Raw genomic sequence first — 72089 nt, 5'->3', positions numbered from 1 at the left:
TACTGGGTACAGAGCACGCAGACAGCACGCACTCAGACAGCAAGCATCTCCTAACACTACTGACTGCAAGCTCTATTATTAAAGCTAGATCACTAGCTATATAGGTGAGGTGAATATAGTGGTGTATACTGCGGTCAGGGCACAGACAATAACCACTACACAAGAGCAAGATAGGAAATCAGCCAAAAACGATTGGTGTGTAACTGTGTTGAAGGTACACAGAACACCCACTGCTTCAGATGCCAACACACTACACGAGGCCGCCTCAAAGGCGGCCTTATATAGTGTGGGGCGTGCACTACACAGCCTGAGCTATGATTGGCCACAGGCAGGATGCCTGTGGCCAATCATGGCTCTCCTCGCTGCTGGCGCTGCGATTGGCCAAGCATGCGGGGTCACAGTGCATGCTTGGCCAATCATGAGCCAGCAATGCACTGCGCCATCGCAGTGCATTGTGGTCCGCGCGCGCCATACGAATTTTGACGCGAACGGACCAAGAGTTCGGATTTCGCCGAACGCCCGAACAGCCAATGTTCGAGTCGAACGTACGTTCGACTCGAACACGAAGCTCATCCCTATTTGTGACATGTCGTTGTAATGTCCATAAAGGGGATTTTACTACAAGAAGCATTTAGCTGGATCAGGATCAGGTAATTACAGTATCACACAAAAGTAGGTACACCCCTCAAATTTTTGTGAATATTTTATTATATCTTTTCATGTGACAACACTGAAGAAATTACACTTTGCTACAATGTAAAGTAGTGAGTAGAGATGGCCTTGCGGTTCGCGGCGAACTTTGCTCGTTTGCGATTCACGAAACTGGCGGGTTTCTGGTGCTGTTCGCGGTGGACATATTAGTTTACATTGTGAAGAACTTTGACCCATTAAACATGCATCATGGGGTACAGGACAGCCAATTGAGACATTTTAGCACATGGACATACCCCCTACCATTTAAATAGACCTGATCTGGCAGCCATTTTACATTTTGTCTTTTGTCAGTGTAGGGAAAGGACACTGTGTGGAGCAGGGACAGTCAGTCTAATCACTAGCTATTACTATTAGGTCCACAAAAATCCTTTTAAGGACTGGTATAGGTGTACAGTATATAGGGTTGTAATACACTTATAATATACTTTCTTTCAAATATAGAAAGCATATTATAGTGCACTGCATGCAGTGCTGCTGACCGATTCTGCAGCTGTCGTTTCTCAGTGTAGGGACAGTTTGGTTTTTGGAGCAGGGACAGTCTGCAATTCACTAGCTACTAGCTAGCTACTATTAGGTCCACAAAGGTCCTTTTAAGGACTGGTATAGGTGTACTATTTGGTGTGCAGTATATAGGGGTGTAATACATGTATAAAATACTTTCAAATATAGAAAGCATAGTATAGTGCATTTCCACTGTGCAGCATTGTGACTGCTGAGCGGTTCTGCAGCGATACTACAAAGAGTGACAAACGCAATTAGAAAAGTATTATAACTGGTGTGATAGACCAGTGGGCCCCCAAAACGACAGATTGAAGCGGGGTGTTATATACCTTCTTCCACATATACTGCACTTCTCTAGAGACTATTGTCACAGGGTCATTCAAAAAATGACAGGCAGAGGAAGAGGCAGGCCCTTCCGCAGTGGTGGTAGGGGTAGGGCAGGAGCAACAGGCTTGAGCCAAAGGGGGAAATTGCATTTCGGTGCTGGTGTCAGTGCTCTCTATCTCGGTGCTGGTGTCAGTGCTCAGTCTCTATCACGGTGCTGGTTTCAGACAGTGAAGGAGATAGCAGCGGAGAAGCCAATCAGCAGGCGTGCCAGCACCATGGCTGAGGATCAGCAGTGGACTGGCACCTCCAGACCACCGCAGTGGAGCCCTGCATAGGTGGGGGTAAGGGCCGGGCAAAGGGAGGGGCTCAAGCACAGGTTGGCACACTGGGACACTGGCACAGAACTGAGCTGCCCTGACTGTGGCACTGATCATCTCCTGCACCCCCTTCATAGCCTGGCCTGACCTTGCTTCTCCTCCATGGCCTTCATGCGCTCCTGAATTGTCAAAATTTCACAGATAAAAAAATAATGCTTGTCGTTGTCGATCCCAGATTCACTTAATACTTCTGTTATGTCAGTGTCCATGTTTTGGGACTATGTGTGCACAGTTAGTAAGTATTTTATGGCTGAAAATATGACCTGGAGGTTTTTAAGGTTCGCCTGCCATTAAAGTGAATGGGGAACTTTTGGGCACATTCGCGGATCGTGTTTGCAAAACATTCGGTCGGAAGTTCGTCCATCACTAGTAGTGAGAGTACAGCTTTTATAACACTGTAAATTTGCTGTCCCCTCAAAATAACTCAATACACAGCTATTAATGTCTAAACTGCTGGCAACAAAAGTGAGTAAAACCCTAAGTGAAAATGTCCAAATTGGGCCCAATTAGCCATTTTCCCACCCCGGTGTCATATGACTTGTTAGTGTTACAAGGTCTCAGGTGTGAATGGGGAGCATCTGTGTTCAATTTGGTGTTATCACTCTCTCATACTGGTCACTGGAAGTTTAACATGAAACCTCATGGCAAAAAACTCTCTAAGGATCTGAAAAAAAGGAATGTTGCTCTACCTAAAGATGACCTAGGCTATAAGAAGAGTGCCAAGACCCTGAAACTGAGCTGCAGCACAGTGCACAAGACCATACAGCGGTTTAACAGGACAGGTTCCACTCAGAACAGGCCTCGCTACGGTCGACTAAAGCAGTTGTGTGCACATGCTCAGCGTCATATGCAGAGGTTGTCTTTGAGAAATAGACATATAAGTGCACCAGAATTGCTGCAGAGGTTGAAGGGGTGGGGGGTCAGCCTGTCAGTGTTCAGACCATATGCCGCACACTGCATCAAATTGGTTTGCATGGCCTCTTATAAAGATGATGTACAGGAAAGCCAGCAGTTTGCTGAAGACAAACAGACTAAGGACATGGATTACTGGAACCCTGTCCTGTGGTCTGATATACTTATTTGGTTCAGATGGCGTCAAGCGTGTGTGGCAACAACCAGGTGAGGAGTACAAAGACAAGTGTGTCTTGCATACAGTCAAACATGGTGGTGGGAGTGTCATGGTCTGGGGCTGCATGAGTGCTGCTGGCACTGGGGAGCTACAGTTCATTGAGGGAATCATGAATGCCAACATGTACTGTGACATACTGAAGCAGAGCATGATCCCCTCACTTCAGAGACTGGGCCGCAGGGCAGTATTCCAACATGATAATGACCCCAAACACACCTCCAAGACCACCACTGCCTTGCTAAAGAAGCTGAGGGTAAAGGTGATGGACTGGCCAAGCATGTTTCCAGACCTAAACCCTATTGAGCTAGAGTATAGTCAGTGTTATCTGGTGCTCCAAATGGAGTAATCCTTAGGGGTACAGTCTGTTGCTGTAATAGCTGGATGGTGATGTCTACAGTACATACAGGGCTGGACTTACCATTGGGCTTGACTAGGCTCAAGCCCATGGGCCCCGCCCAATAGTAGGCCCCGCGGGCCCTGCCAAGATACATAGCCGAGTGTACTCAGCTCGGCTCCGCTCACAATCATGCCCAGTCCCGCCCTATCATGGACATAACACAGGGACTGGGCGTGACTGTGAGCCGAGCCGAGTACACTCGGCTACTCTCGGCTCCGCTCAGGACTGTGAGAGAACCCGAGAGCCGCCGAGAGGACCCGAGAGCTGGCGAGAGCCGCCGAGAGGACCCGAGGGCCGCCAAGAGGACTCGAGAGCCGCCAAGATACACAGGACACTGTATCTCGGTGGCGCCATTTTTAAACTTCAAGGCTGCAAATGACACTGGGGCAAGGCTGCAAATGACAAGGCTACACTGACAAGGCTGAAAATGACACTGACAAGGCTGCAATGACACTGGACAAGGCTGCAGATGGATGGGAAAGGCTGCAGATGGACACTGATAAGGCTGCATTGATGGACATTTAAATGTACGTTTTTTCCTTAAACTTCCCTCCTAAACTTGGGGTGCGTGTTATACGCTGGCGCGTGTTATACACCGATAAATTAGGGTAATGTATAGAAAGTAGGGCCTGCAAGGGACTCAAGCCCAGGGGCCCCCACCACCCTAAGTCCTGCCCTGAGTACATAGGTTGGGTGGTTGGAAAAGAAAGGGGTATTATGGTTTAAAAGGTCCAGAGCTCTGCAAGACATGTAAGGAAAAAACAAGGGGGGGAGGCGTCATCCTGAGTGTAGTATTAAAATGATGACTTTAATAGGATAAGATTATAAACACTTACAAGATGATAGAAGATGCATGCTCATCAAAGTAAAGTGCAGTCCTGGCATTCTGCAACGGCTCTGGGGTCCCACCGCTGTTCTGGATAGCTGGAAAGGATTGGGCAGCTGTCTGGAATAGATCAGTGTTTCTCCAGGAATCAGGAAGCTCCACACTGACCAGCGTGGACTGTGGAACAGGAAGTGATGTCACCGACATCTGATTGGACCAAGACAGGCCTGGAATCTTGTCAATCAGGGCTGCAGTGGTGAAGGCAAGGCTATGTGATCAGAGCTGACTGTTCCTTCTATTGGCCTGCTGCCCTCTGGAGGAGGACAGCTATGTAAATATATACACAATGGAGAGCATGTTGATGTGGCCGTGGAACTAGAATGACCAGCAGGCCAATCAGTAAACAATTTAGGGAAAAATTAATTCTGGTAATGTAGTGTATGCAGATGTGTCAAACCAACCCCAACTCCAAGAAAATAAACATTCTACCAAGGCTGAACGAACACCACTAGACACTCTGGCCAACAGCGAGGACATCAATGGAAAGTGCTACCTGTGGCTTTTCCATGTTTATGGATCGCTTTTTACAACATCTGGCACAGAATATTCCATCATACATGGTACACATCTACTCAAAATTTTATTATTCTACTCCAGGGAACCCACGTACATATGGGCATCCCTAGGGTCTGATGGCAGTAGAACACTTCCTATTGACCGATCCTCTTATCAACCCACGACAAGCCCACTTCATTCAAACAAGGAAGACACAGCTCCAGGCGAGCAGTCACTACAGTCTGAATGTGCTGGGTGCAAGCCACGGCCCTCCACAATGATAAATAGGAAGAAAAGAACAGCTGCACACCACAGAAATGTTCCAACTATTTTATTCCAAAGAATAGCAATAAACAGCCAACAAAGACAGAGTCTCTGAACCCAGGAGTTGATGCATGCATTTCACACTGACCTCAGTGCTTCTTCAAACCTCTGGTCTCACTCTCTAACATCCACCAGCTCTGTGATGTCATCATGGAGGAGTGGAAGAGGACTCCAGTGGCACCTGTGAAGCTCTGGTGAACTCCATGCCCAAGAGGGTTAAGGCAGTGGTGGAAAATAATGGCGGCCACACAAAATATTGACACTTTGGGCCCAATTTGGACATTTTTACTTAGGGGTGGGCTCACTTTTGTTGCCAGCGATTAGACATTAAAGGCTGTGTGTTGAGTTATTTTGAGAGGACAGCAAATTTACACTGTTATACAAGCTGTACACTCACTACTTTACATTGTAGCAAAGTGTCATTTCTTCAGTGTTGTCACATGAAAAGATATAATAAAATATTTACAGAAATGTGAGGGGTGTGCTTACTTTTGTGAGATACTGTATAAACTTGGGAGAGGGCTGGGGACAGGGGGAGAACTACAATAAAAATACAACTGCACCAAAGTTGCAATAACACTTAAATAAGGTTGAAAAAAAAATGGTATCAAGTTCAACCTCTTCCAACGTCTGTTGTCTTAAAATACACAAAACCTCAGGTCTTAAAAACACACTAAAACACATGTGGTTTTACCATTTACCATTTTTTCCATGGAACTTATTGTATAAAGCATAATGTGTGTGTATGTTTTTTTATACTGTACTGCTTCTTAACATTGTAATGAGAGCTGGCCATGCAGAAAATACCTTTTTAAATGTTCCAAATGAAGTGCATAAGTGTGAGTGACCTCACGGCCTGTGTAAATTCCTGCAATATGACCTCAGTGTGACCTCTGGCTATGGAGCTTTGGCTATAAACTGACCCTGCACCATCTTCAATATCCATACAACTGCTCAGACCGTACTGTAGCATATTGTTTTTAAACTAGAAATCAGAACTAAAAAATAGAAATAGGCAAAAAATACAATAAAGTACAACTATGAAACATCTTATATGCCACAAAACTGGGCAATTTACATGTAACAGATGGTGAAATAATGAATAAGCAGAGGTGATCTTCAGTAAAAAATTATACACAAACCTATCCTGTATAGTTCCTTTCACATGGGCAGCCAGAGGGCAGTAAAAACAGGTAGGTAGAACACTTGGCTTCCCTGTGCAGTTTGGTGGAACATATCTCAGGTTTGAAGCAGCATTTATGAGTGAGGGCATCGAGAAAATGATATATACGCAGTATTTTTTAACAGGTATGGCTTCAATAAGAATAGGGTTGAGATCAGTCAGCGTGTGGGTTATAAGAAAAGAGTATTCTCAACACTCATTGGTTGGCTTATTTTATTTATCCATGGATATACACATTTGTAGATATACCACAGGGACACCGTCAGCTGAGGGGTCCCTCTGGTTTTGATTCTGTATTTGCTTTGTAATTGTTAATAAATAAAGTATTTTTTATGTTTTAATTGTTGTGTGGTGTTGGTGGTCATTTAAAATCCCACTCCAATAGGGGGACTCCTTTTTTCTAACTGCCTACATCTTGGCACATTACACTAATAGGCAGTTTACACTAAAGTCTAAAGGCATTTTTTTCACCATATGCTCAATTGAATTGTCCATGTTTCCAACAGGGCTACTTTAACATCAATGGTGAAAATCACACCAACATTTCCATAACACATTTGAAAAAAAATATTGTTCCTATAAGTACATATTTCAAAGCTTACACAGAAACTGACACAGCCTATGTGTTGCTAATATAAAATTGCAGTTACAAATGATTTAAAAAAATTAAATTGGATGATTGTGCTGCAGGGGCTTCAAGTATCACATAATACAGAAGGAACCCTTTTTGGCTGTAGTACAGCGCTATCTAGTGGCCATGAGTAGTAAAACCAAAGAAAAAATATTTCACGTGTAATCTATACAGTTTAGGGCAATAGAAAATGTTATTATAACTTTAAACACATATGTTTTGTTTAACTAATTTTACAACGCTAAAATGGTAAATTAAGATAGAGACACAATCCATGGGCTGTGAGGGAGTGAGACAGTTCTGACACTTTTCATGAGCAGAAGTGAGAACCCCCCCTAATCACAAAACAGTGAGATTCTTCTAGCAGTGTAAAGCAGCATGAATACTGACTACACATATTTTCTAGCACCTGAATGGATAAAGCTGACCATACACTCCAAAGTTTAAAATATGATAGCTTTGCCTGCAAGATTAAAAGTATAAGGTAAAACTATTGTACAAAATAGAAGAAAAATGCTACAGATGTTTGAAGAAATTAACTTTGCCACACAGCAAGTCAGAACAAAACAGGAGCAGACACGTTATGAAAAAGACGTGACCGTTAATTAACATGCGTCAAAAATACACCAAGGTCAGTGGGACTTTCTGAATGCTGCTAAAAGAAATGCAATGTGTACAATGAGATGTTTAATGTTTTCATTCTATTACATAAAATTGTTGAAATTTCACATAAAATGGGACTGATCCTTGAAGCATAGACAAGGATTTATAAATAATCATATGTAAATTGAACAAAATTTTCACAGACCATACCCTCAAGTACCCCAAGGCGCACATAAAGTCTTAATTCATTTTTTTTTTTCTTGAAAAAATGCTGGTTCTACTGGGTGGGGTGTTATTGACCCACTGGGGGTTATTTAGGCCAGGGTCACATATGTGTGGCTGCTGTTTGCAGTCCAGGGTCCGGTACATTTCTGTTTACCAGTTCAGGTGCAGATTTTTGCCTGAATTTGCACCTGAACCAGACCCAAAAATGCACAGAACTCTTTCTGAAACTGCACCGCGGCCATCCCGGACATGTGTGAACTGGCTCCTCTGAGAGCCGTTCATATTCACATGTCATGTAAATTGGATGCAGTGTAAACCGTCCTATTCGCATATATGTGAACCCAGCCTTACTGGAGGGTGCAAAATCTGGTGCAGCTGTGCATGGTAGCCAATTAAGCCAAGCTTCTAACTTCAAGCGGGAGTCCGCCGTTTTTTTTTTTTTAAGCCAGCAGCTACAAATACTGCAGCTGCTGACTTTTAAAATAATGACACTTACCCGCCCACCGCGCCCCGCGATGTCGGCACCCGAAGCCGATCTCTCGGTCGTCTCTCGGTTGCTGCCGCCGCCATCTTGGGTATGGGAATTAGAAAGTGGAGCCTTGCGGCTTCATTTCCCGGTTCCCTACTGCGCATGCACGAGTCGCGCTGCGCAATAAGGATGGTCCAAGCTGTCTCTGGGATCCGTGTGTTTCCCAACAGACAGCGGGGGACCTTCGGAAAGGGGCGTAGATTCTGCGGAAAGGGGCGTAGCTTCTGCAGATACCTATGCCAGAAGTGGGTGCAAATACCTGTACTGTACAGGTACCTGAACCCCCCTCCCCCCCTGAAAGGTGCCAATTGTGGCGCCGGAGGGGTGGAGGGTTCCAATGAGCTGAAGCTCCACTTTAGGGTGGAGCTCCGCTTTCATGTCTTTGATGGCTACCTTTGTCCTATGACAACATTGTAATTTTTACTTGATTGGAGGTGGAGGTTCATTTTTATAATTATTAGATATTGTTATTCTCAATAAAGCATTTTTGTATTTGTGAAACCCCCAGCTCTTCCTCGTTGGTGAAGTCTTGGGGACCTGTGTCCATGTTTATATATATGCTGTTGGTATTCTAGAGGAAAATACTCCTCGCACACCCGTGTACTCATTGGAGTGACGGTTTATTATTGGTCCATGACTGGTGGCATCCATTGGCCCCTTGATTCCACTTATTAGAGGTGTAGCTAAGTTAACTAACCCATTGTTTTTTCAGCTTCTAACTTCAGCTTGTCCAATTAAGCTTTGACAAAAAACCCTGGAAGCGGATTGGTTTCTGTACACAGCTGCAACAGATTTTGCATGCTCACGTTTTAGTAAATTGAGTCAAGTTTGCAAAGATTTGCAAAGACAGATTTTCACTTAAAAAACTTGTATAATAAGTGTTCAGGGATTAATTTTTTGTATTGATGCATTGGTTCTTTTTAGCAGCAAGATGGGAGATTTATAAATTAAGTTGCAATCCTAAACAAATGTATATAACATTTGACCCATTGCGCATAATTTGCTTAGCGAGAGGCACCCTGATGTGTACTAGTTGTGTACCATATTCTGCATTCTTCTGTTGGAATAATGCTTGATAAATCTCCTTGAGAGTTTTAGAGATGAGCATTACTGTGATGGCATTTGGGAAATCATAGCTGCCAGATTTGTGCAAAGAGAGAATTCTGCAACAGGGGCACACAAAGGTACAAGGAATATGCGGCTTGTTTGGGTGGAACATTTAAGGAGAGATGCACCCCTTCCAGATATGATATGGTGCTCCTTACTCCAGGTGCACTAAAGAGATGCAAATTAGTTACATTGTGTTTCCCACGGACAGAAGCAAAGTAGATTTTGTGATATTTTTGCTTTCTGAGAGAGCCTAGGCCTGGACAAACCCTCTATGGGAGACGCAAAAAATGACCACGCCATTGAATTCCGTACTTTGGTAGCAGAGGTTGCTTGGAACAATGAGGCCCTCGTGGCTGCTTTTTCTCATGGTCTCTCGGATTCCATCAAGGATGAGATAGCAGCCCGAGATATACACACTGAGCTGGAGAGCTTGATCTCGTTTGCCACCCTCATTGACTCCAGACTCAGAGAAAGACTTTCTGTGAAAGAGCGCTTGCGGAAGCCTCCTGTAAGTTTGCCTTCAAGCTTTGCAGCCCCACCCATGCCTCCCTCACCTCCCATGCCTCCTGGTACAGAGTCGGTCAGTGAAGATGAACGCATGCACTTCACAGGCTTCACGCATATCTCTGCGGATGAGAGAGCCTTTAGGAGGAGGGAGAGATTGTGCCTTTATTGTGGCCAGGCAGGTCACTTTTTGAAATCTTCTCCTACCTGTCCAGGAAAAGCCCGAACCTTGAGGCCCTGTCATGGACAGACCTTAAGTGGCGTTGTTTCGTCCCCAGTTATCCAGAAGGATAAGCGCCTGGTTTCGGTCACCCTTTCTTGGGATGAGTAGTCCATCAAGATGCAGGCTCTGATCAACTCTGGGACTGCAGGTCTGTTCATTGATGCTGCCTTTGTATCGCAGCACTCGATTCCGCTGCAGCTGCGTGACACTCCACTTACAATTGAGGCTCTTGACTGGAGACCTCTACAGCCTGCCCATGTGACTCATGAGATGGTTCCGTTGTCCATGGCCGTAGGGGGTCTTCACCATCAAATAATCCAATTCCATGTTATTTCCTCACCCAGGTTTCCGTTGGCTATTGGTCATGCTTGGTTACAGAGGTATAACCCCTCTTTTGATTGTCTCCATGCTGAGGTTCTCTCCTGGTCACCTGATTTTAGAGATGTCTTTGACAAAGGTCAAGCCTTTGGTTTGCCTCCACACATTGACCATCAACCTGCTGCGATACCCCCTCGTAGCCAGATTTACCCTTTGTCAGTCTTGGAGGATAAAGCCATGGAGGAGTATGTTGCAGACGCACTTTCTCGAGGTTTCATCCGGAAATCCTCGTCTCCTGCTGGTGCTAGTTTCTTCTTTGTGAAGAAGAAGAGTGGTGAACTGAGACCTTTTATTGATTATAGGGGTCTCAATCGTGTCACGATTAAGAATGCCTACCCGATTCCGTTGATTACAGAGTTATTTGACCGCCTCAAGGGAGCAACGGTTTTCACGAAGCTTGATTTGAGAGGGGCATACAATCTCGTGCGGAATAAGGAGGGCAATGAGTCGAAAACTGTGTTTAATACCAGAACAGGCCATGAGTACCTGGTAATGCCTTTTGGCCTTTGTAATGCCCCAGCAGTTTTCCAGGAATTTATTAACGATGTCCTCCAAGATTTGTTGCAGTTATGTGTGGTGGTTTATCTCGATGATATCCTCATATTTTCCAAGTACCTGGAGAGCCACCACACAGATGTCTGTCGTCTGCTTCAGAAACTAAGAGAGAACAATCTCTATTGTAAACTGGAGAAGTGCGAGTTCCATCGTGAGCAGTTTATATTCCTGTCATTTCCACTGCTGGTTTTTCGATGGACCCAGAGAAACTTTCTGCAGTCCTACAGTGGCCTCAACCCATGGGTTTACGTCCTCTGCAGCATTTCCTGGGCTTTGCCAACTATTATCAGAAGTTTATTCATAACTTCTCATCTCTGGTCAAGCCCCGGACTGATATGACAAGAAAGGACGGTAACCCACAGAGTTGGTCTCCAGAGTCCATTAAGGCCTTTGAGACTCTCAAGGCTGCCTTTGTTTCTGCTCCTGTGTTGGCACATCCTGATCCTATGCTGCTTTTTATCCTAGAAGTTGATGCTTCTGAGACTGGAGTTAGCACCCTTCTGTCTCAACATCCTAACTCTGAGAGCGCTATGCATCCCTGTGGCTACTTTTCCAAGAAATTGTTACCTGCTGAGTGCAATTACGATATTGATGACAGAGAGCCGGTAGCTATAATTTTAGCCCTGAAAGAATGGAGACATCTCCTTCAAGGTACCACTGTGCCGGTTCTCATTCTTACTGACCATAAGAATCTCACATTCTTGTCTGAGGCTAAGCGCCTCTCTCCCAGAAGGGCGCGATGGGCTCTTTTCTTGTCAAATTTTAATTACATTACCTCATTCTTACCCGGTACTAAGAATGTAAGGGCTGATGCCTTGTCACGACAATTTTCCTCCACTTTCAAGTCGGAGTCAGTTCTGGTTCCTGTGATTCCTCCTGATCATATCCTGGCTACGGTTCGCACCAGTCTTACTTCTCCTTTGGGTGACAAAATTCTTGCTGCTCAGGTCCATGCTCCTCCTGAGAAACCTTGTGACTGCTGCTTTGTCCTAGAGAGTCTCCGTACTGCCATGCTCCAGACTTACCATTCTCCCAAGGCAGCTGGCCATCCTGGGAGGAATCAACTCATTTGAGCCATTTCCTAACAATTCTGGTGGCCTAGTCTACGGGCTGATGTAACTGCCTTCGTAGCTGCCTGTTCCATGTATTCTCAGAGTAAGACTCCACAACACCTTCCAGTGAGCCTCCTACAATCCATACCCAATGGAGAGAGGCCCTGGACCCACCTGTCTATGGATTTCATTGTGGAGTTGCCCAACTCCCAAGGCAACACTGTTAACCTTATGGTGGTTGACCGGTTCTCAAAGATGTGTCATTGTATTGCACCTAAGAAGTTAAGAAGGAACTGGCTTCCATTTTTCGCTTACATGGGCTACCCAAGGTGATTGTCTCAGACAGGGGCAGTCAGTTTGTCTCCTGGTTCTTGCGAGCCTTTTGTGCACAGTTGGGAATTCAGCTTGCTTTCTCTTCTGCATATCACCCTCAGTCTAATGGAGCAGAAGAGCGAGCCAATCAGTCCTTGGAGCAATTCCTATGTTGCTATATTTCTGACCACCATAACAACTGGTCAGACCTATTACCATGGGCAGAGTTTGCTCACAACAGTGCCTTGAATTCTGCCTCCCGATTGTCTCCATTTATGGCGAATTATGGTTTCCAACCTTCCATGTTGCCTGACTTGTTTGTTCCGCAGAGTATTCCTGTGTTAGAGGAGCATCTCCGTGGTCTTTGTTCCACCTGGGTACAAGTCCAGGAGACTTTGCGTCATACTAATAATAGGTACAGACTCCATGCTGACCGCAGACGCCTGCCTACCAGGTTTGGGACAGGGTCTGGCTGTCATCTCGCAACCTCCGACTTCGTGTTCCCTCACTGAAGTTTGCACCTCGGTTTATTGGGCCTTTCCATATCCTTCGCAGGATTAACCCCGTGGCTTACGCATTGGACCTTCCTCCTAGTATGTGTATTTCAAATGTGTTTCATGTCTCCTTATTGAAACCGTTGGTCTGCAACCAATTTACCACCTCGGTGCCACGTCCTTACCCTATACAGGTTGAGAACATGAGGAGTATGAGGTACAATCCATTGTTGACTCCCGTCGGTTCCGTGGGTGCATACAGTACCTGGTGCATTGGAAGGGGTACGGTCCGGAGGAACGCTCCTGGGTTTCATCCTCGGATGTACATGCCCCTGCCCTCCTCTGCGATTTCCATAGACATTTTCCCCTCAAGCCCGGTGGTCATTGAGGAGGGGGTTCTGTCAGGACTGGCTTAGCCCTCCCTTCTCTGGGCTGGCTGCTCAGCTGTTGGCTAATTTCCGTCTCTCATCTCTCTCCACAGTTACCCAGCTGTTCCTGATCCTGCTAGTCTGACCTGCCTACTTAAAGCTGTCCAGCTCACTTCATCTCTGCCTTCGCCTTGGTCACATCACAAGAAACCATCTCCTGCGTTCCTGTTTAGAGACTGGTTTGCTGACATCCTTCTGGCTCCTTATCCTGCTTGTTGTTCCTCTGCTTGGATCCCTGACTTATGGCCTGACTGATCACCCAATTTTGGTTACTGAACTCTGGCCTGGCTGACTACTCGATCCAGTTACTGGACTCTGGCTATGCTTTGACTACGCTTACTCTATTTACCTTTTTATTTTTTATTAATAAACAAGTGTGATTTAATTGTACTTCTGTCTTGGTCTGGTTCATGGTTTCTGACACAGTGGCACTGTCTTCAATACATTTTAGGATGGTGTTGGGTATTTTGGGTATTTATTGTACTTGTTAATACAGGAAGGCTTTTGAACAGGACCACGTCTTCTGCAAAGTTCCACCAAGGTGTCATCATGGATGGTGGACATGATGTATACACCTTTCCTATCCCTCCACTTCACAGCCAACACTTCCACATTCCTCAGGCTTTACAATTCAACCCTTTGTAGCCTTGTTGTGACTAGATGCTGTGGAAAGCCCTTCCTGTTTTTTCTTGCTGTACCGCAGGCCAAAGTTTTCTTCAGGTATAGGTGGGGGAAAAGGGGCAAACTGGTATAGTAATTTGTACATGTAAATGTAATACCCCTTTTGGAGGAGTGGGAATGTCAACTTTCAGACCATTTTCCCACTTATTCCCATGTATGGTGGATACTCAGGGGGCTGGAGCTGGGAGTCTTTGCCTTCGTATACACGGAAGGCATGCATACATCCAGTGGAGCTTTCACAGAGCTTGTTGAGCTTCAATCCGTACCTCGCGCTCTGACTGGGAATGTACTGCTTGAATCCCAGCCGGCCTGTGAAATGGACCAGGGATTCGTCCACAGAGATGTTCTGGTTAGGGATATAAAGTTTGGCAAACCTCTTAGAGAAAAAATCAATTAGAGGCGAATTTTATATAATTTATGAAAGTCGGGATTATTTTGGGGGGAGCACTGTGAGTTATCACTGAAATGCATAGGGCATGAAAGCTGAAAAAATTGGCATGTGGTGGATGGGGTTGGTAGACCAATATGCATGCACTTAATTTTTTTTGTAAGCCCCATGTTGATTGTAAGGCCTAAAAACAATTTAAGCTCCTCTACTGTTATGCCGTGTACATACGACAGGACTTTCTGGCAGACTAGGTCTGAAGGGATTAGTCCGTCGGACAATCCGATCTTGTGTGGGTTAGTCCGATCATTTTTCAAAAAAATTATCCAATGGACGTAGAAATAGAACATGTTTCAAATCAATTCCAATGGACTAAAATCGGGAAAACCGTTTGTCTGTGTGCTGGTCCGACAGACCAAATACGACGCAAGGGAAGCTATTGGCTACTGGCTATTGAACTTCCTTGTTTAGTCCCGTTTACATCATCACGTTCAAAACAAATGGACTTACGAACTGACTTAGTCCGCTCGTGTGTGGCCAAGTCCGTTTATTCGGAAAGTCAGTCGGAACTCCGCCAAAAGTCCGTCAGGAAGATCGTCGGACCTAGTCTGCCGGAAAGTCCGGTCACGTGTATGTAGCATTAGGGGTTTCCATTTGAAAGGGCGGTCATAGCTTAAGCTGGGGTTGTTTTCTATGAATTGATGGGCAAAAAGATTGGTTTGGTCCACGATGCCTTGAACTAATTCATCAGGGAAAAATACATTTTAAAAATCTATTTCAGAGAAACCTTCGATGTTGACCTGCACACCTGGCGGTGCTGTGAAAGTGGAGATTGTAGCTGACTCTGTGCTAGAAGGCAGCCACAATGGGTTTGCCAAGGCATCCAAAAGCTGGGTTTGGGCCTTAATTCTTTGTCATGGGGTCTAGCAGCAGTTGTACTGGGCCATCCCTCCTGGGGTCTAGTGCCGTTGGCATCTGCCGATTAGCCATTGGGGTGTCTGGCGCTGCTTGTAGCTGCCTGGTCTTCAGACTGTCTTCTTTTTGGACGAACTACTTCCTCCTCTGATTTGGATGCCGATGTACTGGCTTCGACGGGCTCATATTCCGAACCAAAATCGGAATTGGAATTAGAACTGTAACTGGGCGGTGAGAGCTCTCCGCTGCTCTCATTGATCAGACTTAGTATTTGATATGCCTTTTTTGGAATTTATACTTTTCTGGACATAGTGCCTGTATGACAGGTAACACTGATGGGCTGCATGACAGATAGTGATGGGATGCATGTCTGGGACTAATGGGTTGCATGTCAGGTACTACTAGGCTGCACTGTAGGGACAAATGGGCATGTACATAAGTAGCAATTGGCTGCAAGTAAATAGTAATTGGCGGCAAAGACAGGTACTCTGATGGGCTCACGGGACAGGTACTGCTGATGGTATGACAGGTACTGAGATGGGATGACAGGTACTCTGACGAGATAATAGGTGCTCGGATGGGATCACAGGTTCTCTGATGGTATCACAGGTACTCTGACGGGATGACAGGTACTCTGACGAGATGTATGACAGGTACTTCGATGGGATGACAGGTACTCCGATGGGATGGATGACAGGTTCTCCGATGGGATGGATGACAGGTACTCAGATGGAATGGATGACAGGTACTCAGATGGGATGGATGACAGGTACTCAGATGGGATGGATGACAGTTACTCAGATGGGATGGATGACAGGTACTCCGATGGGATGGATGACAGGTACTCCGATGGGATGGATGACAGGTACATAGATGGGATGGATGACAGGTACATAGATGGGATGGATGACAGGTACTCAGATGGGATGGATGACAGGTACTTAGATGGGATGGATGACAGGTACTCAGATGGGAGGACAGGTACTCAGATGAGCTCAGATGGGTACCCAGATGTAATGATGACAGGTCCTCTTTATTGAAGAGGACAATCTGGGTACAGTATATTCACAGAAATGTATAACTCGCTGTTTCCACAATCTACTTTTCACAATGGATCGGTGTGTGAGAAGAATAACCCGATAACAGGCAGGTTTGTTGACATTTGTGACCGGCTGTGGTTGGACACAGCCGGTCACATGGTAAAGAGACAATTTCATTGGCTCTTTACCCTGATCAGGGTGGGGCTTTGTCCAAAGGACAAGCCTCAACCCCGATAGCCGCCCTGCGTGCGCCCGCCGATCTGCATAGTGACTGGCTGTGATTGGACATGAAATTGGCTCTTTACCATTGTCAGGGTCTATGGGCTTACTTGGCTTTGTCTTTCCCCCTGCCGGTCGAAGATGAACGATGCAGCATAACATCAGTATCTCAGTAGAGTGAGAGCAGAATAAAAAGAAATGTCTTAATGTCTCCCCCTGCTGGTCGAAGATGAACGATGCAGCATAACATCAGTATCTCAGTAGATGGAGAGCAGAATAAAAGGCAGTCTCTATATTACTGTAACCCAGCACCTGGCTACATATATAAGTTAATGATATAATCTACAGGCAATTTCAAAAACTTTTTCTGTTTCTGATATGTAATCGAACTGCCTGTTGCTCTATGGTGAATGAGATGGAGACAAGGATGGATAAAACCGATACGCAATGTGAGGGACGCCCAACCACACATTTCATTAGGAAATGAATGTAGTGATCAGAAAGTACCTATCTCTATTACCAAAATGACAAGCATAACAGCCAATCAACAGGTTTATTTATTTGTGAAGGTGTGAAACTGAAGATCATTATTTTCATCTTCACAGATCTAGCAGCCTTTAAGGCTGCATTCACACTTTCGTGTAGGGAAACAAGCATTCCCACTCACGATTTTTGGTTGAGTAATTTGCAGGTGATTTTGCATTTGTTACACGAAAATAAGCTCATGCTCCTACTTGTGCAACAAACTTAGTGTCAATATAACATAATCCACCTGCTGAAGAAGCTCAACAGAGAGCGTAACGTGTACAGGTGTGAGATTCCGTTATTCAGGACAGTTTTTCTTTTGTATGTCAGCGTGGAGAGTTGATGATATGCATGTTTTTCACATATCAATGTCAGTATTTTAGTCCCTGTGTGTAGTTTTTAATAAATATTCATAGCAGAGAGCACTATGGTTTTCAATTGTGTGGCCACGCGCAATTGATCAAGATCCAAAGAAGTCAGCGTGGTTCAGGGACGCCTTGAGGAAGAGTAGCCCCATGGCATCCTGAGAGACACTCTAACAGGCGATTGGGACTCTGTAGTAGCCATTCCAGCTAGAGGTGGTGGTTACTGAAGTCACTGGATTATATGAATTTTTGAAATAACATTTTTGAACTATTACTTTGAGTCGCACGATGGTGACATTTTCACACAAAATTTGGACTTTTTTGGATTATATATTGATTGTGTTTTATATTGGTTGCACTACACTGGTTATGTTATACTGATTTTAGTTTGAGAGTCACATGTGGACATCTGATAGGTGTTGGCAGCAATAACAATAAGCTCTGTTGAAGGTCACTGATAATTAGTTTGCACAGTATTTTTTGTACTGAGTTTCTCCAATATTGCACTGATTATATAATGCTTTATAACAAACAGAATGTGTTGTTAAAACTCGCATTTTGCTGCGATCGTCATGTTATTGCGTTGCGTGACAATTGTGGGCGAACTGCATCGCATTTGGGGTACTATTAAAGAATAATGGAACACAAAAGTGCATCACGCCAGAGCCGTAACTAGAACCTTCAGGGCACCGGTGCAAGTAACCATGATGGGCTCCCCTGCCTCCTTTCCATCTGAGCCCCAGGCTTCCAATTTTGGGAGGGTGTACAAGGACACCCTCCCAAAATGAGCTTCCTGCATGCCCCCAGGACATGCATCCAGCGCAATCACAGCAGCCCTTTACCATGTGATCAGCATGTGATCAGCTGATCACATGTAAACAGACTTGCCGGTTATCCGCAGCCCTTTCCTCCTATTCTGTGTCTGTGTTAGGAAAGGACTGTCAACAATGTCAGTAAATTGTTTACACTGATAATCAGTACCCCAATCATCAGTGGCATCTATCAGTGCTCACCAGTGCCACCTATTAGTGCCCATCAATGCTGCCTATCAATGCTCATCAATGCTGGCTATCAGTGCCTATCAATTCCGCCTGCAAGTGTTACCTATCAGTGCTCATTAATGCTGCCTATTAGTGCCCATCAATTCTACCTATCAGCACCACCTATCAGTGTTCAACATTGCCGCCTAACAGCATCCATCAGTGCCACCTATCAGTACTCTTCAATGCTGCCCATCAATGCCCATCAATACTGCTGAGTTCTGCCTATCAGTGTTCCTCAGTGCCCATCACTGCAGCCTATGAGTTCTGCCTATCAATGCTCATCAATGCCCATCAATGCCACCTATCAGTGTCCATCATTGCCACCTATCAGTGCACATTAGTGCCTCCTATGAGTGCTGCCTATCGGTGCTCATCAATACAGCCTATCTGTGCCCATTAGTGCCTCCTATCAGTTCCCATCAATGCCTCCTTTCAGTGCCCATCAGGACCTCTTATCAGTGCCCATCAGGGCCTCCTATCAGTGCCTTCCATAAGTGCTCATCAGTGCCTTATATCAGTACTCATCAGAGCCTCCTATCAGTGCCCATCAGAGCCTCCTATCAGTGCCCATCAATGCCTCCTATCAGTGCCCATCAATGCCTCCTATCAGTGCCAATAAATGCCTTCTATTAGTGCCCATCAGTGCTTTCTATCAGTGCTCATCAGTGAATCCTATCAATACCCATTGGTGCCTTCTATCAGTGCTCATCAGTAAATCTTATCAGTGCCCATCAGTGCACCCTATCAGTGGCCATCAGTGCCTCCTATGAGTGCCCATAAATGCCTCCTATGAGAACCCACCAGTGCCTCCCATTGATGCCTTCTATCAGTGCTTATCAGTGAATCCTATCAGTGCCCATCAGTGCCTTCTATCAGTGCCCCTCAGTGCCTTCTATTGGTGCTCATTAGTGCCTTCTATCAGTGCCCATCAGTGCCTTCTATTGGTGCTCATTAGTGTCTTCTATCAGTACCCACCAGTGCCTCCTATCAGTGCCCATAAATGCATATCAGTGCCCACCAGTGCCTCCCATCGGTGCCTTCTATCAGTGCTCATCAGTGCCTTCTATCAGTGTCCATCAATGCCTTCTATCAGTGTCCATCAATGCCTTCTATCAGTGTCCATCAATGCCTTCTATCAGTGTCCATCAGTGCCTTCTATCAGTGGTCTCCGGAGCCTTCTATCAGTGCTCATCAGTGCCTTCTATCAGTGTCCAACAGTGTCCTCTGTCTTCTCAGGACAGCCCAACTCTGAGTGGAGAGCATTTCTCTCATGTAACAGGAGCACAGAGGCTATAATAAGGCTTACCTGTAGGTACTGTAAATATCTCCTAAACCTGCACAGTTTAGGAGACATTTACCATATACACTTGTGCTGACGTCATCGGTGCATGCGCACTGAAGAAATGGCTCGATTGTGCTATTTCTAAAGGGCCCGTGCCATGACCAGGGGCTCCCACACACATGCAATGGATTGACGTCATCGTGACTCTGGCCAATCACAGCACCGCAGCCTGCGAACACGGAAATAACTCTGGGAGACATGTCGTCGGTCACATCGGTGTACGAGGCTCGCTGCAACAGCTTCGATCTAAGGTAAGTATTTAAATTTTTCAATTTATTTTTTATATGGGTTTACAACCACTTTAAAAGTATGTTTTTTTGTTTTTTTTTCCTGATTTATACTTACCTAGGGGGCTGCAGCATCGGTCTCCCCAGCACCTCTACATTGAGAACCGAATGATCGAACACTGGACTTCAGCCCGCTCTCTGCTGAAAACAGGTCACAGGAGTGCAAAACGAATTGCACTCTTGTGATCCATAGGATAAGTACAGCCAAACAAGCTTTGCCTGTACTTCTCCTTTAGTAAAGCAGAGTTTAGGGGACAGTAGTAATGCAGAGTGCATAGGTCAGGAGAAAGTAACACAGAGGTCAGTAGTAAGAAACACAGATTTTAGAGTTCAGACGTCAGTAGTAAAGCATAGTGCAGGAGTCAGTAGGGATGGGCCAAACACCCCCGGTTCAGTTCGCACTAGAACATACCGAACAGGCAAAAAATTTGGCAGAACACGCAACACCGTTAAAGTCTATGGGAAACGTGAATAACCAAAAGTGTTCATTTTAAAGGCTTATATGCAAGTTATTGACATAAAAAGTGTTTGGGGACCTGGGTCCTGCCCCAGGGGACATGTATCAATGCAAAAAAAAGTTTTAAAAACTGCCGTTTTTTGGAAGCAGTAATTTTAACCACTTCAGCCCCGGACCAATTGACAGCCTAAGGACCAGAGGTCTTTTTACAATTTCGCACTGCACTGCTTTAACTGGTAATTGCGCGGTCATGCAATGTTGTATCCAAACGAAATTTGCGTCCTTTTCTTACCACAAATAGAGCTTTCTTTTGATGGTATTTGATTGCCTCTGCGATTTTTACTTTTTGCGATATAAATGGAAAAAGACAGAAAATTTAGAGAAAAAAAATGGAAAATTTATATCAAATACTTACCGTAATTTTCCTTTCCTGATGGGCTCCATGGCAGCATACGTGTGGGTTAGCCCCGCCTCCATAATTACCCAATAGGACCTCTACTCCCATAAATCTTTGCTCCAAGCTGCTATCCGTGTTCCGTAACTAGCCTACTCCAACATTTGGGAGGGAACTCCTGCTGCCATGGAGCCCATCAGGAAAGGAAAATTACGGTAAGTATTTGATATAAATTTTCCATTTTCCTGACAGGCTCCATGGCAGCATACGTGTGGTAAATAACTAGCCAAACACACCCGGGTGGGCTAAAAATGTTGAGCAAAGAAACTAGAATTTTATTTTTCATTGTCCACTGACAATACTTGTAAACCAAAATTAACAGAAGAAAGCGCAGCTGGCTCTAAACAATAATGGGAAACAAAAGTATTAATTGAAGACCAAGAAGCTGCTCTACAGATAACTTCTGGTGCGACATGTCGAACTGCTGCCCAAGAGGTCGAGATGCCCTGAGTTGAATGAGCCGTCACTGCCTCAGGAGGAACCATGCCCTTTGCCTTGTATGCCCTTTGAATCGTTTGGACCACCCAAGATGAGATTGATCTTACTGATGCTCGCATCCCTTTATTTTTGCCATGGAGAAAGACAAAAAGAAAGTCTGTTCGTCTGAACGAGGCTGTAGCGTCCAAGTATTGCTTCAAGGTGCGACCAACATCCAAGGGGTGAACCTCTTGGTTGTCTGACATTCTAAACGTAGGTAGCACGATCTCCTGATTTTCATGAAATATTGATGTAACTTTTGGATTTGACCCAAGCATAGGGATCAGGACCACTCTGTCCGGAAAGAAGGTTAGAAATGGTTCCACAGACCCAAGATTCCTAATTTCCGACACTCTTTTGGCTGAAGTTATTGCCACCAAAAACACTGTCTTGATAGTGAGATCTCCTAAAGACAGGGGAGCGTCCAAACTTTTCCCAAGATCAGAAAGAAAGTCCAGTACTAACGGAAGGTCCCATTTGGGAAACCTGGGCCTTTTTTGAGGCCTAAGCCTGATGGCTCCTTTAAAGAATTGTTGTATTAAGGTATGATTCTCCCAAGAAACTCCTGTAAAGGCTGAAATGGCTGAAACTTGTACTCTTAGAGAACTAACTGCCAGAGACAAGTCTAACCCTGACTGAAGGAAAGACAAGATATCTTGAACTGCCGGAGAATTATATGAATTTGACCTAGAAGACATGTGGACCATAAACCTGGCCCATATACGTTCGTATACTTTATTGGTACTCCTCCGTCTGGCACTAAGAAGGGTTGGAATCGCTTCTTCTGGACAACCCAGAGCTTCTAGCCTTCCCCTCTCAAGAACCATGCACTGAGGTGTAGACAGGATGGGCATGGGTGTAATAGTGTGCCCTGGGACAGTAGATCTGGCCTGAGAGGCAGGGGAACTGGATCCTGATAGCTGAGAAGCAACAGCAGAGGAAACCAAGGCCTGTTGGGCCAGAATGGTATTATCTCAATGATCTCCGCCTTCTCCCCTCTGAGCCTCCGAAGAAACTGTAGGAATACAGGAACTGGAGGAAGGCATAGGCTCTCTGGAACTTCCAACAATCCGTGAGAGCATCTGTCCCGAACGCCTGAGGATCCCTGAACCTCGAGTAGTATCTGTGCATCTTGCGATTGTACGGCGAAGCGAACAGATCGACCTCTGGAGATACTCCCAGAGTCAGAAGCCACTCGAAGACATCCCTGTAAAGGGACCACTCGTTGTTGTCTATTCTGACCCGTGACAGAAAATCTTCTTGAACATTCTGGACCCCTAGGATGTATACAGCAGAAATGTTGACCACATTCTTCTGAGCCCAGCTCATTATCGGTTCTACTTCTCGTAATAGAGACCAACTGCAAGTCCCTCCTTGTTTCTTTATATAGGCCACCGCAGTTGTGTTGTCCAATCTTAAAGAGGGATTCCACCAAAAAAAAAATATTAAAAGCCAGCAGCTATAAATACTACAGCTGCTGACTTTTAATAAATGGACACTCACCTGTCCCGGGTTCCAGCGATGCCGGCAGCCGAGGCCGATCGATCGCTCGGCTGCTGTAGTCACCATTCTAGGTGAGGGAATCAGGAAGTGAAGCAAATCGGCTTCACTTCCCGGTTACCTACTGCGCATGCGCGGTACTTGATAACTTGAGTTGGAACCAGATGGCTCTTCTCCAGGTTCAGGAGCCAACCAAACGTCTGCAGAGTGGAGATGACTAAACTCTTGTGTTCCAGAATTTGATCTCTGTCCTGAGATAATAGGAGCAAATCGTCCAGATAATGATGGAGACGAACTCCTTTGACTCATAAAAGAGCTACTATCGCTAGGAGTACCTTGGAGAAGACCCGAGGAGATGTTGTCAACCCGAATGGGAGACAGGTAAACTGGAGGTGTTGCTCGCCAACTGCGAAACTGAGAAATTGCTGGAAAGCCCTTGCTACTGGCACGTGAAAGTATGCGTCCTTCAAATCGATTGAGATTAACCAATCCCCTAGCTGCACCGATTGTTGGATTGTAAGAAGAGATTCCATCTTGAACTTTTCCTTGTGAATGAAGGAATTGAGGTGGGTCAAATCTATCACCGGCCTCCATGCACCATTTCTTTTCTGAACCATAAACAGAGGAGAATACATGCCTTCGCCACGTTCGTCTTCCGGCACGGGCACGGCTGCGCCTTGATCCAGTAAACAACCTACGTAGGTCAATAGGACCTGTTTCTTTTCCTCTGAGCCTGGAATTGTTGTGGGAACGAACCTTAACCTCGGAGTGTTGATGAAAGTCCACTTGTGACCCGAGGAAACCGTCTTGACGGTCCAATAATCTTGAATTGATGCCGCCCAAACATGTCGGTAGTGAAGAAGGCGAGCCCCCACCTGACAATTTCAAAAAGATTTAGTAGAATCTTGGTTACCTGTGGAAGCCCCCTTTGAGGTTTTCTTAAGGGAGGATTGTCTGGACCTCCAAGATCTAGAGAACTCCCTGCCGGGTCTATAACTGCGTGCTTCTCTAGCGCGATCCGAGGATTGCCTTCTTGGAAAAATAAGTTTTTGGTTTTGAAGACGTCTGTCTTGAGGGAGGAACCCAGACCTCCCACCCGTGGCCCGGGATATGGCGCTATCTAGTTTATTACCAAATAAGGAGGTTCCCTCAAATGGTATACGCCACCATGCCTGCTTAGATGTTGGATCCTCCAACCAGGGACGGAGCCACAAAGCACGGCGTGCCGAGACTGCTGCCAACATAGCCCGAGACAGAAGGCGGGTAATGTCAATAGATGCCTCCCCCAAAAAGGCTGATGCCATTCTGATCTCCTGAATGGGAGAGTCTTTAGCCGTATTCACCGAGATACCTCTCAAGAACTCCTCAACATTGTTGACCCATGTTTCAATAGCCTTTGAGACTGCGGCTAAAGCCAAAGTTGGTTTACAAGCCATCCCTGAAGTTAGATAAATTCTTTTCAGATCTGAGTCAATTCTTCTCTCTAACGGATCTTTGAAAGATACCGTGTCTTCCAAAGGGAGAGTCACGTATTTGACTAAACGCATAAGTGCTGCATCTACCAGAGGAGCTGATTCAAGGTGCTTCACATCATCCTCCATAAAGGGGCACAGTTTAGACACTTTTGATTGCATGGAGCTCTTCCTATCAATCTTGCTCCACTCTTCAGTAATGATTTCTCCCAATTCAGATAGGAAAGGAAAATATTGCCGTTCCTTTTTGAGTTGTTTGAAAAACTTTCTTTGTTTGGGGAGGGGGGAAGTAGTGGGTTCTTCCCATTTTAAAGCTTCTTTCACTGCCTTGACTAGAGCAGGTACTAAAGCGTAATCAAATCCTACACCTGGATCCTCTGGATCCGAATCGCTGTCAGACAACAGAACAGAGTGGTGGCTTGGTTGAGAATATTCCCCAGTCTCTTGTAAGAGCCCTTCACCTCCTGAAGGACATAATGGGTCTGAAGGGGATTCCATAGAGTGATGAGCTTCCCTCTGCTGCAGGGATTCCTTTACCACCATTCTCACCATAGATTCCAAGCGTTGATCTGCACCATCTCTTTCATCTGCGACTTTAGAAAAGCAATGATCACAGAGCGATTTGTCTGATGGGATGGGCATCTTACAGCCCCAACATGAATTATCTGTTCCTCTGCTTGAGTGCAGGTGACCACTGCGTTGTTCAGATCTGGAAGACCTATGGTAACCAGACTTTGATGATGATTTACGGTGGTGCGATTTTGACGATCCACTGCGACTATGGGCACTGAAATGCGGTTCGGACCTAGAAGGGCTATAAGGAAATATACAAAAGAGAGAGAGAGACACAGACCAGGCTGGTATCAAATGCTAAGGAATACTCCACATATACACAGCAATCCAGCCATGCACATACCTGTTACAAGCGGGCAGGTCACTAGTAGGCAGTGAGGCATCCATGACTAAAGAACGCTGACTGTAACAACAATAGACCCTCATAAGCAGCCATACAAAACACAGGAGCAACAATACATCAGAGCAGATCATAACCTACCTTACACCAACCAGAGAATGGCCCCGGGAAGTTGCTGAATTTCCTGCAATCATTCCCAAATTCTGACATCTCTCACTGTGTTTTAAATATGGCGCTCATGACGTCATCAGCGGCGTCAGACGCGAGATGCCCGCGCGCATGCGCGGGAACCAAGCCTCGATTTGGATTTGGGTCTGCGCATGCGCAGAACACAGCGCTGGAACCGGAAGACAGTAGGAGAAAGGCTGCTGGAACGCGGAAGCGTCAGCGCCTATGCACAAGAACCAGCTGGCATATGAAAAGACACAGGTAGAAAAAACACATAAACACTGCTGCCATGAAAAACTGAATTTTTACAGCTCACCACTCCACCAACGATCATCTTGCCGAACAGGTTCAAGCACACACCACCGATCCACCGGGCAGATAATGGCCACCTTACATAGCAGGTAATAAGCCGTGCGCACTTATCTTCGGACAAACCAAGCCTTCAGCGCTACTCTGCCATACACTCCATACCCATGCTTAACAGACAGGGCCTATCGGAGGAACATAGCTTGATAGTCGGCCGACTTGATCGTAGTGAAGATCTCTTCAGATAGGAAACACCTGTCCTATGGAGGAGGACAAAAAAGGAACACGGATAGCAGCTTGGAGCAAAGATTTATGGGAGTAGAGGTCCTATTGGGTAATTATGGAGGCGGGGCTAACCCACACGTATGCTGCCATGGAGCCTGTCAGGAAATATATTTTCTACTTTTTGTTATAAGAAAAATCGAATAAACTCAATTTTAGTCATACATTTAGGGCAAAATGTATTCAGCCACATGTCTTTAGTAAAAAAAATCTCAATAAGCGTATATTTATTGGTTTGCGCAAAAGTTATAGCCTCTACAAACTAGAGTACATTTTCTAGTAGACACCCCAAGGAAATTGCTGAGGGGCATGTTGAGCCCATTAAATATTTTTTTTTTTTGTCCCAAGTGATTGAATAATGACACAAAAAAAAAAAAAAGTTTACAAAAAGTTGTCACTAAATGATATATTGCTCACACATGCCATAGTTATATGTGGAATTGCACCCCAAAATATATTCTGCTGCTTCTCCTGAGTACGGGGATACCACATATGTGGGACTTTTTGGGAGTCTAGTCGCGTACGGCACCCCAAAAACCAATCACTGCCTTCAGGATTTCTAAGGGTGCACATTTTTGATTTCACTCCTCACTACCTATCACAGTTTCAAAGGCCATAAAATGCCAAAATAGCACAAAACCCCCCCAAATGACCCCATTTTGGAAAGTAGACACCCCAAGCTATTTACTGAGAGGCATGTTGAGTCCATAAAATATTTTATATTTTGCAGGAATATTACAATTTTGTTTTTTTTGCACAAAGATGTCACTAAATGATATATTGCCCACACATGCTATGGGCATAAGTGAAATTACACCCCAAAATAAATTCTGCTGCTTTTCCCGAGTAAGGGGATACCACATGTGGGGGACTTTTTGGGAGTCTAGCCACGTACGGGACCCCGAAAACCAAGCACCGCCTTCAGGATTTAAATAGAAAACGCTACAAAAAAAACTGTTAGCGATCGCAGGGATCAGGCCTGACTCTGCGAATGCTGCAGTTATGTGTTTAGTGTTTTGTAAGTGACAGCGATCGATCGATACTGCACTTGGGTGGGCTGGGTGGAGGGACAAAACGCAGGTGCTTGCAGGTATCTGGCTGATCCCGCTAACAATGCATTTTTTTGGAACCCTAAACTGCTGGGGACGCTAGTATAGATCTGATCAGATCAGATATTGATCTGTTCAGATTCTATACCACTACGGGAGGTGTATGCTTTGCGCGTGGGTGTTAGCGGTACTGGCACTAACCTAGCGCTGCCTGGGGCGACGCAGACCCTGACCCTAAAACCTAATTGATATCACCCGCCGGGTGATCAGGGGGTTAAACCTTTATTGGGTAATAAATGGTGGGTGCCCTGATGCTATAAAAAGCAAACTAACCAGAGTCACCCGTAACACTTATACGGTGATCGCTGGTGAAAGGGTTAACTAGGGGCAATCAGTGGGTTAAAACCATTATTGGGTAGTATATGGGGGTACCTAGCGTTATAAAAACCTGGCGGTGAACCTAAAAAAATAACTAGCTACCTAGCGGCACTAGTGACACTAATGCAGCGATCAGAAAAATGATCGCTTAGTGACACTGGCAAAAGGGGGTGAAAGGGTTAACTAGGGGCAATCAGGGGGTTAAAACCATTATTGGGTAGTATATCGGGGTACCTAGTGCTATAAAAACCTGGCGGTGAACCTAAAAAAATAACTAGCTACCTAGCGGCACCAGTGACACTAATGCAGCGATCAGAAAAACCATCGCTTAGTGACACTGGCAAAAGGGGGTGAAAGGGTTAACTCTAGGGGCAATCAGGGGGTGAAACCTTTATTGGGGGGTGGTAGGGGGCTACCCTGGACCTAGCACTAACTGCCCTGACAGTTTTTACTTTTACAACTGACACTGAATGCAGTGATCAGAAAATAAATGATCACTGCAATCAGTGACACTGTGACTTGGAGGGGGGGGGGGGTTTGTGTGCCTACATGTCAGTGTAGTGTTGGTGCACACTTACTTTCTCTCTTCTCCTCGCAGTCCGGTCAAAAAGACCGCCCCGAGGAGAATGACATCACTTCCTCCCTGCCTGTGTTTACTATACACAGCGGGGGAAGCTTCTCAATCGCCAGGAGCGATCGAGAGGGGATGGGCAGAAACCAACGGCCATCCCCTCATCCCAGATCGCTCCTGCAGCGAAACGATCCGCCGCATCCAGCGGGAGGGGGTCTGATCGGACCCCCCACCCGCTGGAAGGCAAGCACGTACATGTACGTGCTTGTGCCTGTACATGCCATTCTGATGACGTACATTGGCATGCGGCGGTCCTTAAGTGGTTAATAATGCTTAAAGTGAAACAATAAAAGTGAAATATTACTTTAAATTTCGTGCCTGGGGGGTGTCTATAGTATGCCTGTAAAGTGGCGCATGTTTCCCATGTTTAGAACAGTCACTGCACAAAATGAAATTTCTAAAGGAAAAAAAGTAATTTAAAGGTACTCACGGTTATAATGAATTGTCGGTCCCGGCAATACAGATAAAAGTAATTGAATAAAAGGGCATGGGATTCCCCCAGTCAATTACCAGGCCCTTTGGGTCTGGTATGAATATTAAGGGGAACCCTGAACTAGAATTAAAAAAAATAATAATAATAATTGTTGAGCCTCATCCCCACAACCCTTGGCCGGTGGTTGTGGGGGTCTGCGGGCGGGGGCTTATCAAAATCTGAAAGCTCCTTTTAACAAGGGGACCCCCAGATCTCGGCCTCCTCCGTGTGAAATGGTAACGGGGTAAAATTGTACCCCTACCATTTCACAAAAAAGTGTCAAAATGGTAGGGGTACATTTTTACCCCGTTACCATTTCAAACAGGGGAAGGCCGGGATATGGGGGTCCCCTTGTTCTCGTCTCCCCCCTCTTTTCCTGTGTCCTGCCAGTAATGTGTTCGGATAAGGTTCTTTGGGGGGACACCCAAGCCATTTTTTTTTTTTTTGGTGTGGGGTTCCCCTTAAAATCCATACCAGATCTAAAGGGTCTGGTATGGATTTTGAGGGGGACCACCCACGCCATTTTTTTATTTTGGTGTGGGGTTCCCCTTAATATCCATACCAGACCCGAAGGCCTGGTATGGAATTTGGGGGGACCCCCACGTAAGTTTTTTTTTTCATTTTGGTTTGGGGTTCCCCTTAATATTCATACCAGACCCAACAAGCCTGGTAATGGAATCCCATGCTATTTTTTAAAATGACTTTTATCTGTATTACCGGGACCGACAATTCATTATAGTCATGAGTACTTTTAAAATACTTTTTTCCTTTAGAAATTTTATTTTGTGTAGGGACTGTTCTAAACACGGGAAAAATGTGACACTTTACAGGCATACTATAGACACCCCCCAGGTATGAAATTTAAAGTAATATTTCACTTTTATTGTTTCACTTTAAGCATTATTAAAATCACTGCTCCCAAAAAAAGTAAGTTTTTAAAACTTTTTTCTTTGTATTGGTACATGTCTCATGGGGCAGGACCCGTTTCCCCAAACACTTTTTATGACAATAACTTGCATATAAGCCTTTAAAATGAACACTTTTGATTTTTCATGTTGATGTCCCATAGACTCTAACCGTGTTCCGGCGGCTTTCAAATTTGCCCCGAACATCGCATAATGTTCGGTGTTCTGCAGAACACCTGAACAACCAAGTTTCGGCCCGAACTTATGCTCGGGCTGAACTGTTCGCCCATCTCTAGGAGTCAGTAGTAAGTAATGCAGAGTGCATGAGTCAGTAGTATGTAACGCTGAGTACAGGCATCAGGATTAAGTAATGCAGAGCACAGAGGTTTGCAATATGTAATGCAGAGTACAGGGGTCAGTAGGGCGTGACAGAGAGTTCAGAGGTCAGGAGCAGGTAATGTAAAGTGCATGGGTCAGTAGTAGGAGGCAGATTGCTGGGGTCAGGAGTAAGTAAGGCAGAGTTCAGTGGTTAGTAGTAAGCAATGTAGAGTGTAGGGGTCAGTAGTATGCAAAACACAGTACAGGGGTCAGGCATTTTTGAATAGAAACAGGAGATGGATTGGTGGGCACTAGTGTGTCATAAGCTATGTCTCACCCCTGCACTGCTTTGGGTGCAGGGGTGAGACATAGCTTATGATACACTAGTGCCCACCAATCCATCTCCTGTTTCTATTCAAGGTGCTTGAATAGGTGGGGAAAGGTGGGGAAAGTTGCATGACAGCAGAAAAAGTGTCACATATCACCCCTGGCATGCGTGTTGGCGGTTGCCCCCTGGTTTAAAGGGTAAGTGTTCTTTCAAACAAATTGCATTTATACTTTTGCCTCCAAGGAGCCAACCTAGACCACCCAACCCCTTCCCAGATGCATACTTACTTCCAAACTGTGGCTCTAGCCTCCGTTGTTTCTTTACATCCTGCAGTCAAATCTTCTGCTTGCTAGCTATGCCTGAACACTGAATCCCCATAAACTTCTATGAGGTCTTGTCCTGAGGCTGCTGGCAGTCCTATAGACGTTTATGGGAAGCTAATGTGCAGGCATAGCTAGTGAACAGATTTGCCTGTGGGATACAAACATACTATGGGGGATGCAATTTTAAGTGAAGCATTCATCTGTAAAGATGAGCTCAGGCGTGTTGGCACAGCCCACCAGGAAGTCGGCACTGCGCTGCACTAATCACAGGCAGTGAGACATTGTCCCCATTCAGGGAAATGTTACGCTGCCTGTGATTAGTGCTGTGTAGTGCTGACTTCCTGGCGGGCTCTGCGAACACGCCTGAGCTCATCCTTATTCATCTGCAAAGGGATGGGTTGGACTAGGTTAGAGGTGTGGGGAGGAGCATGTCCTAATTTTATTGACTGCTTGCACTGCAGTAGTGTGAACTAGAGCCATTGGAGTCCATGTTAAACACTGTCCATGAGGTTGAATTACTAAAGGCACATCTACTGCCCACTGCAAGTGCACTTGCTCTAGATATTAGAAAATGAGGGGAAGCTCTGCTGATTTTTATCATCCAATCAGGTGCAAACAAAAATACTGTTTTTATCATTTTCCTTGCATGTGATTGGTTATTCTTTGCAAAACAAAGCTTTCCCTTTTTTACCTAGCTCTGAAGCAAGTGCACTTGCACAGTCTAAGCCCCTGTACCCACGGTCGGACATTCTGCCAACCAAATCCGTTGGATTTTGTCCGACGGATTTTGTCCAACGGATTGTGTCCGAAACTGTTGCATACACACGGTAGGAGCAAGTTGTCGGAAAATCCGATCATTCAAAACGTGATGACATTATTTCGTTACGACGGGACTACGTTCAGGCTAGTAGCCAATAGCTTTGGTGTTGGAATTTGATCTGAGCATGCGTGGCACTTTGTCCGATCGGAATTCTCTACACATGATCGGAGTATGTCCAATCGGACCAGTTTGTCGGAAAATATTTCCAACAAGTTGGAAAATTGGGTTCCGACGGAATCAGTCCGATGCATACCACACACAGTCGGATTATCCGACAACACGGTCCGATAGGACACATTCCGATGGATTCTCCGACCGTGTGTACAAGGGCTATGTGCCTTTAGTAAATCAAGCCCATTTGTTTTTACACAGAATACAAATGTGCTGGTTTGCATCTGGTGTGAACTGATCATAAAAGATGTTTTCATCCTTGTTTTGTGCTGGTTGTAAGGATTTCCTATTACTTTCTGTAGTAACAGGACTGCAAAAGGAAGAAAACCTCAGACATTCAAACCCTTCCCCATTCATTTACCCCTTACCCCTTATTAAACCCCTTACAACCACTTTAACCTACAGGAAAGCCTAGATTAAAGAGATTGTAAAGTAATTAAAAAATAAAAATAAATAACAAACCTGTTATACTTACCTCCACTGTGCAGCTCGTTTTGCACAGAGTGGCCCCAAACCTGCTCTTCTGGGGTCCCTCTGCGGCTGTCTCTGCTTCCTCCCGCAGGTACTTCTCACGTTCATGCAAGCTCCCTCTCATGGTGAGAAGCACCATGAGAAGCGGCTATAGCTGCTCGCTGTATCACACGGCTCCGCCCCGGCGCGCTGTGTCATTGGATGTGATTGACAGCAGTGCGAGCCAATGGCTGCGCTGCTTTCAATCCATCCACTCCAGCCAATCAGCGGCCAGGCTGAGCGGCGAAGAAGGCGGCGGGGGCGAGCGCGGGATTTTCGAGGGGTCCAGTAAGTAAAACGGGGGGACTGGGGGCATGTGAGATGTTTTTTCACCTTAATGCATAGAATGCATTAAGGTGAAAAAAACATTTACCTTTACAACCCCTTTAAGGCTTATCTGTAGATGCAAGAAATATCTCCCAAACCTAAAAGGTTTAGGAGATATTTGCAAGAATAGCGGCACCGATGTCTATGGCGCATGCGCCAAAGCCATCGGGCGCAGGCGCACTGAGCATGCAGTTTCTAACCGCAATCATGCCGTTAGTGGCGGCACCAGCGCGATTGCGCAGGAGTGATGTCATCGTGGCTCCGGCCAGTCACAAGCGCCGGAGCCGCGATGCACAGAAGTCACTCCGGGTATCATGGCAGCGACGGAGGTGGTGATCGAGGAGCGCTGCGGGGGCTTCAATCTCAGGTAATTTATAATGAGCTAGTATGCTATGCATACTAGCACATTATGCCTTTGCCTTGCAGGGTGTCTTATTTTTATTTTTTTCTTAATGGGCTTTACTTTCTTTTTAACTACACTGACTATGCACATGTGCACGTGTTTGTGATAATACACATTTATGGCTAGCCGTTACCGATGATTAATTATAAACAGCTCACACAGAACATCTGACAACCCTACACAGCTCTTGTGGCACATGTTCCGAAACTCGTGATGTCAACAATTCCTGCAGCAGCACTTCCGCGTTCCACTCTCTGCTTGCGTTCCATTTGATTGGTTCTGCTTTTGTCGAGTTCTCAGGCTGATGTTGTAAGGGGAAATAAGCTGATCGCCGAGCAACCACTCCTTACCCGGAAAGATGGCGGATCTACTGAAGCAGGCTCATTTGCAGCAGAAGAGGTGACAGTTGTTACCATTTACAAATACTGTGATGAGTGTGTATCTGTAATTCGTAGAATAGGTAGCAAGGCAATGCTCTTTAATTGAAAGCTAGCTTTATTCACCTACTATGTATACATGTTCTTGTATTGTATTCTGAAGATGAAGGTTTATGTTGTCTGGACTATGGTGATGATGATCTTTGACAATATTTAAATAGGGGACTGTGATTGCTGGTTGTGTGTAAAGAGAATGCTGTGCCAGCCAGTCCTGGAAAATGAAGGTATTTATTATAACATGGAGGATTCCATAGAATATTACTATCCTTGTTTCTGTTTGGTGACTAGGGGTGAGCTTAGGCGTGTTCGCATGCTCCACGTGTAAAGCCCGCCAGGAAGTCGGCGCAGCGCTGACGTACGACGAGCCGAGAAAATTAAGTTCAATAGCCAGTGCGACTCTTCTGCTTAATTCCCAGCATGCACGGAACTTTTGTGTGTCGGAATTGTTTGCACACGATCTGGCTTTCCGACAACGGATTTTGTTGTTGGAAAATTTGAGATCCAGATCTCAAATTTTGTGTGTTGGAAATTCCGATGGAAAATGCCCGATGGAGCCTACACATGGTCGGAATTGCCAACAACAAGCTCCCATCGAACATTTTTCGTCGACAATCTGACTGCATCTACAGGGTGTAAGGGTGACCATACACACAACAACCTGATTGCACAATCCTTGTACAGTCTTGTATACGTTTGCTAAAACTATGCAATATGAGGGTAAAACTATACAATTCAATCAATCAAAACACTCAGACCCTTACATTATATAGTAGATCTAAAGAATAATGTATAGTTTATGGTTAGCTTGAGAGCTTATCTCTGGTGTTTGTGGTCATTTAACTGTAGCTGTAGGTTGCTAGTTCAGCACATCTGTTCATTTGAGACACAGACAAGATTATTAGACTCTGGATTGGTCACACACCAGGGTACTGGTGTATTCAGACACAAGATCAAACCCACCTATCCTGTCAGGAAGCTGCCAAAGCTGACAGTTAGGGATGAGCTCAGGTGTGTTCGCATAGAACACGTGCAGAGCCCGCCAGGAAGTCAGCAGGGCACTGCGCTAATCACAGGCAGTGAGACATTGCCCCGATGTGTGGCTGCAGAGATCGGGCAATGTCTCACTGCCTGTGATTAGCACAGCGCTGCACCGACTTCCTGGCGGGCTCTGCACGTGTTCCATGCGATCACGCCTGAGCTCATCCCTACTGACAGTCAATTGTAGGCAGCAGATACATTCCCTGCCCTGCTGCCACACATATGGCCAGGGAAGGCCCCAGCCACCTGTGATTTACTAGCTGTTGGCATTAACAGCTCCCAGGAGGAATTGTGGAATCTTACAAATTGCTCTTTGTTTCCCCAAAAATAAGCCGGGTCTTATATTAATTTTGGCAACCAAAAACACAGTAGGGCTTAAAATAAGACTTTGAAATTTGGGAAAATAAAAGACATATGACTAATAGGTGTTATGTCAAACCTCATCCTAATATTTGTTTTGTCTTCAGTGTTAAAATTGCTCCAGGAGCTGTTGTGTGCGTGGAAAGTGAAATCAAAGGGGATGTGACAATAGGTCAGTACACGTTTAATTCTCTCTACTACATGTTATTTAAAACAGTATTAGTCCCTGAAAAATATATAATATATTGCAGCTTATTAGTTCTTCAATGTAGTGGCTGCATTCATTCATTTTCTTTTTTATGCTTTTTTTTTTCTCATAATGATGTGGCCAATAGCACACCTCGTGTCTTAGGCCCCATTCACACTGAGAGACGCTGCTGTGTCACGGCTTTTCCTATACTGTAAGGCTGGATTCACACCTATGCAGTTTTAGTGCTTTTTGCATTTTTCTGATTTGCACTACAAAACGTGTTCCATAGGAAACCATGGTAAATGGACTGTAGTGCAAATCTGCATAGGTGTGAATTTTCAGTTCCTGGAATAGATTATTATTAATATTTGTCTTTTATGATTAGCTTGCTTTTTATCAATTTTTCCATATAGAATTATTTGTTTGTGAGGTTTATGGTTGACCCATTTTTAAAATGGGCTTTTAAGCTAAAAATATGTTGGCATACTCTATCTATCTTATTCTGTTATCCTTGTCCCCTTGCCTCTCATACAGGTCCAAGAACTGTGGTTCATCCCAAAGCACGGATATATGCTGAAGCAGGGCCAATTATTATTGGTGAAGGCAATCTAATAGAAGAGCAGGCTTTTATACGTAATGGGTAAAGTATATGGCATGAAAAATGACATTTATATCCGGTATAGAAGGAAGTAATGGTTAAAGTGGTTCAGTCACCCTAATAAAAAATAAAAATAAAAATTCAAGCCTCACTGCAAAAGAAGAGTTCTAATCTATACCAGTTCAATAGGAGGTGACTCTGATCTTCCCCTCCCTCTGGCCGAAGGAACTTCCACATCCAACACATTTTCAGGGTGTGTCGAATGCTGAAGCTTTGCCTGTCAGAAAGGCCTGAGATTGTGATACTGTAAAGTTAGTGTGGATAGCACTTATGACTGTACAGCACATGCCAAGTTGGTGTTGGGGATCGTCCATAGTTCTAAGATCTGTTTTGGCTTGAAAACAATCTAAATGTCAGTAGACAGCATATGACTTTCACTTGCTGAGCTCTTCCGTAGAACCTCATGGCCTGCTGTAACAGCCCATAGTTCACACAGTTGTAATCTTGCAGGGGTAGGCAACCTTAAAGAGACCTGAACAACATGGGAATAGGCAAAGATCTCTGGGCATAGTGTCGCCCAGTGTCACCCCCTCACACCTGATTTAAAACTCCATATGCTATACTACCATGTTGCAATCGTGTGCATTGTACTACAATCATGTGTTTAAATCAGATGGTGTGGAGGCAAAATATCGCCTCCTCAACACCTGTCAAACACACTTGGATCACTTTTTAGAGGAGAAGCAGGGGCTGCTGCACTTGTGAATGAGCCTTTTTGTATTCCGCAGCAGCACCTTTAGAGCTCGTTCACACGTGAATTTGGGGGATGGTAAAATCCTGCGGTTGAGTCATGGAATTACCACCCTGATCCCTACCCCCTTTAGCTGAGGCAGCAGCCAAAGGTGTACACATGCTGCAGCAGTAATTAAATCCCCTGATGCTTTTGGTGGATGCTGTAGACTGCCAAACGCGACCAATTCAAGTAAATGGGGTCACTCTGCAAGTGCCCTGCAACTGCATGCTTCTGCAGGGTCCAAGGGGTTAAAGCAGGTATAAGGAAAGCAACACAACCCTGCCTGCTTCAACCTCTTGTTTACTGTACTGCACAAGGTTGCAGGGCACTTGCAGAGTGGCCTCCTTCACTTGAATGGGTTATGCTTGGCAAGTGCTACAACCACCAACTATGACATGGTGTATAACTCCTGCTGTGGCTGTGACTTGTGTACACTCCTGGCCACTGCAGCTAAAGGGGGTGCGGTTGGGGCAGGGGTGATAAAAAAATAAAAAAACATGTCTATAGGGTTTTACTACCTTCCCAAACTACAAATGTAAATGAACCCTTAGCCCTTGTACACACGGTCGCCTATCTGGTATTGTGCTTACAGTCAATGCTGCTTCGCCCTTTATCACTAAGGATGAACTGTCCTCAGCCCTAGCCGGTTTAGAGCACAGGGTTGCTGGCATGATTGCCTCCATCCTGCAGGGTGACAAGAAGCATGACAGATCCCCTTCCCGGAGCCTCCGAAGTTTGGAGCAGGAATGGGTTGAGAAAGGGGGAAGAGCAAAAAGCTCAGGTTTCTGTGGAGGGCCTGGAAAATGAGTCTGCTTCCGAGCAATCTGGACAAGAAGATATCCAGTTGATGTCTGCCCCTCAGTCGCAGAGGCCTTTGATCCTGACTCTTACCGAAATGGTTTGTTCTGCCTCTTGCAGAGGTTACTGAGCCCCCCTGGTCCTCTTTGAGTTCCCTGAGGCCTCTTCAGGCCGCACAGACTTTCCCCTTACATCTTCTGTTGGAACAGGCGGTGTATGCTGATTGGGAACATCCTGACAGGATTTTTGTTCCTCCCTCCTAAAGAGGTTTTCCCCTTTATATCCCATAGATTAAAAAAAAGTTAATTAAGAAGTGGAGCATACCAGCCGTAGATGCAGCAGTTTCTTCCTTAAACAAGAACTTAACTTATCCGAGCGATAACGCTCAGGGCTTGAAAGGCCCTGTTGACAAGAAATTGGAGTTATTATTAAAGGCTTCCTTTTCTTTGGCCAGTTAAGCTATTCAGCCAGCTGTTGCAGCAATTGGTATCTGACAGTCTGTAAGGATCAGGTCAGACGGCCTGACAGGCCTAACCAGGGGGATGATCTGGCTGAAAATGAGACAGATATTCCTGGAGCCCTGTGCTTTGCTGTTGACACCTTTAAAGGATTCAATACACCAGGTTTCTTGTTTGGCTCTCTTGTCTGTACATATACACAGACTTTTGAGGCTTAAGAACTGGTCAGCCGAGCTTCCTTATAAAAAGTTATTGGCAGGTTTCCCCTTTCATGGGGAATGTTTGTTTGGTGATCATTTGGACAATATATCCAAAAGATTTCCTGAGGAAAGAATTCGCTACTTCCTGTGAAGAAAACCACCAGGCGTCCCTCGTTTTAAAGCCTCAGGGACTGCTTCCTCAAGTGTCTCAGTGCCTAGGCAGTTCCGCCACCAACAGGGCTCTAGAGCCAAGGGCAAGCTGCAAGGCCTGGGCCAGAAAAAGCCCTGGGTCCAAAACTCTTCTAAACCCAGCACCAAGCCCTCCTTTTGAGGGGACGCCCCCACTCTATCGGGTGGGGGGAAGGCTGCTGCACTTTGCGGACATTTGGAGAACAATAGTTTAGGACGAGTGGGTCACCTCAACTATTTCCCGTGGTTGCAGGCTGGAGTTGCGGGGGGGGTTCCCCCTCAGAGTTTCCTAAGATCCAGCATTCTCTTGGATCCTCCAAAAAGAGACTTGTTGCTTCAGGCACTACATCATTTGGTGCTTCAAGAAATGATTGTAGAGGTTCCTGTATCAGAAAAAGGCACTAGGTTTTTTTTGTTTGTTTTTTATCAATTTTTATTGGATTATGAACATTATACAGTATATTACAGAGTCCTTGAAAGACATGAGTCTTTAACAAAATACAAGAAAGCATTTAAATGGGGGTGTATTCCCCTTCTATGACTTTACAATCTCAGATTAACAGGCAAGTTGAACAATAAATCCTGTTAGTACTTAGGTGTGGGGAGAGATGGGGAGAAGGATAAGGAAGCTTGAACTGGTTGACCCGGTGTCTGGTTGACATATTTATATGATAGAGCACTATAAGGACAAACAAACAAAAATATTCCCATTAGAGATATATGGATTAAAGAGGCAGAAAAGGAATGGCTGTACTATTTCACATATATATATATCTCCGATACATGCTGTAGGTGTGGAGGATTGCTAGACTAACCGTATTGGAGCCTAGTTGAAGGGTTTTTATGTGCTTGGGGCCAGTTGTGTAGTACTAATACTCTATAAAAAGCTGCCTGATTTATGGGGTTATGCAAGATTGGGCGACCCAATTGCATGTGGTTGCCTTTATGTTGGGATTTTTTCCTGAGACTAGTTAACGAGGGTTGGTGTGGTCCTGTATTGCAAGTTTTCCCAAAGAGTTAGTGATATTACGTTTCAGGTACCAGTCCGTATAGCAAAATGGGTAAATTATCGATGATATCTCCTTGGTGTCATAGGTGTATTCTATAAATTTTCTCCATCTGGCAAAGAAATGTACATTGGAGTGGAAGTTCGATAAGATTGTATCCTGCCTTTCGAGTTGAGGCACTAGGTTTTGCTCAAACCTGTTTACGGTTCAAAACAAACGTGGATGCAAAGCTTATTTTGGGCCTAAGGTCCCTAAACCAGTATGTACTCTAGTATCTACTGATCCACTACAGATGCCAGTCTCTCAGGCTGGGGAGTGACCCTAAAGAGGCTCACACCTCAGGGGAAATGGTCAAGGACAAAGCAGATCCTGCCCATCAGCATCCTGGAATTAAGGCAGTACGCCTGGCCCTAGGGTCCTGGACGGTGGAGCTTCAGGACTGTCCTATCTGGGTTCAGGCCGACAATGCCACTGCAGTGGCCTATATAAATCACCAAGGCGGTACCAGAAGTCGCTCAGCTCTGAAGGAGGTGAACCACATACTAACCAGGGCAGAGGGACATGTGTCAATTTTATTGGCAGTCCATATCCCGGGAGTAGAGAACTGGAACGCAGATTATCTCAGCCGCCAGCAGATCTGCCTGGGGGAATGGTCCCTACTCCCAGGTGGCTGCCTGGGGGAATGGTCCCTACACCCAGGGGTGTTCCAGGAAATTTTCCAGTGTTGGGGATGTCCAGAGGCCGACCTATTGGCATCCAGGTTCAACAACAAGCTACAGGAGTTTGTGTCCCGAACAAAAGATCCTCTGGCAATCGAAGCAGATGCTCTGGTAGTTCCATGGAGTCAGTACTCCCTGGTTTATGCTTTCACTCCATTCCTTCTCCTTCCACATTTGTTGCTCAGCATCAGAGAGAGAGGGTTCCGGTCTTCCTGTTGTCAACAGCCTGGCTCAGAAGGCCCTGATTCCCAGAGATTGTGAGACAATAGACGGGCCATGGACACTTCCACATCGCCCCGATCTATTGTCTCAAGATCCTATATTCCACCCCAATTTACAGTCTGTAAATTTGACGGCATGGCTATTGAAGCCAGGGTGTTAAAGGAGCATGGCATACTGGGACCAGTGGTGTCTACCCTAGTGAATGCTAGAAAAGCTGTCACTGGAAGATCTATCATAAGGTCTGGAAGAATTATATTAGTGGGGGGGGGGGGGGGACAAGAAATTGGCATCCTCGGAAATACGTGATTGGGAGAATTCTCTCTTTTCTACAGTCAGCTGTGGAAATCAGATTGGCTTTAAGTACAAGCAATGGTCAGATTTAGGCCCTATCAGTATTCTTCCAAAGGCCTTTAGCCTTCCATTCGCTGGTCCGAACTTTTATGCAGGGGGTAACTCGTTTGCTTCCCCCCATTAGGTCACCTATGTGTCCTTGAATTTGGTGCTGTCTATGTTGCAGAAACAACCTTTTGAACCTATCCATTAGACTTGCTGTCACACAAGCTAGCCTTCCTGATGGGCGGAGTTGGTGGCCCTTTCGTGCAGGGAACCATAGTCGATCCTTCACCACGACAGGGTCATGTTACGCCCTGTTCCATCCTTATTGCCAAAAGCGGTGTCAGCCTTTCATTTAGATTGGGACAATATTTTCCTGCCTTTTTGTCTCTCAGGCTCGTTTGGCGGAAGAGAAATGATTGCATTCCTTGGACGTTGTCCGGGCAGTCAAGGTTTATTTGTCTAGATCTGCAGAGACCCGAGGATCAGACTCCTTTTTTTGCTTCACCAAAAGGACCCAAGAAGGTGAAGGCAGCTTCCAAGCCTTCCATTAACAATTTGGGTCTGTCAATTGGTCATTCATGCCTATGGTCTGAAATGTAAAGTTCCTCCCTTTAGGGTGAGAGCCCATTCTACCAGGGGTGTAGGAACCTCCTGGGCTTTTCGCCATCGGGTATCTGTGGCTCAGATTGGTAAGGCTGCTACCCGGTCTTCAGTGCATACGTTCACAACATCAAGTGGATGTTTGAGTAGCCGAGGATTTGAGTTTCGGCTGTAATGTACTGTGGTCTGCTGTATAAGGTCTGGCTATTGTTTGGCAGGGTGTCTCCCTCCCCTCAAGGCTATTGCTCTGGGACGTCCCAGTAGGTAATGAATAATAGTCTAACTCTGCGTCCCTTCATGTATGAAAAAGAAAATAGGATTTTTTTTCATCATACTTACCTGTAAAATCCTTTTCCTTGAGTATGTCATGGGACACAGAGGTCCCTCCCCTCTTTTTGAGGATTCAGTGCTTGCTACAAAACTGAAGTACTTCCTGTATGGAAGGGGTTATATAGGTCTAAAGACCTTTGGTCTACCAGTGTATATTCAACTGGAGATGAAGTCTAACCCAGTAGGTAATGAATATTAGCCTAACTCTGTGTCCCATGATGTATGAAAAAGAAAAGGCTTTTACAGGTAAGTATGACGAAAAAATCCTTTTTATATATATTTTTTATTTTTTTATGCGGTTTACTACTGTTTTTAAAGTAGCTGCTCCAGGTCCACAGAACAGTTATTATTCCATCCTTCTGTGATAATTCAACAAATTAAATAGATGAGGCCCTCCACTACTTGTATGTAATGGCTATTCTAGCCTACTTGGAGTCACTAAAGAATGGAGAAACTCTGAACCTTTTTTGTATTAGAGGCAGACTAAAAAAGTGGCATGGAGCATAAAAAAGCTCTATCTCAAGGGTTGATAAGGTATGTAGTAAAAGAGGAATATTGATTTTTAGCTTCTCCATGAGAAATCAGAACACTTTCTGAGAGCCTTCACAGCTTTTTTGAGCAGAAAAGGTGAGGGCAAAACTAGAGTAGATTTGCGGGGCAAGGTTGTAATACTTTTGTCAAGTAGACTTGATCTCCAGTCAGGACCAGACTTTGGCATTAAAGTCCTGTAAGCAGTGGTTCCTTCCTAAGTAAGTTTTGATTTCTCTCTTATTCTCTCATGTGTTTTCCTGGAAGATGATTGGGGAAAATTTAAGTTCGTCACCTGGTAACTTAATTTCCAAGAATCTTTAGGACAGCAGACTATTTGCCTCCCTAAGTATGTATTTTGAGTAAATTTTATCTAATCATTGCCGTTTGACCTCTTCAGGACCACCCACCCACACTGTACTGTGGACATGCGGCTCCTACAGACACAGCGACATACCCTTACATCACAGGTTTCCTCTGACGCAGAAGGTTATTGTCAGCAAGTCCCTGCCAATGATTCATGGCCGGGGCCTGCTGATCGTCTGTAATCAACACAGGGCTCTGGACAGAGGGAGCAATCTCTGGAGCTGAAGTGGTTAAGCTCTGCCTTCAGTTTCCTTGTATTATTTAGACTATCAGGTAGCTGGGGCTTTTTTTTTTTTTTTGGGGATATGAGCCTTGTGTTTTCTCTTTATAGGTGGACGGATCCGCACTGTAATGGTCTATCCTGAAAGATTCCTGAAAACAAATTTCCCAAATAACTTTTTTCTTTTTTACTTTGTTGCCTTCTCTGCAGTCAGCTGGCTGTTTTGGAGTTGAAGGATTGATACTTTGATGGACATTTGTCTCTTCTTTCTGTGTTAAAGTGGTTCTGCACTGAGGAAAAAAAAATATTTTTTATGTTTAAGCTTTAAAATGTATCTCTTTAAATAAAACCGCTTACCTTTCCTGCATTTGTCAGTGAAGCATGTCCGTTTTTAGTCCAAAGTTTGCTTTTTATTCTTATTGTTCGGCAGATGTCATTTTTCTTGTGGGCATTTGAAGCCCACAAGCAATAATTTCCGCCTTTCTTCCTTTGTTAGGAACCAGCATGCTTTGCCGGTTCCCGTGCATGCTCAGTAGCTACAGCTACGAGCGGTGTAATTCAAGAATGTTAGGACAACGGGCGGTGTAGTGTCACATTTTGCTGCCTATCACAGGATGCTGCGGAAGTGACGTTGCCGCCAGAAATTGCGTACTGCGCATGCGCGATGCGTTCCAAACACTCGCGCCGTGCGTTCCAACATAGCAAATTACCGCCCCCGTTCTCATGTGAAGCCAAACGTGGCCGGCGTGATGACGTCACGTCGGCCAAATCTCGCGAGATTTCGCAAGTGTTAGCCGCAATGACTCCTGGGATTACTCGGACGAGATCCCAGGAGACAGTGCGGGGATCAGCGGAAGTGATGCTGATCCCCGCATAAACCCCGCCCATAGCCGCAGGGGAAGAAGAAAACAAGTGCATAGAAGGAAAGGTAGGAGAAATAAAAATAAAAATGAAGGGGCATTGTGCAATATGTGGAGGTTAGGAAAAACAATAGCACTAGGATACAAAAATGTGTGCAGAACCGCTTTAATTGTAAAGCTGAAGCAGCCAGAATCTGGAGCAGCTGTGCATAACAGCCAGTCAGCATTAATCTTTCATTTTTAAAGCTCAAGATAAACAAGCTGATAGAAAATGATTGGTTGCCATGCACAGCTGCTCTAGATTCTGGCTGCTCCAGTATTGATAAATTCCCTTATCATGCCAATAAACTTTTTTCCCCTAGTTGGGTCCGTTTTTCCTAGATGGCATTACCTAAACATAAAAAAAAGTTATTTATTTATTTTTTATCCTCAGTTATCCTGAAAATATTGCACCTGACTCAGAAGACGTGGAGCCAAAACCCATGGTCATCGGTACCAACAATGTGTTTGAAGTTGGATGCTGTATCCATTAAGCAAATATCAGATAAATTGTGTGTGAGATTAGCTTTACTTTCTCTATTCTTAAAGCCAAACTTCTCCCAAAAGCCTAGACGATCCGAGTGGAAGTTCGCCCCTACCCTCTCTTTGCCTACAGCCTTCTGGGAAATGTTACAGTTCCCAGAAGGCTGCAGGACCACTCGGAAAGTGCAGTAGGAAGCCATTAGTAAACATACCAGTGCTGGGACCCAAAGACCCGGCCTGTGTGAGGACAGCACTGAATTCCTAGATAGGTAGGTGTCCTTTTAGAGTATTTGTAGCTTTTTTGAAAAATTTTTGAGGGGACTGAATATCCACTTTAACGAATAAAGCTGGCCTTATACCTGTGTTTCTCCTACTTTTTTTTATTTTTTATTTTTTTATTTTAGTCAAGGCATCCATGAAAAGTATTTTCAGTCTAGAAGATCCCCAGCCTAGGTCTTGGTTACTGTGTGTCGAGGAACGCGGACAAAATTGCACGCATTGCTGACACACAGGCAACTGTGCTGCTCTTTAGCAGTTGCTCAGGGGTGCCATTTAATTCTTAATGGTATCCCATATATTGGCAAACATGGTGTGTTTTTTGTGCGGCGCAATTTAAAAAGACAAAAAGGGTCCGGTATTTCTTTTGCTGCATTTTTGGAGGTAGGGCAGCCCATTGAAATTAATAAGCTGCCCTACATGCAGCCTTGGTGAGGAGGTGACATATTGTCTCTTCACCACCTGTCAAATGCCTCCATCTGAGCATGGACCGCTTTTGAGAGGAGTGGCAGTCCTTGTTGCTATTGCGAAAAAGCCCTAAAAAAGCACTTCTGATTGTACAGGAATAAAAGTAACATAAATACACACATATACATATAAGCACTCACACCAATATACCTGGAAATAAACGCACTCACATGAAACACAAACACACTCCTGTATACACAGCTTCACACATACAAGCTAGGTACTGCACTGTAGGGGAGGCAGAGAGCACAGCACACACTCGGAAAGACACCTGCCCTTCCCTGCTTTCACTTTCCTGTAGTGCCCATGTTCGGCTGCGAATTGGGAGTCTGCTCTTATCTGACAGCATTTCTCTATCAGGATTCTCTACCTGACATCCTCAGGCAGCACCCCGATTGAGAAAGGCTGACTTACACTATATAAGGTTTTTTTTGTTCAACCTGGAGGGTGAATGAAAAAATATAATCCATCTCTCCGAATCCCTCTGTTTAAGCTTATTGTATTCTGATACCTGACAGCAGCAACTGTAAGAGTAGCCAAACATCGGCTGCATCTTATTAGACGCAGCCACTGTTTGGCTGAATATTTTACATCCAGCATCTTATTTTTATTAATTAAAGAATGTTGACAGGGAAGGGGCTGAGAAGGCCACTCACTACGCAAATCTGTCTGTTTCATCTGGAACCGGCAGAAATTCAAACAGCTTTAGGAAGACTGAAAAACATGTGAATTGGTACTGCAGCTATTTTGTAGCATAGCTGTAAAAAACAAAAACAAAAAGTGGATAAAGCTGGTGATTTAGCTTGAAGATCATTGTCTTTTGGCTGCAACAGTAAATATGAGATGGGAGCTTTGCCCACACATGGCTGATCCAATTAGTGAGCATGAATGAGTTATCCCTGCTTTACCTACACCATTATCTATTAGAAAAATAAAGAAATGACTAACAAATCAATGTTACTATGAGTTGTTTAAAGCAAAACTATTGTCATGCTAAATATATATATAGTGTGTGTGTGTGTGTGTGTGTGTTTAGATAGATACTGAACTGTCTTGCTATCAAAAATGTGTAATTTTTTTACCCATTGTAATCCTGGCACCCCTGCCAGACAGCAAAGCCAAGTCATTGACCCTACTTTTCTCCACTATAGTTAAGAAGTACACTTTAGTCAGCAAACCCCAATCAGTATTCGGTAGAAGAGCAGTCAACATCGCGGGAGCAATGCTAGAACACTCCTTAAACAGGAATGTCATACTTACCTCTACTGTGCAGCTCGTTTTGCACAGAGTGGCCTCGAACCTGCTCTTCTGGGGTCCCCCGGCAGCTCTCGCAGCTCCTCCCCCGCATCAGATAACCCTCTAGGAGAAGCGCTCTCCCGAGTCCAGCATTTGCATCCACAGACACGAATGCCACACTCTGCCCCACACGTCATTGGATTTGATTGACAGACGCGGAGCCAATGGCTGTGCTGCTATCAATCTATCCAATCAAGAGCCGGGACCCCATAGAGAGAGGGACAGTGCGTCCCAGCTGAGGAAATTGAGTGGCTCAGGTAAGTAAAATGGGGGGGGGGTGGCTGGGGGGCCAGTGACTGGCAGGTGTTTTTTCACCTTAATGCATAGGATGTATTTAGGTGAAAAAACACAAGGGTTTACAATCCCTTTTAAGGCAGTGTTTCTCAATTCCAGTCCTCATGGCCCACTAACAGGTCATGTTTTCAGGCTTTCCATTATTTTGCACAGGTGATTTGATCAGTTTCACTGCCTTAGTAATTACCCCAGCTGTTTCATCATCTGAGGGAAATCCTGAAAACATGACCTGTTGGTGCACCTTGAGGACTGGAATTGAGAAACACTGCTTTAAGGCAAAGAAGACAAAAGGGTGCATGCAATGAGCAGCTCTAGTCTAGGCTGTTCCAAAACAATAGGGTAAGGTATTTGTACTAGCTAATAAAAAATATTTTGCTGAAGTCCACTTCAACATTTGTTTCTTTGAGCACAATAGTATGATTCTTGTGTTTTGTTGGTAAATGTCTTCTCTAAAACAGCTGTTTTACACATATTGGGTAGAAAGAGAGTATTGCGTTACTGATTTTCTAAATGGCTTGTAAATGCACAATACCCCTAAATAGACCTTAATAACAACATCCAGATTCTCATGCAATGAAGATTGGAGACAACAATGTTATTGAATCAAAAGGTAAGCTGTTACTTTTTATCCATTATTACCTGATTATAGAATGGAAATTAATGGGGTTGATTTACTAAATCTGGAGAGTATACAATCTGCTGAAGCTGTGCATGGTAGCCATTCAGCTTCTAACTTCAGCTTGTTCAATTAAAGGGGTTGTAAACCCTTGTGTTTTTTCACCTTCATGCATCCTATGTGTGAAGGTGAAAAAACATCTGGCAGTGACCGGCTGCCATCCCACCCCCCTTTGTACTTACCTGAGCCCTGGAATTTCACCCGGCATGGACGCGCTGTCCCTCTGCCCGGGGTTCTCGACCCTTGATTGGATAGATTGATAGCAGCGCAGCCATTGTCTCCTGCTGCTGTCAATCAGATCCAATGACGTGGGCGCCGGAGGGGGGGGGGGGGGTCATACATTGATGGACTCGGGAGCGCACCCGCAAAGTAATCCCCCGGGAGATCGCTTCTCCCAGGGGGTTATCTGATGTGAGGTGTGTTTATTTAAAATAAAAATTCAAGCTTTACAATCACTTTTAAGCTTTGACCATAAAACCTGGAAAACTATTGATTTCTATGCAGAGCTGCACTAGATTTTGTACTCTCCACTTTGTTTTAGTAAAACAACCCCAGTGTCTTTGTTTTATGTTGCTTGTAAAATGACTGCTGTGGCTTGGCAAATACCTAAACAAGTACATTTGTGTGAGTTGTACATCCAAATGTACTGTATTTGTTATCTATACAATATCTGCAAAAAGGTGCAATGATTCTATGGGTGGCTGTGCACAACACTTGTGGCAAATAGGCAGGGCTGGGACAAAAGGTGGGCAGGAGGGACGGCTGCCCTGGACATTGTAGCATCATGTGAAGAGGGAGGGGGCACCACGATGATATGGTGGGGGAGGAGATTTGTGTTGGGTGGGGGAATTTGGCGGGCAGCAGTGAGTAAGAATTGTTCTAGAAGGGGAAATTTGTAAAGGGGGGTGCTAGGAGAGGTGATTTGGAGGGGGGAGAGGATTTGTGCTACATTGGCAAACATTTGTGCTGGGAGGGGCAATTTCAGTAGGGGAGGATTTGTCCTGGGGGGAGGAGCAATTTATTCTTGGGGGGGTAACCATACAGATTAGTGCTCAATTTTTTTCTTTATTTCTTTTTTGGGGGGGCGGGGTGGACTTTTGCTAGCCCATAATGCTCATACATCTTTGGGGGAAGGGGGCAGTTTGACATGTTTGCCCTGGGCTCTAGATGGCCTTGTCTCTTGGGTGCGGGAAATTTTTCCCCCATGAGCCTTTCTATTGTCAGTTTGTAGTTAAAATTACAGGAGCTTGTGCAGTATGTGTGTAGCACTGGACTACAACCCAGTGAGTTGCCAAAAATCCTCCCCTCTGGAATCAATGTTACCTCAACCTCAATGTTAAATCAAATGACAGGAATGATAAAGGTGTTCTTATATGGATACCATCTTTCATGTATGTTGTTACAGTACAGTCTATTTCTGTGCTGTCTCCATAGTTTAAATATTTTGCAAGAGATTACCGTAGTATAATGCATCTGTATGACCAAAACGGCCATCTCCCAATCTAAATTAGCTGGTGGATAGCCAGATTTTTTTCTATTGGTTTTTTATTGGTATCATTTTCCATCTTGACAAAATAATTTCTTCCCCTCAGACTTTGTTTTAAAGCAACCTATCAGGGGAAAAAAAAATAATTACAACTAGAACTATTATAATTGCCCTTAGTGGGCTTCTTGCTTTCCTTCCATTCTAGCACTGCAGCTTCCACAAGACTTTTCTGTATTCTGCCCTTTCAGAAATGTTGGATGACTGTGCCCCCTGCAGCACACCGTGGTTCCATCCTCCAACCCCACCATCACTACTGTTTTCTATAGAGACATAGGTGTCAGAGGAAGGAGTCACAGCATGTGGTAGGGGACACAGGTGTTCAGCGCTCCCAGAAGTGATGAATGCTGAAAAGGCTGGAACGGAGGGGAGGTAGAAAACACAAGCTGCCAGAGAGGTGAGCATGATGCCGCGTACACACGACCGGACTTTCCGGCAGAAAAGATTAAACGGTCTTCCCGACGGACTTCTGACCAAACAGACTTTCCGATAAGGGAATTTCAGTTAAATCACGATAAAGATGACACCTCACCCCCCATACAGTGGGAAGCTTTAAAATGCGTATTAAGAGGACTGTTCATCACGCACGGAAGTAGAGTAAAAAGGGAAAACGAGCAAAGGAAAACTCAATTGCTGTTGGAAATTGGGAGACTGGAAGATAAGCACAAACAGAAAATGAAGCCAGAGGATTATATACTCTTAAAAGATAAAAAAATTGAGCTACAGGCCGTGCTTGATGAGGAGTCTCTCCGGATAAGGGATAGAAATAAAACACATTGGTATCAATATGGAAATAAACCGGGGAAACTACTAGCAAAAACATTGAGAGACCAACAACCTACAACATCTATAGTAAAGATCTTAAAAACAAACGGGGAAATAACACACGATCCAGCTGAAATTATAAAAACATTTCAAAACTATTATGATAAACTATATAATATAGAAATACAGCAGGAAAATAAAAAGGAGGAAAGGGGGGAAGAGATTCGAAAATATGTTAACGAGACAGCCTTGCCCAGATTCTCTAGAGAAGCAATTGAGGAAATGGAAGAAAAAATCTCAAGGGAAGAGATACAACAGGCAATAGCCGAAATGGCCCTGGGAAAGAGCCCAGGACCAGACGGCTATACAGCAAGGTTTTATAAAGTATTTCAAAATCTAATTATACCCTTACTTGAAAAAACATACAACTCAATAACTAAAACGCAAACCTTTGCACCACAGAGTACAGAAGCTCACATTATACTTATTCCAAAACCAGAAAAAGATCATACATTAAGTAAAAACTTTCGCCCCATCTCATTAACAAATATCGATATTAGACTTTATTCAAAAATTATATCTAATAGATTAACCCCAAGAATGCCGGAACATATAAAGCTAGATCAAACAGGGTTTATAAAAGGGCGAGAAACCAGGGATAATATAATAAAGACATGTACGCTTATGGAATATGCTCAGAGAGCCGCCATCCCAGCCTGTTTATTAACTATAGATGCTGAGAAGGCTTTTGATAGGGTGGGATGGCGGTTCTTAGAAGAGGCATTATTACAGATAGGACTGGGCCCTAGGATGTTAGGCAGAATTATGGCACTATATGCCAACTCAAGAGCCAAAATAAGAATAAACGGGATGCTTTCAGAGTTTATAAAGGTATCAAATGGGACCCGTCAAGGATGCCCCCTATCTCCTTTATTATATATAATAGTAATGGAACATCTAATTAATGCAATAAGGGAAAATAAAGATATACAAGGGATTAAAATTAGAGATAAGGAGTATAAATTGGCAGTATACGCTGATGATTTATTACTTTATATAACAAATCCTATTATAACAATCCCTAATATAATAAAAGAACTTGATAAATTTGGGGAATTAAGTAACTTCAAGGTAAATTATGAAAAATCTGAAATGATGAATATTACTTTAGAAGATAAAATGCAATCACTTTTACAAAAAGATTTTCCGTTTAAATGGCAGAAAGAGATGATTAAATATTTGGGCATCATGATTCCGAAGGATCTGAAGCAGATACAAGAACTCAATCATAATGTGATTATACGTAAAGTAATAAAACAATTGCAAAAATATGAAAGAATAACACAATCATGGTTAGGGAGAATAAATATAGTAAAAATGGAATTATTACCAAAGGTCTTATATGTATTCCAAACGCTACCCATTGCTTTATCTAAGAGGATAATGATGGATTTAAGGAAGGCTATAAATAGTTTTATATGGACAAAAAAAACCTCCCGAATAAAAAGAGAAACATTAACTAGAACAAAAGAAAATGGAGGTTTGGCTTTACCTGATTTTTTAAAATATATGCAAGCGGCATCATTGATTAGAATTATAAATTGGCAACATGACAGTAAAAATAAACAATGGGTAATGTTGGAAGAGGATATTGCAGGTATACAGTTAAAATTCTTGCCATGGATAAGACCTGAACTAAGGGAGAAAAAAAAGGAACTACCAATTTTTGTGAGAGCTACTTTAAAAATATGGGATGCGGTGCTCAAAAAAGGAAAGCTATCCTCCAGGACTGGACCCTTGTCCCCATTGATATCTAACCCAGAATTTAAGCCAGCATTGGAAAGTGTTAGCTATTTGAAATGGAATAAGATGGAGAATATAAGACTGATCCAGATCCTGGTGGATGGTAATATGCCTAGTTTAAGCGATCTTGGATTAGAAATAAAAAAACACTGGTTGCAATATCACCAACTAGAAACATTTATTGAAACCAATATAAACTTAATAAATAGACCATTAACTAAATTTGAGCAGATAATATTAAAGGAGCAGAACCATAAAAATAAACTATCTAAAATATACGAATCACTGTTACCCACAGGAGATATTAGAGACTTAATAGGAATAAAAAAGTGGGAAGAAGAGTTAGGAGAGATAATTGTAGAAGAAGAATGGAAAAAAATATTAGGAATAATACACAAAACCACAACGGCATTAAAACATCAAGAACGAAACTATAAAGTAACAATGAGATGGTATTGGAGTCCAGTGGCACTAAAAATAATTAATAAAGGCAACACAGATAAATGCTGGAGATGTGGGATAGAAAAAGGGACAATGGAGCATATTTGGTATAGTTGTAAGAAAGTAAAAAATTTCTGGTTAAGGATTTTTGAGATATATCAAAAAGTGACTGGAAAAAGACTGACTCCAGATGTGAAGATAGCATTATTTTCTCTTACGTCAGATACAGTACACAATATGAAACAGGGGATAATACAACATATGACAACAGCAGCTAGAACAATAATAGCACGTAAATGGAAAGAAACTATGAGTCCAACAATAGGAGAATGGATATGTGAAATGAACGAAATATGCTTTATGGAAAAACAAATAAGAGTAGAAGGATATATAAATAATCAACTACCAATTGTATGGAAACAATGGGAAGAGTTTAGGTCCTCTAGTGGAATGAGGGAATACTTATAATGTGGGGTGGGGGAGGGGGAGGGGAGAGAGAGGATAGGAGGGGGGAATTGGGATATTAGAGGGAGGGGGGATAGATAGGGAGGGGGGGAAGGAGGGAAAGATGTTAAGAAGAGAGGGGGGGGGGGGGGTTTTCCCTTTTTTTTTTTTTTTTTTTTTTTTTATTATTTTTGAGTGTATGGGGATATGGTAGTAAATGTATTATATATTGAGAGAGTTTTTTATGTATGATGTAGTAAATGTATCAGAATGTATTATGGATAATTTTGAAAAAAAGAATAATAAAGAGAAAATTTGAAACAAACAGACTTTCCCACACACGAACAGACCAAAGTCCGTTAGTTTGAACGTGATGGCGTACGACGGTCCTAGATAAGGAAGTTCAATAGCTGCCCTAGTGTCGTATTTGGTCCGTCGGACCAGCACACAGACAAACGGTTTTCCCGTTAGAAATTGATTCCGTCAGACAGATTTGAAACCCGTTCTATTTCTAGGTCTGTCAGAATTTTTGAAGAAAAAAGTCCACTGAAGCCCACACACGATCGGGATATCTGACTGAATAATTCCGTCTGACCTTTTCTGCCGGAAAGTTTGGTCGTGTGTGTACGCAGCAATAGAGCTCAGCCATCTAGTGAAGGGATCTTGCAATCGGAATTTTTTTATTGTTTTTATTTTAATCATGGCAGGGTTGCTTTAAGCAGGAAAGTGCACTTACATATCAATTAGCAATCTTTGTTCAGACAAAAAACAGGAAGCCTGGAAAAAAAAAATCCTCAACATAAATGCTGTAATCACAGTATTTATAATGGTACGGAAATTCCTGAGCAATGTTTGTACAATATTATATGTGGAAATGTGCTTGAAAACTAGGTCTGATAATATATAGCTCTCATTATATGTACATTTTCAAAATATGCAGAACGTGGAGCTGCTCTTGTGTGATTTGTTTCCTGATTAGATTTTCAGACGTACCGTATATACTATTTTTTTCCCATACCACATATGTTTTTTTTGATATTGTACCATTGACAATGTAGCAGTGCACATGCAGTTGTTCTGTTATCAAGTCATTTAATAAGAATAGTAGCAGAAAGTCTGCTCTATGCAGGAAAATTACCATCCACATGGTCACAATTTGATCTTCTAGTTCAAAATACTTCTGAAACCTCTGAATGTAGAAAAAATATTAGTTGGAACTCCATGTATATTTAAATATTGTGATATTTTATCACAATAAATACTGTTCATAAATGGGTTTTGCAACATTCCTATAATATAGAGTGACGCATAATAAATGCCCTTTTAGGATAGATAAGAGTTGCCATTGCCAACTTGTTTTTGACCCAGAATAGGCCTTCAGTCAGACCCTCAGTTAAGGGAATTCTGACATGTGAGATGAAAGTAGACTGCCATCACTGAACTCCTAAAAATGCTAGTTTCCTGACAGTCTTACTGATCCACTGGTTTAAGTGCTTTCTTAGTCTCTGACCCAGCAAGCATGCAGTCGGGTAAATTAGAACGCAGACTTTGCAGCCAGATACAACTAGCTTTGTACCTTTTTTAAAGTGTATGTTTGGGCAGAAAAATAAAAAAACAATAATGCAATTTATGCAGAGTTCCCCATATTTTATCCCTTTAAAGTGTAGAAAAATACCTGGCAATATTTGCAGAACTCGAGCAAATTCCTAACTTTTTCTTACAGGCTGACAAAGCTGCCTCTTTTGTACTGAAATCTCAAGTAGTAGTGTCAGCCCTGCCTGAGTTCTCCCTGCTGGATTTCAGAACTCAGACTGACACACTGTCCGCATGCATGAGTTCTTTTTCTCCCAGCAGCAAAACACAGCTGTCTTGAATCTTGCAAACCTAAGGATGTCACAGGGAGGTAGTGTAAGCTATTTCTCACTAATGTAAAACATGGTAAAAAAAATATTATCTATATACAGTACCTTGCAAAAGTATTCACCCCCTTGGCTTTATACCTATTTTGTTACATTACAGCCTTTAGTTCAATGTTTTTTTAAAATCTGAATTATATGTAATGGATCAGAACACAATAGTCTAAGTTGGTGAAGTAAAATTAGAAAAATATATATACATAAAACTATTTTTCATAAATAAAAATTGATACGGGACATGTGCGTATGTATTCACCCCCTTTATTATGAAGCCCATAAAAAGCTCTAGTGCAGCCAATTGCCATCAGAAGTCCCATAATTAGTGAAATGATGTCCACCTGTGTGCAATCTAAGTGTCACATGATCTGTCATTACATATACATACCTTTTTTAAAGGCCCCAGAGGCTGCAACACCTAAGCATGAGGTGCCACTAACTGAACACTGCCATGAAGACCAAGGAACTCTCCAAACAAGTAAGGGACAATGTTGTTAAGAAGTACAAGTCAGGGTTAGGTTATAAAAAAAAAAAAAAAAATCCAAATCTTTGATGATCCCTAGGAGCATCATCAAATCTATCATCAAATAGAAAGAACCTGGCACAACAGCAAACCTGCCAAGAGACAGCCGCACACCAAAACTCACAGACCGAGCAAGGAGGACATTAATCAGCTCCTGGAGGAGCTGCAGAGTTCCACAGCAGAGACTGGAGTATCTGTACATAGGACGACGATAAGTCGTACGCTCCATAGAGTTGGGCTTTATGGCAGGGTGGCCAGAAGAAATCCATTCGTTTCAGCAAAAAAACAAAATGGCACGTTTTGAGTTTGCGAAAAGGCATGTGGGAGACCCCTAAAATGTATGGAGGAAGGTGCTCTGGTCTGATGAGACTAAAAATGAACTTTTTGTCCATCAAAGAAAACGCTATGTCTGGCACAATCCCAACACGTCGCATCACCCAAAGAACACCATCGCTACAGAGAAACATGGTGGTGACAGCATCATGCTGTGGGGATATTTTTTCGGGAAATTGGTCAGAGTTGAGGGAAAGATGGATGGTGCTAAATACAGGGATATTCTTGCGCAAAAACTGTACCACTCTGTGTGTTATTTGAGGCTAGGACGGAGGTTCACCTTCCAGCAGGACAATGACCCCAAACACATTGCTAAATCAACACTTGAGTGGTTTAAGGGGAACGTGTAAATGTGTTGGAATGGCCTAGTCAAAGCCCAGACCTAAATCCAATAGGAAATCTGTGGTCAGACTTAGATTGCTGTTCACAAGCCCAAACCATCCAACTTGAAGGAGCTGGAGCAGTTTTGCAAGGAGGAATGGGCAAAAATCCCAGTGGTAAGGTGTGGCAAGGTCATGGAGACTTATCCAAAGCGACTTGGAGCTGTGATAGCTGAAAAAGGTGGCTCTACAAAGTATTGCCTTTTAGGGGGTGAATAGTTATGCACATTGACTTTTTCTGTTATTTTGTCCTATTTGTTGTTTGCTTCACAAAAAAAAAACCTCTTCAAAGTTGTGGGCATGTTCTGTAAATTTAATGATGCCAATCCTCAAACAGTCCATGTTATTTCCAGGTTGTGAGGCAACAAACACATGAAAAATACCATGGTGGGGGGGGGGGGCGGGGTGAATACTTTTGCAAGGCACTGTAGATATATAATGCTAGACACTGTTGAACTTGTGTCTTTTTTTTCAACCAGACTAACTATCTAACTATGTTATAGAACAGTGGTTTCCAAACTGCAGCCCCGAAGCCGGATGCGACCCTGTGCTTGCCTTTAGCCTGCCCTTGGAGCACTGTTCTGTACACCGACACCAACAATGAGGCATAATTTCTGCCACTGACATCAACAATGGGGCACTTTTCCTACTATTGACACCAACGTTGGGGCACTATTCCTCCCTCTAATACTAAAGATGGTGCATGGTTTACTTCCACTGATGCCAGGAAAATTCCTATTCCTCCTGGCCACAGCTCGACCCCTTTAAAGTCTGAAAAACAGTAATCTGGCCCTTTGTTTAGAAAGTTTGGAGACCCCTGTTAGAGAGGGAGAATGGGAGGCTGGGGGGTAAATTTTGAGACATGCCTATATCCTTCAAAATCAAATTGGAAATTGCATCTCTTATGTCCCCTTGTGTTACATAGTTAGTCAGGTTGAAAAAAGACACAAGTCCATCCAGTTCAACCAACAAAAAAAAAAAAACTAATGGTGCCTAATTTAGTGTCTTTTTGGAACATTGATATACTCTCTAAACTCTATATGCGCTATACATTTATAGCAAATGATGCAAATGTTCCATCCCTTATCTTTATGCATGAAATTAAAATAGATTGTTCTGTAAAATTTCTATGAAGTCATGCTATATAAACTGTAAATTCAATTTGTTCAAGTTTTGTGTTAAAAACATGAAAATCCTTATTTTTATTTGAAACCGGCTTTTTCCACTCAAAAAAGACAGCCAGGGTTGTTTTTATTAAAATGTTTGTGCATATTTAGTGGCATACATTGTGTTTATTGAACAGTCTCTTTACATCTCTTTGTGTTGGTAGCATTTGTTGGCAGGAACGTCATTCTGACCAGTGGTTGCATCATTGGTGCTTGCTGTCAGGTGGACACTTGTGAGGTTATTCCAGAGAACACGGTCATATATGGATCTGACTGTCTGCGCAGAGTGCAGACTGAGCGTCCACAGGTCAGTATGAACCTTACAAAACCCATCTATGTTATTTCTAATGTGCTTGTGAACTTTAGGTTTATTAGAATAAACCAATTTATGTGCTGCTGCTGTGTTTTTAAAGGTGCAGGCACTGGGGTATTATCATAGATCATCTCGTATGCACTTTTATACTGCAACCTGAGAACTTTCCTAATCAGCATTAAAACCCAACTCTTTTGTTTAAAGTTTCCCTTCTCTGGTCACAATATTCGCTTTCTATCCAATTATGTGCCCCACAGTTCTCGCTTTTCATCACTAGATGTCTTCACTGCCAGGTTGAAAAACACCAGGCATCATTCAACCTGGCAAACTGACCACATGCCAGGTTGAACCAACACACACACACACCCACCTTGAGGGGGCATCACTAATTTGGCCTGTCCTCAAAGTGTAATGATGGAGAGTGGCACTGACTTCAGCACATCAGCTCTGCTCTCTTTGTTGTTGTGGGCCAAGAGAATAGAAAGAGAATAGAAAGAGGACCCTGAAGCATCACATGACTGGCCTGAGACATCTGTAAAAGGTAAGTTAACAAAAAAAAGTCTGTGGGGGGGCCAAAGTTGGGCTTCAAAAACCATAGTAAAGTAGAGTGCTTCAGTTGTGGTGATGGGGTGGAAAAGCCTCAGCCAGCATATGGGTATTGCTTTTCTATAATGGCAGTCGCTTTCCTTATTTATTTATTTTTAGCCAATGGCTGTGAGTGCTAACCAGTGTGTCTTGGGGGTGGGGGCAGTCCCCACCCCCGTCAGAACACAATAGCACAGCGGGGGAGATCGCTGCACTGACATTGCTTGTGTTAGTACAGCAATCTGTATGGTGTTTTTTTTTTTTGTTCAGCCCGCCGGGATGAACAACGACTAGCCTGGCGTGTACCCCGCATTACTGATGAACCTCTTATCTGAGTCAGCTGAAAATAACTGTCACTTTAACTGTAATTTGTTTAATTCTTATCCTGGTTTGTTTTATAAATTGAGCCTAATGCCTTTTTTAAACACAATTGACAGTAATATTTTATACAGTTACACTTATCACTTTCCTCTTGAACAATTCAGCCACAGACCCTTCAGCTGGACTTCCTGATGAAGATTCTACCGAACTATCACCATCTTAAGAAGACCACAAAAATCAGTTCAGCTCCAATGAAAAACTGAAGATGCACTAAAACACTCTGTGCTTCATGTGGATTGTCTTTCCCTAACAATTATCTTTTACATAATATTCTTAAGTTTTGTTGAAATATCAATTATTTATATTTTTCAGTTCTATGTGTCTAATGATGAATTTAAAATAAAGCACATGAAGTGCTGACATTGCAGACTAAGACTGTTTGATAGAAGCTATATTTTTAAAGCCATTTTTAAACCCAGAAACATAAACGGTGGTAATATATTGCAGTTTACCCGTCCTTAAAGCAGAGTTCCACTCAAAAGTGGAACTTCCGCTCATTGTACTCCTCCCCCCCCCCTCTGGTGCCACATTTGGCACCTTTGGGGGGGGGGGGGGCAGCATACCTGTCTTTCACAGGTATGCTTTCCCCACTTGCGGGAGCCTCAGCCGCGGGTATTGACGACACGGCTGGGGCTCCCTCCTCCTCACCCTGTCGCCGGGCCAGTAGGAGAGAGGAGAAGAGCCTCGCGCGTGCACAGTAGGGTTCCCGGTGTGACGCTGAAAGGATACACTGCCGGGTTCCCTGACTCGCAATGAAGGTGGCATGCACCTGACAGCTGATGAAAACGGCTGCGGTGCCGACATCGCTGGATTCCAGGACAGGTAATGCCCTCATGTAAACTGCTGCTGCTAAACAGACGTTTAGGAACAGTTGGGCATTTTTTTCGACTGCTCCTGAACTCTCCTCTGAGGGCTTCACAGAACAGCTGTATTTATACTGAGATTAAATTGTACAGAGGTGAACTCTATTTACTAATTAGATCACTTCTGAAGCCTAATTGGTTCCACTGGATTTTTATTAGGGGTCGGGGGGGGGGGGGGTAGGTTTTCAGATACAGGTATACCCCACTTTTAAGTACACAATGGGGTTTATTTACTAAAGCTAGAAAGTGCAAAATCAGGCTCCCTTCTGCATAGAAACCAATGAGCTTCCAGGTTTTATTACCAAAGCTTAATTGAACAAGCTGGGGTTAGAAGCTCATTGGTAAATCCAATCCAAGTAAATCCAAGGCCAGTTATTAAAATCTCCCCTTGGCAGCATCTAATAGAGAAGCAGACTTTCTTCAGAAGACAACGCCACAGAAGAGGTGAGTATTGCAGTAAAAGATTTTTATTTTAAAGCAGAACTAAACCCTCCTATCATTTTCAGCCTAGGGAGCTGCCATCATAGCATTGATCTGTAATTTCCATGGTGGTGCACATGTAATCAGTTATGACACAAGCAATTTGGTAGTTTTACAGATCAGTTGTGACATGTGCCCCCCCCTGCCTTTGGCTGGACTGTCAGAGCCCTGAAATGAAATCACGGAGAGGTTCAAAGTCCTGCAACAAGAGTATTCCAAACTACTTATTGGTCAGTGCTGTAGTAGACCAGGGGGATGGTATAAGGAAGGGGTTTCAACCCACCATATGCACAAGTTGGCAGACAGTGTGGTATGTTTGGGCTTTGAGGCAATTGTAGGCTGAAACATTAGGTCCCTGCACATCCCTGTATTGTGGTGGGCTTAAAACTAGAATTCTGCATTCACATAACTCTTTTGAAATTCACCCACGTCAATTGTTACTTCCCCTTCTATGGGGATCCCAAACCCCATGTTACAAACTTACCTCGCTGAGTAGACTAGCCCTACATGGCGCAATGGCTATGCCAGATTTCTTTAAATACTTTATAGCCACTTAGCTAGTCGCTGCTCATTGTGGGTTTGTGCTAAATTTGAATAACTCCTACACCATGTTTGAGGTAGCCAACCTGGGTTCAGATGCACTACAACAATGTCTCTTTCAAGCTGTCAAAGCCCCTTACTCTCTTACCCCCCTCAAATGCAAAGCACAGGCATCTGATAATCTCCCCTCTTACATCCTGTTATGGAGCAACCCTTATTTACCTCATCTTCTCATGATCCCCAATACTCATTACTGGGCCAAATTTAACATTAAGACCCTGCTGATGGGAAACTGATGCCTTTTGTGCACCCCCACCATAAGTTCAATATCCAAAATTTTTACAGGTTCGGATATATGCAACTTTCTCAAGCCTTCCAAAGTCAATTTCCTCATCGAAGTATTTCTTCAAACTGCTCACCGTTGGAAGATTTGTTACTCACAGACCAGCTGTTGAACTGGCTTTATCCTTATATCAACATGTCCTCCTTTCTGACCTTTCTGGTCTTTGTGGTAAATGGCAGGGGGACATACTCGAAATGGATGAGGAAAACAAGCCAGACATTTATAGTGGTGATCGAAAGTTTGGGCACCCCAGGTAAAAATGTGTATTAATGTGCATAACGAAGCCAAGGAAAGATGGAAAAATCTCCAAATGGCATCAAATTACAGATCAGACATTCTTATAATATGTCAAAAAAGTGATTTTATTTCCATCATTTACACTTTCAAAATTACGGAAAACAAAAAAAATGGCGTCTGCAAAAGTTAGGGCACCCTGCAGAGTTAATATCTTGTACTGCCCCCTTTGGCAAGTATCACAGCTTGTAAATGCTTTTTGTAGCCAGCCAAGAGTCTTTCAATTCTTGTTTGAGGTATCTTTGCCCATTCTTCCTTACAAAAGTGTTCCAGTTCTTTGAGATTTCTGGGCTGTCTGTCACGCACTGCTCTTTTAAGGTCTATCCATAGATTTTCAATAATGTTGAGGTCAGGAGATTGTGAAGGCCATGGCAAAACCTTCAGTTTATGCCTCTTGATGTAATCCCCCGTGGATTTTGAGGTGTGTTTAGGATCATTATCCATTTGTAGAAGCCATCCTCTCTAACTTCAGCTTTTTCATAGATTGCATCAAGTTACCATCCAAAATTTGCTGAAATTTTATTGAATACATTTTTCCTTCTACTCGTGAAATGTTCCCTGTGCCACTGGCTGCAATACAACCCAAAAGCATGATTGATCCACCCCCATGCTTAACAGTTGGACAAAGGTTCTTTTCATTAAATTCTGTGCCCTTTCTTCTCCAAACGTATCTTTGCTCATTCCGGCCAAAAAGTTCTATTTTAACCTCATCGGTCCACAGAACTTGTTTCCAAAATGCCTCAGGCTTGTCTATATGTTCATTTGCAAAGTTTAAACGCTGATTTTTGTGGTGAGGACATAGAAGAGGGTTTCTTCTGATGACTCTTCCATGAAGACCATATTTGTACAAGTATCTCTTTATAGTGGAATAGTGTACCACAACTCCAGTGTCTGCCAGATCTTTCTGGAGGGATCGTGCAGTCAAACGTGGGTTTTGAATTGCTTTTCCCACAATCCTGCGAGCTGTTCTGTCTGATATTTTTCTTGGTCTTCCAGATCTTGCTTTAACTTCCACTGTTCCTGATGACTGCCTTTTCTTAATTACATTCCTAACAGAGGATATTGACATCTGAAAATGCTTTGCTATCTTCTTATAGCCTTCCCCAGCTTTGTGAGTGTCAACTATTTTCAGTTTCAGTTTTCTAGACAACTGCTTAGAAGAACCCATGGTGCTGATTGTTGGGGCAAGGTCAGATGAGTTTGGCCATTTAAAACCTTTGAGATTGACATCACCTGATCTTCCCAGACGATGATTGAGAACAATCCATGACACTGGCAGGTCTCAGCTTTGCAAAGGGGGCAGTGCATGCTATAAATTCTGCAGGGTGCCCAAACTTTTGCAGACGGCATTTTTTTGTTTTCTGTAATTTTGAAAGTGTAAATGATGGAAATAAAATCTAACTTTTTTTTGACATATAAGAATATTTAATCTGTAATTTGCTGCCATTTGGAGATTTTTTCCATCTTTCCTTGGCATCGTTATGCACATTAATACACATTTTTACCTGGGGTGCCCAAACTTTCGATCCCCACTGTAGGTGTACCTTTTAAACAACTGGTCTCTGCTTGAGATAGGCTGATCCAGTTCACCATCCTACATAGAGTATACTTTACTCCTTTATAGGTTACACATCTTGATCTATCCTATACCTGTTGGAGATGTAACCACTCAGATGGTGACTTTTTTGGGGGGATCTGTCCATCTATCTCACAGTTCTGGACTGGGGTGGTGTACATAATCAACACAATCGCTCTGGCTTGCTTTATACTGGAGCCCAAACTGTGCCTACTGGCCCTAGTAGAGGACAATCTTTAGATTGTTACTTTTCTATGCAATGGAAGAGAGCAACCTCTCCCTCTCTTGCATTTTGGAAACGCTTGGTTAATTCAAGTCTACCTCTCTACCAGTATACATACAAAAATAGGGGCAACAAGAGAGAGTTTCACAATGTATGGGCAAAATGGCTGGCGGAACCTTCCACTGCTGCTGATCTATATGCTCTATTGGCTTGTTGGAGGCTTCCCACACCTGTGGTGTCTACTACACCCCCTCAGGTGTTCCTATTCCTGTGGAATGGTGCATCGTTAGATTTGTTTTTGTTGGATGTACTGTGTATCTGAAGTCAACCGTGACCTCTCCTGTGTGGGTTGTGTCATTGGAGCTTGTACTGTTTCCTATATGTTTTTAAAATCAATAAAAACAGATTTATATTATTTTAAAAATGAAAGCGGTATTAAACCCAAAAATTTAATATATTGCACCTTACCAATCATTAGATGTGGTAGCTGCATCGGTTTTCTTTTCTTAGTCTTTTTTCCCTCTGTTTTCCCCTACTAATCTAGCAAGTAACACACCTCCTGTATTATATAGACACCACTCTGGATGAAGGAGAACAGGGGGCAGATTTGGACAACAGCAGTGCCAGTTGAGGGGAATGTTAGGAGTACTAGCAGGTTTAGATACACTTGGGCTACTTTCACACTGGGACGTTGGGGACAACGACGGTAAAGTTCTGCTATTTTTAGTGGTGCTTTACCGTCCTTTTTGCATTGCTTTTTGGCCGCTAGTGGGGCGCTTTTAAACCCCCTAAAGGCTGAAAAAGGGTAAAAAGCGCACTTCGGCGGTGCTGCCCATTGATTTCTATTGGCAGGGGTGCTTTAGGAGCAAAGTATACCCCGCTTCTACATCGCCTCAAAGATGCTGCTTACAGGACTTTTTTTGGCGTCCTGCCAGCGCAATGCTCCACTCCAGTGTGAAAGCCCTCGGGCTTTCACACTGGAGTGAGAGGAGAGGCTCTTTACAGGTGCTATTTTTAGTGCTATAGTGTCTGTAAAGCACCTCAGTGTGAAAGCAGCCTAGCACATTAAAGCTGATCTCCAGCTTAGTAGTGAAACTGGTTTAAGGGACTTTAAGTGAAGGTATGGCCTGGTAAGGCCAGTTCTTCCATCCCTTGGGACTTTAAATGAAATTGTGGCCCGGTAAGGTCACACATTTCCATCCCTATTATGATCAAGAATGGGGGGAGAGCAAGGGGGCGGGACTTCAAATGAAGCATGTGGTAGCAAAAGAGTAATTTGGTGAACATAATTGGAATTTTTTTTTTTTTTTTACGTTTTTAAACAATCTTTATTTATAGGAGATAGGGTATTACAGCTTGATATACAGTAAAAGAATGAACATAATTGGAATTTATTGGTTGCCATAAAATACAAGTTGGATACATTGAATATAGACATATTGAGGTGATGCATAGGTAATACAGTACATCTCAGTCAAAACATGAATGTCACATAAAACAGCAAGCAACAGCTTTCCAAAGTGCACCAAAACCATGATGAGAGTAAAATTTTAAAATTTGGATAATGCCTGCACAGACTTGGGCCTCTTGGATCTTGAGTAAAATATAGAGTGGACTGGCAAAGTTGAATGGATATTAATGAATAACGTGGTGTATGGCAACTCTGCGCGTTTCGTGGCTGGGGCCACTCCTCAGGAGCCAGCACTTGATGTTTCTAAAAATAGGAATATTGGCACTAACTTACTTAGTAGAATAAATGTAAATATGGGCAGGGGTAGTACTGAAAACCCCCGTACCAAATACAATTAAACTTACTCGAGTTCAAAAGATGGTGGTGTGGTGCCAGGCGACACTAGCCATTCGAACTGCAATCCCCACTGGGAGCCACGGAGGGCAGTCCAGTGGAGGCACCCCATAGGCACCAACCAGGGCAGGCACGGAACCGTGGCAACCTAAGTGTAAAGTGAAATATAAGGTGAACCAAGATATTCACATAGGAGAGGTGAAAGGTGTGGAGGGGAGTGAAGAAGGGATTTGTAGTGAAAGGGGGAAGTGATGGTGAAAGCCGCAATATAATGTTTGCTTTTAAATTAAATACTGCTTTAAATTTAAACTCCAGCAGTTACAGCAACAGTTATTTGGGATAAATGTTTCATATAAATTAATTTTGCAGACCATTGTAAGCACTCCTGTCAACCTTCTAACTGGTCTGTAAGGCTGGGTTCATAGTATTGCAAATTGGATGCAGATTCACCGCATCCAAGTCGTAATAGCAGATTTTGACGGACTCTCTATGGAGCTGGTTCACACATCTCTGCTGTGGCTCCTGTGCAACTTTCGGTCCATTTCAGGTCCGAATTCAGCCTAAAATTCAGGCTGAAATAGGACCTGAAATGGTGAATGGGGACGCACCGGACCCCTGCTGTGAGCCGCATGCGAAGATAGTGTGCACCCAGCCCCAGGCTGGATTCACACCTACGCATTTTTAGTGCTTTTTGCGTTTTGCACTACAGAACGTATTCCATAGGAAACCATGGTAGATGGACTGTAGTGCAAATCTGCAAAATGCAAAAATCACTAAAACTGCATAGGTGTGAATCCAACCTTAACCACTTCAGGACCGCCGTATTGCCATTGTACGTCAGCACAATGGCACAGGCAGGCACAATCACGTACATCTACGTGATTGCCTTCCAGCGGGTGGGGGGTCCGATCGGACCCCCTCCCGCTGTTTACGGCGGTCCGATTCGGTCCAGGAGCGCTCCGTGATGAGGGGATGGCCGTTGGTTTTCGGCCACCCCCTCTGGATCGCTCCTGGCCAATGAGAAGCTTCCTCCCCTGTGTATTGTTTACACAGGAAGGAGGAAGTGATGTCATTCTCCTCGGGGCGGTCTTTTTGATCGGACTACGAGGAGAAGACTAAAAGTAAGTGTGCACCAACACTACACTGACATGTAGGTACACACAGGCACACCGCCAGGTTTTAGGTTCACCGCCAGGTTTTTATATTGCTAGGTACCCCGATATGCTACCCAATAATGGTTTTAACCCCCTGATTGCCGCTAGTTAACCCTTTCACCCCCTTTTGCCAGTGTCACTAAGCGATAATTTTTCTGAGCGCTGCATCAGTGTCGCTAGTGTCGCTAGGTAGCTAGTTATTTTTTTAGGTTCACCGCCAGGTTTTTATAGCGCTAGGTACCCCGATATACTACCCAATAATGGTTTTAACCCCCTGATTGCTGCTAGTTAACCCTTTCACCCCCTTTCACCAGCGATCACAGTATAAGTGTCACTGGTGACGCTGGTTAGCCAGTTAGTTATTTAGGTTCCCCGTCAGGTTTTTATATAGCGCCAGGGACCCCCATATACTACCTAATAAAAATTTGAACCCCCTGATTGCCCCTAGTTAACCCTTTCACCACTGATCACCGTATAAGTGTTACGGGTGACTCTGGTTAGTTTGTTTTTTATAGCATTTTATATTCAAATCCGGAAGGCAGTGCTTGGTTTTCGGGGTCCCGTACGTGGCTAGGCTCCCAAAAAGTCCCCCACATGTGGTATCCCCGTACTCGGGAGAAGCAGCAGAATGTATTTTGGGGTGTCATTTCACATATGCCCATAGCATGTGTGAGCAATATATCATTTAGTGACAACTTGGTGCAAAAAAAAAAAAGTTTGTAATATTCCCGCAACTTGTGGCAAAATATTCCATGGACTCAACATGCCTCTCAGTAAATAGCTTGGGGTGTCTACTTTCCAAAATGGGGTCATTTGGGGGGGTTTTGTGCTATTTTGGCATTTTATGGCCTTCGAAACTGTGATAGGTAGTGAGGAGTTAAATCAAAAATTTGCACCCTTAGAAATCCTGAAGGTGGTGATTGGTTTTCGGGGTGCCGTGCGCGACTAGACTCCCAAAAAGTCCCACACATGTGGTATCCCCATACTCGGGAGAAGTAGCGGAATATATTTTGGGGTGCAATTCCACATATAACCATGGCATGTGTGAGCAATATATCATTTAGTGACAACTTTTTGTAAAAAAAATATATTTTTTTTTTTTTGTCATTATTCAATCCCTTAGGACAAAAAAAATAAATATTCAATGGGCTCAACATACCCATCAGCAATTTCCTTGGGGTGTCTACTTTCCAAAATGGGGTCATTTGGGGGGGGATTTGTACTGCCCTGCCATTTTAGCACCTCAAGAAATGAGATCGGCAGTCATAAATTAAAAGCTGTGTAAATTCCAGAAAATGTACTCTAGTTTGTAGACGCTATAACTTTTGCGCAAACCAAAAAATATATGCTTATTGACATTTTTTTTACTAAAGACATGTGGCTGAATAAATTTTGCCCTCAATGTATGACTAAAATTTAGTTTATTCGATTTTTCTTATAACAAAAAGAAGAAATATCTTTTTTTTTCAAAATTTTCGCTCTTTTTCCATTTATATCGCAAAAAAAAAAAATCGCAGAGGCAATCAAATACCATCAAAAGAAAGCTCTATTTGTGGGAAGAAAAGGACGCAAATTTCGTTTGGGTGCAATATTGCATGACCGCGCAATTACCAGTTAAAGCAGCGCAGTGCGAAATTGCAAAAAGACCTCTGGTCCTTAAGGTGTTTATTGGTCCGGAGCTGAAGTGGTTAAAGGGAGTTGAGAAATTAAGGACTCACTGGCCAGATCAAGAGGTCAAAAAAAAAAAAAAAAAGAAAACTAATGTAATCACCACAACCAAGAATTAGTAAGCTGCAGTAGGTTTCATTTTTGTTTTGGTTTTTAATATTCCTTTAAATATACGCTTGGTAAATAACGTGTTGCTAAACTCGCAACTGTAAAATCAGCCTGTATATGTTGTAAAGCATGCCTGTTATACTCACTGTAGAACTTAGGTTAATCCTTCATTGTGTAAAAAGGCTGCTTGATCCTGTCTTCTCTCATCCTCCCCTTCTTCCACAGTCCCCAAACCATCTCCTGATAGAACAGAGTTTTGGGGACAAACTGCACATGCTCAGTTTTTTTGTGTTATTCTAAAGAGTTTTTTTTTTCCTTGGGTGAGTGCATGTGATAGGCACAGGGCCAATCAGCTCTGGCCAGACAGTGGGTCAGGGGTCCTGCAGGGGACCTCCTACAAGCTTTAATCAGACACTGATAGAAGCCACAATACTGCTCTAACTGCTGTTGAGAAAAGGTTTTTATCAGTTTATATTTAATAAAATAATTGCATTTCCTTGTTCTGTGTACTGTGGGAGACCAGATATATTGAATGCAGGGTCCTGGATTTAGTAACACTTTAATATACACCAGACCAAAGGCAACGGTTGAAGAGAAACAAAAGGATTTGGTTACAAAGAGGGACACTCCCTCCAAATTAAGGAAGATTAGGATCTATACGTTTTAAGTTGTAGGTTAGCTGAATGAACAGAATGCCTGTAAAAAAAATAAAAATAATAATAATTCTTATATTGGAGCAGAGTTTTTCTTTTGAGTTCTATCTCCAAAGTAAACTTTAATGAATGTGCCTTCATAAATTCAAGCTCTCTTTTATAATATTAGCCAGGTTGTTAAAGCTTTTAATGCAAATGAATAAGTGGGTACACCACTTTTATTAAGTTATTCTACTTGTTAAACTTCTAAACAAATCTAAATCCCAAAGCCATACGGCAAAAACCCTGAGCGGAGGATGGATATTTCAGCACTACATAGGCCTTTTCATTGGAATTGCCCCCTATGACAATGTAAAGGATTTATATCAGTGGTGATAGAGCCTGAAGCAGCTGTTGACTCAGCAGGGCATCAAAGAGATCCTTCATACCGTCACAGTACAGGAAATGCTGTGGGGGGTATATGCTGTGAAATGATAGATATATGTTTTTGTATGATTTGCAGGAATTACGCTGTGTGGTTTTGCTCTTGATTTTCACAGCTGATTTCATACCAGTTTTCTGAGCCATCTCAGTTTTCTGAAGGATGTATAGCCTGGGGACTATTGTATTGTGCCTTCATGACTAACCACACTTTAAACACTCCAGTTTCAGTATTTTTAAATAAATTGTGAAGTTTGGGAATCCTAACTTTTAAGTAATTTCAGATGCACACCTTAACACACTCTCAAGTATGTTATAGACGTGACATGTCAAGATCCAACCTCTGATACCTGGTACACACGAGCGGAATTTCCATCTGAAAAATCTTGGATGGTTTTTCCAACGGAATTCCGCTCAAGCTTGGCTTGCATACACACAGTCACACAAGCGTTCTCTGAACTTTCGAACATCAAGAACGCGGTGACGTACAACACTACAACGAGCCCAGAAAATGAAGTTCAATGCTTTCAAGCATGCCTCGAATTGTTTCCGAGCATGCATAGGAATTTTGCGCGCCAGAATTGCTACAGACAATCGGAATTTCCGACTGGAACTTTTTACAACCGAAAAATAGAGAACCTGCTCTCAATCTTTTGCTGGCGGGAATTCCGCCAGTAAAAGTCCAATGGTACATACACACGGTCGCAATTTCTGACCAAAAGCTCTCATCTGACTTTTGCTGGTGGGATTTCTGATCGTTTCTATGGGGCATAAGTGACTGTTTCAGAATTAAACTTGCAAGCCCTTTTAACTCACGATGCAATCTCCCAGATTAGGTGAAGGTTCTCAAATGTGTATACAGTAGGTATCAAAAATATTGTCCATTCAAAGGGATCGCTGGCAAATAAGTTAATGGTCATTAGTAATTTTTTGAATCTTATGAGTTCATGTAGCCTTTTATTTCTTAATTTATATAGCAGCAGTATATTTTGCAATCTTTTTTAGAGTTACCACTAGCAATATATTCCGACCCCCTTCAATTTTTCACTCTTTGTTATATTGCAGCCATTTGCTAAAATCTTTTAAGTTCATTTTTTTTCCTCATTAATGTACACACAGCACCCCATATTGACAGAAAAACACAGAATTGCTGACATATTTGCAGATTTATTAAAAAAGAAAAACTGAAATTTCACAAGGTCCATTCAGACCCTTTGCTCAGTATTTAGTAGAAGCACCCTTTTGATCTAATACAGTCATGAGTCTTTTTGGGAAAGATGCAACAAGTTTTTCACACCTGGATTTAGGGATCCTCTGCCATTCCTCCTTGCAGATCCTCTCTCCTGTCAGGTTGGATGGTAAACATAGGTCTCTCCACAGATGCTCAATTGGGTTTAAGTCAGGGCTCTGGCTGGGCCATTCAAGAACAGTCACAGAGTTGTGAAGCCACTCCTTCGTTATTTTAGCTGTGGGCTTAGGGTCATTGTCTTGTTGGAAGGTAAACCTTTGGCCCGGTCTGAGGTCCTGAGCACTCTGGAGAAGTTTTTCGCCCAGGATATCCCTGTACTTGGCCACATTCATCTTTCCCTCAATTGCAACCAGTCGCCCTGTCCCTGCAGCTGAAAAACACCCAAACAGCATGATGCTGCCACCACCATGCTTCACTGTTGGGACTGTATTGGACAGGTGATGAGCAGTGCCTGGTTTTCTCCAAACATACCGCTTAGAATTAAGGCCAAAAAGTTCTATCTTGGTCTCATCGGACCAGAGATTCTTATTTCTCACCATCTTGGAGTCCTTCAGGTGTTTTTTTTTTTTTTTTTTTTTAGCAAACTCCATGTGAGCTTTCATGTGTTTTGCACTGAGGAGAGGCTTCCGTCGGGCCACTCTGTCATAAAATCCTGACTGGTGGATGGCTGTAGTGATGGTTGACTTTCTACAACTTTCTCCCATCTCCCGACTGCATCTCTGGAGCTCAGCCACAGTGATCTTTGGGTTCTTCTTTACCTCTCTAACCAAGGCTCTTCTCCCCCAATAGCTCAGTTTGGCAAGACGGCCAGCTCTAGGAAAGGTTATGGTCATCCCAAACGTCTTTCATTTAAGGATTATGGAGGCCACTGTGCTCTTAGGACCCTTAAGGACAGCAGAATTCTTTTTGTAACCTTGGCCAGATCTGTGCCTTGCCACAATTCTGTCTCTGAGCTCTTCAGGCAGTTCCTTTGACCTCATGATTCTCATTTGCTCTAACATACACTGTGAGCTGTAAGGTCTTATATAGACAGGTGTGTGGCTTTCCTAATCAAGTCCAATCAGTATAATCAAACACAGCTGGACTCAAATGAAGGTGTAGAACCATCTCAAGGATGATCAGAAGAAATGGACAGCACCTGAGTTAGATATATGAGTGTCACAGCAAAGGGTCTGAATACTTAGGACCATGCGATATTTCAGTTTTTCTTTTTAAATAAATCTTCAAAAATGTCAGCAATTTTGTGTTTTTCTGTCAATATGGGGTGCTGTGTGTACATTAGTGAGAAAAAAAATTACTTAAAACATTTTAGCAAATGGCTGCAATATAACAAAGAGTGAAAAATTTAAGAGGGTCTGAATACTTTCCGTCCCCACTATATATATATATATATATATATATATATATATATATATATATATATATATATATATATATATACACACACACACACACACACACACTATCTCACAAAAGTGAGTACACCCCTCACATTTTTGTAAGTATTTTATTATATCTTTTTATGTGACAACACTGAAGAAATTACACTTTGCTACAATGTAAAGTAGTGAGTGTACAGCTTGTAAATTTGCTGTCCCCTTAAAATAACTCAACACGCAGCCATTAATGTCTAAACCGCTGGCAACAAAAGTGAGTACACCCCTAAGTGAAAATGTCCAAATTGGCCCCAAAGTGTCAATATTTTGTGCGGCCACCATTATTTTTCAGCACTGCCTTAACCCTCTTGGGCATGGAGTTCACCAGAGCTTCACAGGTTGCCACTGGAGTCCTCTTCCACTCCTCCATGACGACATCACGGAGCTGGTGGAAGTTAGAGACCTTGCGCTCCTCCACATTCCATTTAAGGATGCCCCACAGATGCTCAATAGGGTTTCGATCTGGAGACATGCTTGGCCAGTCCATCACCTTTACACTCAGCTTCTTTTGCAAGGCAGTGATCATCTTGGAGGTGTGTTTGGGGTCATTATCGTGTTGCAATACTGCTCTGCGGCTCAGTCCCCGAAGGGAGGAGATCATGCTCTGCTTCAGTGTGTCACAGTACATGTTGGCATTCATGGTTCCCCCAATGAACTGTAGCTCCCCAGTGTCAGCATCACTCATGCAGCCCCAGACCAAGACACTCCCATCATCATACTGTAGGCAAGAAAAACTTGTCCTTGTACTCCTCACCTGGTTGCCTGCGACACACACTTGACACCATCTCAAACAAATAAGCTTATGTTGGTCTCATCAGACCACAGGACATGGTTGAAGTAATCCATGTCGTTTTGCGGGCTTTCTTGTGCATCACCCTTAGAATAGACTTCCTTTTGGGATGACAGCCATGCAGACCAATTTGATGCAGCATGTGGCATATGGTCTGAGCACTGACAGGATAACCTCCCACCCCTTCAACCTCTGCAGCAATGCTGGCAACACTCATACGTCTATTTCCCAAAGAAAACCTCTGGATATGACGCTGAGCACGTGCACTCAACTTCTTTGGTCGACCATGGCGAGGCCTGTTCTGAGTGGAAAATGTCCTGTTAAACTGCTCTATGGTCATTGGCCACCATGTTGCAGCTCAGTTTCAGGGTCCTGGCAATCTTCTTATAGCCTAGGCCATCCTAGGCCATCTTTATGTAGAGCAACAATTCTATTTTTCAGATCCTCAGAAAGTTCTTTGCCATGAGGTGCCATGTTGAACTTCCAGTGACCAGCATGAGAGAGTGAGAGCTTTAACACCAAATTTAACACACCTGCTCCCCATTCACACCTGAGACCTTGTAACACTAACAGGTCACATGACACCGGGGAGGGAAATTGGCTAATTGAGCCCAATTTGGACATTTTCACTTAGGGGTGTACTTAGGGGTGTGTTGAGTTATTTTGAGGGGACAGCAAATTTACACTGTTATACAAGCTGTATACTCACTACTCACTACATTGTAGCAAAGTGTAATTTCTTCAGTGTTGTCACATGAAAAGATATAATAAAGTATTTACAAAAATGTAAGGGGTGTACACACACACGCACACACACAATAGGAGAAGAATGAAAAATGAAAAATGCCTCGAGCTTCACATAAAACGAATACTATACTACTATACTACTAATACTACTATAGCAACAGGTATAGTAGGCATCCAAAAGACAGATGAGCAAAGAAACAGTATAACAGCCAACATTTCATTATAATAGCTCACCTTTCTCACCTTTCTTGAGGTTGGCTGTACCTTGCCAAAATGTTGGTGCATATTTACAATATATGCAAAGCACTGTGCAATATGACAGCATTATATAGATACCTCTAATAAATAAATAGAGAAGATCTGAGTGGAATTCAAAACTTTGGAGTCAATAGGATACCATATTCACAACTGCCATACATGAAATGACCACAAGATGGCAATGTTCTGTGAACTATATTCATAGCTACATATAGGCGGTCCCCTAGTTACAAACATCCGACTTACAATGACTCCTACTTACAAACGGA

The 72089-nt window shown here is 43.5% G+C and overlaps 1 protein-coding gene across 1 annotated transcript; it reads left to right on the top strand.

Annotated features, from left to right (window-relative positions):
• Nucleotides 1–33097: 33097 nt before the first annotated feature.
• On the top strand, nucleotides 33098–57587 carry DCTN6 (dynactin subunit 6). The gene is made up of 7 exons (XM_077476120.1): nucleotides 33098–33242; nucleotides 34786–34850; nucleotides 35403–35508; nucleotides 43526–43614; nucleotides 46511–46558; nucleotides 56100–56242; nucleotides 57319–57587. The coding sequence occupies exons 1-7, from the start codon at nucleotides 33202–33204 to the stop codon at nucleotides 57415–57417; spliced, it is 591 nt and encodes a 196-aa protein (XP_077332246.1). The 5' UTR covers nucleotides 33098–33201; the 3' UTR covers nucleotides 57418–57587.
• The last annotated feature ends 14502 nt before the right edge of the window (nucleotides 57588–72089 follow it).

The sequence above is a fragment of the Lithobates pipiens genome, unplaced genomic scaffold (genome assembly GCF_037356315.1).
Source record: "Lithobates pipiens isolate NorthernLeopardFrog02 unplaced genomic scaffold, aLitPip1_a1.2 Scaffold_13, whole genome shotgun sequence".
NCBI lineage: Eukaryota > Metazoa > Chordata > Amphibia > Anura > Ranidae > Lithobates > Lithobates pipiens.
Note: the sequence above shows the minus strand (reverse complement) of the source record. Positions and strands in the feature narration are given on the sequence as shown.

Excerpts from the sequence above, each read along its gene's own strand:
- DCTN6 (XM_077476120.1), top strand. The coding sequence starts at position 33,202 with ATGGCGGATCTACTGAAGCAGGCTCATTTGCAGCAGAAGAG. Across the intron at positions 33,243-34,785 it reads GCTCATTTGCAGCAGAAGAG|TGTTAAAATTGCTCCAGGAG; the intron begins GTGACAGTTGTT and ends TTTTGTCTTCAG. Across the intron at positions 35,509-43,525 it reads CAGGCTTTTATACGTAATGG|TTATCCTGAAAATATTGCAC; the intron begins GTAAAGTATATG and ends TTTTATCCTCAG.